Consider the following 72089-nt stretch of genomic DNA (forward strand, 5'->3'; position numbering starts at 1 on the left):
GACTAAACCAGAGGCTGTAGAGAGTTTCAAGGAGAGCATAAGGGAATAATTGACAGGAATGGGGGAAATAAATCCAGTAGAAGAAGAATGGGTAGCTTTGAGAGATGAAGTAGTGAAGGCAGCAGAGGATCAAGTAGGTAAAAAGACGAGGGCTAGTAGAAATCCTTGGGTAAAAGAAAAATTTTGAATTTAATTGACGAAAGGAGAAAATATAGAAATGCAGTAAATGAAGCAGGCAAAAAGGATTGCAAACGTCTGAAAAATGAGATCGACAGGAAGTGCAAAATGGCTAAGCAGGGATGGCAAGAGGACAAATGTAAGGATGTAGAGGCTTATCTCACTAGGGGTACGACGGATACTGCCTACAGGAAAATTAGAGACCTTTGGAGAAAGGAGAACCACTTGTATGAATATGAAGGGCTCAGATGGAAACCCAGTTCTAAGCAAAGAAGGGAAAGCAGAAACGCAGGCCGAAGTGGCCGTGCGGTTAAAGGCGCTGCAGTCTGGAACCGCAAGACCGCTACGGTCGCAGGTTCGAATCCTGCCTGGGGCATGGATGTTTGTGATGTCCTTAGGTTAGTTAGGTTTAACTACTTCTAAGTTCTAGGGGACTAATGACCTCAGCAGTTGAATCCCATAGTGCTCAGAGCCATTTGAACCATTTTCTTGAAAGCAGAAACGTGGAATGAGTATATAGAGAGTCTATACAAGGGTGATGTACTTGAGGACAATATTATGGAAATGGAAGAGGATGTTGATGAATATGAAATGGGAGATATGATACTGCGTGAAGAGTTTGACAGAGCACGGAAAGACCTGAGTCCAAAAGAGGCCCCGGAGTAGACAACATTCCATTAGAACTACTAACAGCCTTGAGAGAGCCAGTTCTGACAATATACTACCATATGGTGAGCAAGACGCATGAGACAGCCGAAATACCCTCAGACTTCAAGAAGAATATAATAATTTCAATCCCAAAGAAAGCAGGTGTTGACAGATGTGAAAATAATAAGTCACGGCTGCAAAATGCTAACGCGAATTCTTCGTAGACGAATGGAAAAACTATTAGAAGCCGACCTCGGGGAAGATCAGTTTGGATTCCGTAGAAATATTGGAACACATGAGGCAATACTGACCCTACGACTTATCTTAGAAGATAGATTTAGGAAAGGCAAACCTACGTTTCTAGCATTTGTTGACTTGGAGAAAGCTTTTGACAATGTTCACTGGAATACCATCTTTCAAATTCTGAAGGTGGCAGGGGTAAAATACAGGGAGCGAAAGGCTATTTACAATATGTACAGAGACCAGATGGCAGTTGTAAGAGTCGAAGGGCATAAAAGGGAAGCAGTGGTTGGGAAGGGAGTGAGAAAGGGTTGTAGCCTCTCCCCGATGTTATTCAATCTGTATATTGAGAATGCAGTGAAGGACACAAAAAGAAAAATACGGAGTAGGTATTAAAATCCATGGAGAAGAAATAAAAATTTTAAGGTTAGCCGATGACATTGTAATTCTGTCAGAGACAGCAAAGGGCTTGGAAGAACAGTTGAGCGCAATGGACAGTGTCTTGAAAGGAGGATATAACATGAACATCAACAAAAGCAAAACGAGGATAATGGAATGTAATCGAATTAAGTCGGGTGATGCTGAGGGAATTAGATTAGGAAATGAGACACTTAAAGTAGTAAAGTAGTTTTGCTATTTGGGGAGCAAAATAACTGATTATGGTCGAAGTAGAGAGGGTATAAAATGTAGACTGGCAATGGCAAGGAAAGCGTTTCTGAAAAAGAGAAATTTATTAACATCGTATACGTTTAAGTGTCGTATACGTTTAAGTGTCAGGAAGTCGTTTCTTAAAAGTATTTGTATGGAGTGTAGCCATGTATAGAAGTGAAACATGGACGATAAATAGCGTGGACAAGAAGAGAATAGAAGCTTTCGAAATGTGGTGCTACAGAAGAATACTGAATATTAGATGGGTAGATCACATAACTAATGAGGAGGTATTGAATAGGATTGGGGAGAAGAGTATTTTGTGGCACAACTTGACTAGAAGAAGCGTCCGGTTGGTATGACATGTTCTGAGGTATCAAGGGATCACCAATTTAGTATTGGAGGGCAGCATGGAGGGTAAAAATCGTAGAGGGAGTCCAAGAGATGAATACACTAAGCAGATTCAGAAGGATTTAGGTTGCAGTAGGTACTGGGAGATGAAGAAGCTTGCACAGGATAGAGTAGCATGGAGAGCTGCATGAAACCAGTCTCAGGACTCTGTCAAACTCTTCACGCAGTATCGTATCTCCCATTTCATCTTCATCTACATCCTCTTCCATTTCCATAATATTGTCCTGAAGTACATCGCCCTTGTATAGACCCTCTATATACTCCTTCCACCTTTCTGCTTTCCCTTCTTTGCTTAGAACTGGGTTTCCATCGAAGCAGTTGATATTCATGCACCTTTCACCAAAGGTCTCTTTAATTTTCCTGTAGGCAGTATCTATCTTACCCCTAGTGAGATAAGCCTCTACATCCTTACATTTGTCCTCTTGCCATCCCTGCTTAGCCATTTTGCACTTCCTGTCGATATCATTTTTGAGACGTTTGTATTCCTTTTGCCTGCTTCATTTACTGCATTTTTATATTTTCTCCTTTCATCAATTAAATTCAATATTTCTTCTGTCACCCAAGGATTTCTACTAGCCCTCGTCTTTTTACCTACTTGATCCTCTGCTGCCTTCACAGCTTCATCCCTCAAAGCTACCCATTGCTGTCAATTGTTCCCTTATGCTCTCTCTGAAACTCTGTACAACCTCTGGTTTACTCAGTTTATCCAGGTCCCATCTCCTTAAATTCCCACCTTTTTGCAGTTTCTTCAGTTTTAAACTACAGTTCATAACCAATAGATTGTGGTCAGAGTCCACATCTGCCTCTGGAAATGTCTTACAATTTAAAACCTGGTTCCTAAATCTCTGTCTTACCATTATATAATCTATCTGATACCTTCTAGTATCTCCAGGATTCTTCCATATATACAACTTTCTTTTATGATTCTTGAACCAAGTGTTAGCTATGATTAATTTATGCTCTGTGCAAAATTCTACCAGACGGCTTCCTCTTTCATTTCTCTCCCCCAATCCATGTTCACCCATTATGTTTCCTTCTCTCCCTTTTCCTGCTCTCGAATTCCAGTCACCCATGACTATTAAATTTTCGTCCCCCTTCACTAGCTGAATAATTTGTTTTATCTCATCATACATTTCATCAATTTCTTCATCATCTGCAGAGCTAGTTGGTATATAAACTTGTACTACTGTAGTAGGTGTGGGCTTCGTGTCTATCATGGCCACAATAATACGTTCACTATGCTGTTTGTAATAGCTTACCCGCACTCCAATTTTTTTATTCATTATTAAACCTACTCCTGCATTACCCCTATTTGATTTTGTATTTATAACCCTGTATTCATCTGACCATAAGTTTGTTCCTCCTGCCACCGAACTTCACTATTTCCCACTATATCTAACTTTAACCTATCCATTTCCATTTTTAAATTTTCTAACCTACCTGCCCGATTAAGGGATCTGACATTCCACGCTCCGATCCGTAGAACGCCAGTTTTCTTTCTCCTGATAAGGACGTCCTTTTGAGTAGTCCCCGCCCGGAGATCCAAATGGGGGACTATTTTACCTCCGGAATATTTTACCAAGAGGACGCCATCATCATTTAACCATAAAGTAAAGCTGCATGCCCTCGGGAAAAATTACGGCTGTTGTTTCCCCTTGCTTTCAGCCGTTCGCAGTACCAGCAATGTAAGGCCGTTTTGGTTAGTGTTGCACGGCCAGATCAGTCAATCATCCAGACTATTGCCCCTGCAACTACTGAAAAGGCTACTGCCCCTCTTTAGGAGCCACACGTTTGTCTGGGCTCTCAACAGATACCCCTCCGTTGTGGTTGCACCTGCGGTACGCCCATCTGTATCGCTGAGGCACGCAAGCCTCCCCACCAACGGCAAGGTCCATGGTTCATGGGGGTACTCTCACGAAAACTCACATTTAGTCGTTTCAGTCAAGCACCACAAGTCAAAAAGATGGCACAAGGATGTGGGGGTGATTCAGGTTCCCACTTATTTGAAACGTAATAAAGAAAAGACATATCCATGTAAACGACACACTTCCTCCTGAGAGACTAGTAGCACAGAAGCAACAGACATCATTGTATAGGCTTAAAGCTCTCTCTCTCTCTCTCTCTCTCTCTCTCTCTCTCTCTGAGAGGGAACTGGTGGATTCCCTCTCAAACGCAAACGTTCCGACGACGAAGAGGTGGATGGAGATGAAACACAAACTCCGATCGTTGAAGGATGTCAGCTACGTCCTATCTGAGGGAACCATCGCTACATTTGCCTTAAGCGATTCAGGGAAACCAGGGAGATTTAAATGTGCTGGCCAGCCGGGAGTTTGAACCTTTGTCTAGCCGAAGCAAGTCCAGCGTGTTAGCAGTGTGACATCTCTCAAAGACCATAATTCTAATGGCAATCCCGGAGCCATCTCGAAACAATGGGGATACGAGAAGTAGTAACGAAGGGCTATGTAGAAAAAGAAAAAAGAAGTGAATTTCTTAAGTTAATCACGAAGAGACCAGAGGAGAGCTTTTGTAGGCATTTAACCTAGATGAAAGGATGAACGGTGTGCGCCATACTTTTTATTATTTGAATAAATGTACGGCGACACCATCAAACGCTATCTGAAATCGAAAAGTGGCGTGGGAGATATAAGAAACCTCTGCATTCAGAAGAAAGGAGTAAAAGTAGATGGTACGTGATCGAAATTACTTTCATTCTTCGAAAGAAAGAGTAAGGATAGAGTGAAATTCATAGCACAAACGGTTATTCATGGGATCAAAATACTGTACACGTGGATTAAAAAACCTGTAATAACAGTTACTATAAACCTGCAATTCTTCCTTCGTCGAAGTCGAAGGACGCAGTGTTTGTATTCAGAACAGAATTTTTTGCATTGTTTAGTAGAAGTCATCATGATATTTGCATGTATCGATGCTATTTTTTAATCATGTCTGAGCTACATCTGTAACTAATTAATAGGTAATATATACTAGGTTAGAAATACAACTAAATAATAGTTATACATTCATATATACATTAATGATCTTCACATATCGTAAGTCGTCATTATTGTCTATAGCAAGGCTCATATCTCTTTCCAGTGTTCGGCACACTTCACTGCAGCGTTGTTGGCCAACCACAGGTCTTGGAAAGGACATGGAGCCAGCAAGGATGGACAGGTCAACAGGTGTATCATCGTTTGTTTTCCTTCACATCGGCACGGCTCTTCTTCGGTGCATCCCCGCTTAAACAGGTTATCCTTTGTTCTTCCCATTTGACACCTAGGTCTATTTAGGATCTTCCAGACTCTCCATTCCAATTGTATTCCAGTAGGAAATTTTTCTTTAATTTTCCAACTTTTCAGGCTGCCTTTATCCAATTTCTGTTTCCACATTGATCCTCAAGTTGTAGATTGTATTTCGTTTAGTGGACGTTCAACTTTTATGAAATCTTTCCTAGATTTAAGTCTTGCCACCGCTGGCTGCTGTGCGTACGGGGGATGTCTTCTATCTTCGCACTGCCTGCTTCGTTTGGCTATCGCCAACGTTTGCCGTCTGATCTGTGGGGGGCTATTCCACAAGACATATAAAGGAGATCACGGTTTGTAGGCTTCAGGCATCTCGTAATTAATTTGCATGAGTCATTCGATGCTGCATATAGCTTCTGGGTATGTGTCGATCTTCTCTATACGGGTCATGCATATTCAGCTGGAGCAAAGCACAATGCCAGGGATGATGCGCGTAGAATTGTAGGATTTGCTCCCCAGTGTGAGTTGGTAAGTTTGCGGATTATACATTTCCGTGTATTGACTTTCGCTCTAGTTTTTTCTACATGTTTCTTGTGAGACAATGTTCGATCTAACGTGACTCCAAGATGAAATGGGTTTGGGCAGTGTTTAAGTTTAACTGAGTTCCATTCCAATTGTAAGTCCCTGTCTGCTTCCTTATTGTTCAGATGAAATAAACAAGTCTGCGTCTTTGCTGGATTCGATCGAAGCTGGTTCTCGTTGTAATATTCAGTTAGTACTTGTAGTGGCTACATCATCAGCGTAGATAAAACTTCTTATCATTGGTCCAACTGGTTGGTAATTTGTGGTAAGTTCTAAGGGACCAAACTGCTCAGGTCATCGGTCCCTAGGCTTACGCACTACTTAATCTAATTTAAACTAACTTACACACACCCATGCCCAAGGGAGGACTCGAACCTCTGACGGGGGGAGCTGCGCGAACCGCGGCAAGGCGCCTTAGACCACAGGGCTACCCCGCGCGGCCCCAACTGGTTGGTCATTTGTATACAGATTGACAAGTAAAGGGGACAAAACACTACCTTGTGGGAGCCCATTCTTCTGGTTCCTCCACCGATTTCTTTGCTCTTGAAATTTCGCATACTATCTTCTATTGGAGATCAGTGATCTCACAACTTCAGTAAGATGGTAGTTTCCCATCATTTTGAAAATTTTTCGTAGGAAGATTTTGCAGTTTATCGTGTCGTATGCTGCTGATAAGTCGACGAACACCACACCAGTTTTTTCTCCGTTCTCAAAACCGTCCTCTATGCTTTGTGTTAGGCAGAGGACCTGGCCAGTGCAAGGCTTACAGGGTCTGAATTCCGCTCGTTGTGGAATGATTTGACTTTCTAGTTGTGGCCCTATTTTAGTCAAGATAAGACGTTTATATAGTTTGAAAGGGCAACACAGGAGCGTTGTTGGGCGATAGTTATGGGCATCATCTCTTGGTTTACCTGGCTTTGGGATAGCTACTACCTTGGCCTTCGACCATAGCTTAGGTACCGTCTTGTTAGACCAGCAGATATTAAAGAATTGTAAGAGCCATTTCTTAGCTATGGGCTCTATGTTCTGTATAAAATCATTAATGACGTCATCGAGACCCGCGGCCATCCTGGGTTTCAAGGAACTGATAGCAGCTTCCAATTCTGTTGAAGTGAAGTATGGTTCAGTTGGTATTTCAACCACTTGTGGCCTCATATGAGGTGGCAATCTTGCTGTTCCTGGTTGGTTTACCATTCAAAAGGAGTTGATTGGCGATTTGATTAGCTGTCACGGAAACCTGACCCTTGGGTGCTGCCGGGTCGCTAGACAATCGTTTTATGAGGTTCCAAGCTCTTCTGCTACCATGCTTCATGACAAGACACTCTAACGTATGTTTCCAGGACTCTTGTCGGTCTTTGCTTACAGTTTCAATCAGCTGATCCCCAAGTTTGATGGTTTCTTCACTGAAAGGGTCCTGGCTGTACTGGTCCAAGTATTCGTTATATATTTGTTTCTCGTCGTTGGAAGCTCCAGACATGTAGAGCGTTCTGCAGCCTCTGGGTATGCTGAGTCTTGCTGATCTTTTAACAGTTTGGACGTACTTTCCGTAGTTTTCATAGTTCGATGGTAAATTTACGATTTCTGTATCTAAGGCGTCCGCAGTTACCCCTTTTGAAGTTGAAACGGCTTTTAAAGGGTACTTTTTGTGGCACTATTACTGGTCTGTGTTTAGTCTTTGGGATGAGGTTGAGAACGAATTTATTGCGTGATCCAGACACTGTTTCAGTCCGGAACTGCGCGACTGTTACGGTCGCAGGTTCGAATCCTGCCTCGGGCATGGATGTGTGTGATGTCTTTAGGTTAGTTAGGTTTAAGTAGTTCTAAGTCTAGGGGACTGATGACCTCAGATGTTAAGTCCCATAGTGCTCAGAGCCCTTTGAACCATTTGAACCAGACACGGTTTTGGAAACAAATGTCATGTCTGGGTTATACCCTCTCTTCCGTCTAGCACTATTGAATGACTTTCTGATCATAGAAGAGATCCAGCTCGTGTTCTTGTGCCCAGCTTTCCAGTAATTCTCCGTTCTCATTTGTATCTTGGTAGCCTCACACGCCACTGTGACAGTTAAAATCTCCCATTATTAGCTGTGGGTGACAGACATGTTGGCTGAAAACAAACCTTTCTCCTGGTGGTTGATATATTGATGACACCGTAATGTTTCCGATAGTAACAGATATGATCTCCGTGTTGTCAACGGTGTTAACTTGTATGTTGGATACTTTGATTCCAGGCCGAATAAATAGAGCACTTCCATATTGGTCGTGAGGGCACTCCTTCACCAAGGTCATGCCAGGAATATTTGGAAGGCGTTGTGATAGCCCTCTGTGTGTCTCCTGGAGGGACAGAACGTCGCAGGAATGAAGTTTACATGTGGTGTATTGATGCTAGGAAATGATTAACGCGAGCGATGGATGCATGAAGACCTTTCAGTAGACGAGGTCTCTTGATGCCGTATGAGTGACTCAGTGCTACGGAGTTCGAATTGTCAGACTACCAGATATTACGTTCAAGGTCTTTAGCGAATGTAAAGACCAAAAAAAAAAAGTAATAGTGCTTTGAATGTGGTTTTTTACTGGAGGAGTTGTCATGTTCCACGTTGACGCTAGGAGCTCTCTCTAATGGGCCTAGCACAACAAAACTGGTTCTTGCGGTTAGCTCATCGCGCTCAAGAACGCGTGTGTCAGCATTTTCAGCATAGAATCCGTTCTGTAAACAAGTGTTAGGTGAAGGAATGGAAATCCCCATTATTACTTTGCTCAGAGCGAACTTCGGCTCTTTACAGTGGTGACGCCGGCCGGTGTGGCCGAGAGGTTCTAAGCGCTACAGTCTGGAACCGCGCGACCGCTACTGTCGCAGGTTCGAATCCTGCCTCGGGCATGGATGTGTGTGATGTCCTTAGGTTAGTTAGGTTTAAGTAGTTCTAAGTTATAGAGGACCGATAACGTCAGAAGTTAAGTCCCATAGTGCTCTTGGCCATTTTTGAACAATGGTGACTGCCAACGAGGAAGAGGGAGGTGTATTTTGCATGCACTGTGTATTAGTGTATTGACACTTACAAGGGAACCTCCCCATCGCACCCCCCTCAGATTTAGTTATAAGTTGGCACAGTGGATAGGCCTTGAAAAACTGAACACAGATCAATCGAGAAAACAGGAAGAAGTTGTGTGGATCTATGAAAAAAATAAGCAAAATATACAAACTGAGTAGTCCATGAGCGACATAGGCAACATCAAGGAGTATATGAGCTAAGGAGCGCCGTGGTCCCGTGGTTAGCGTGAGAAGCTGCGGAACGAAAGGTCCTTGGTTCAAATCTTCCCTCGGGTGAAGAAGTAACTTTCTTTATTTTCGCGAAGTTATGATCTGTCCTTTCGTTCATTGACGTCTCTGTGCACTGTAATAGGTTTAGTGTCTGCGTTTTGCGACCGCACCGCAAAACCGTGCGATTAGTAGACGAAAGGACGTGCCTCTCCAATGGGAACCGAAAACATTTGATCGCAAGGTCATAGGTCAACCGATTCCTCCACAGGAAAACAAGTCTGATGTATTCTATACGACACTGGTGACGACATGTGCGTCACATGACAGGAATATGTTGTCGACCCACCTAACTTGTACACTTGGCGAATGGGTAAAAAGATTCTTCTACCTTGCTCGATTTAGGTTTTCTTATGGATGTGATACTCACTCCCAAAAAATGATGAAAACATAAGAGTTTGTCACATAAAGTGCAACAAATGAATGCAACAGTTTCACAGTTGCACAGTTTTCCCTGTGCTATGTCAAAACATATGTTTCAACGTTTTCATACAACGTCCCTATACTACGGCACAGTTACCTCGCATCGGACGGACGGACGGACAGATAATAATTTCAGAAAATAAAAAATTAAACTTTTCACTCGGGGGAAGTCTTGAAGCAAGGACCTCACGTTCCGCAGCTGCTCACGCTAACCACGGGACCATGGCGTTCCTCAGCTCAGACTATCCTTGACGTTCCCTATCTTGCGCATGGACTACTCAGTTTGTATATTTTGCTTGTTCTTTACATAGTTCCACACAACTTCTTCCTGTTTTCTCGATTGATCGGTGTTCAGTTTTTCGAGGCCTATCCACTGTGCCAACTTATAATTAAATCTGAGGGGGGGGGGGTGCGATGGGGAGGTTTCCTTATTAGCATCATTTTTTTAAGAAACAGATCTAAATAATGCCACTTGTGTAATGGTAGACTTCGAAATATTGCGTTGAAATTTTGCTCTGCAAATGGTTTGATAACCAAGTGGAATACGGCAAAGGTGTGCACACAAACCTATAGTGAAAATACCCTGTAAGACTTGACTCAGTGTTTCTATACATGTTTTGTGGTATGAGCCTCTAAGTGAACAGATAATAAGCAACTTTTGTGCACGGTTAGAAATATCCACATCCACACTATAGTCAAGAAATGAAGCTTATTTATCAAATATACTGAATTTATTGTTCGGTTTGCTCCGTAAGACGTCCCAGTGGAAGAAAGATGAGAGTCGAACTTTTCAGCTGATTGGCGAACTTTTCTGACAATCAGTTGTGACAGTCTGTGATTACTTTGCTAAATATTTCCAGTTGTAAGAGATCGTCCACAGATGATTGACAGAGTGGCAGAATGGTAACTTCATCTTTGAGGATGCCATCCGACCTTGATCGACCCTTTACATTTGTCATTTAAGACCATTTTTCCCCAACACGGAAATTTTGTAGACTAGGATTGGTGTACAAGATCAGGGTGAGAAGTTCTCTGCTTCGTAGCGAAATCCTGTGTTTCCGATTTAGGTCACTTTAGATCATACACTGTGTCCACAGTTGTTTTAGGCGATGTCCTTAAAGTGTAATTATGGAAGGTCTGCAAAATATTCCCACGCATGTACCATAAGGTTTTCACTGGACTCAGACCTTACCACCCACAAATTTCTTTAGACACAGAAACAGGTGACAATCAGAAGAGAAAGAGGGCGACCCTTCCAACGCTTCCTACTTAGGATTTCACAACTTTCCTGCTACTGCCAAAGAATTTTTATGGCAGGTGAATTGTTCTTTTGAAAGATCATTTTATTTAAAGGTCAATTACTACAAAGAAGTACAAGCTGCAGCAACCAGTCACTGTTAATAATGCTATTTATTAAGAATAATAGCGCTGTTACTGGCTTCGAACCAACATGTTTACCGTCAGACGCTTGGTCATGTTTAAAAATACATTTGCATTATTCTACACATGCGATGAGTTTTTTAGTTGTGGCGACAGTTATTTGGGGTGGTTCTCTATAGAAAAAAAAGAGATGTAACAGAAAGGCCTACTATATCATATGACACAGGGATTCGATGTAACTAACACAAAACTAACTTAGGTCTTTTTTTCGAAATTGTTAATGTTTTTCAATTCCATTTTAGGTCTAACTATAATGAAGTAAAAATTTTCTTAGTGTTTTTCTCATTAATAAAGATTAATATTAACTGTGTCTGGTTGCTGTTTCCGCTTTTTGTTATAATTATCCCATTCTTTTACACAGCCACGATCATTCTATGTCCATTTTTCCACATGAATAGTGACTTTTTGTGTTTTTAACTGATGTCTCTCCTCTCTTATTCTTTCATCCATTTACGCCAAAGCATTTAGAGATATTCGCTAGTTATTGTTCTACCACTCGCATGGTAATCACGGCGAAAAGTTCTTTTGCTCCCTGCACATGAAACTGCCTTCGTCTTTTTGGTGCACGGCCACGCGATCAGCTCTCTGCTCTGATTGCTGTACTGTTTGTAGCGTGATGTACTGAAACTATGCCTCGCCCAAGTGATCAAAAAATCGGTCAAATCAGATGGATTCGTTTCATAACAGCCTAAAGTTAAAAATTTAATTTCCACATTACACTTAACTCAGCATTCATTAAATGCAACATCAGTCTTACACTAAACTTTCTCACGGTTAATTCCGTATATGAAATGCGTCGTCCTCTGTTCTTATGATGTCACACCAGTGCCTTCCATTAGCCAATACCATACCGTGCGCTTTAACGGGGTTTTCAGTTTTTGTAATTTTTTTTCGACAAACTGTTCAAAACAAAGACTCTTATGACATCACGGTACCCAATTAATAAACTACACAGCCAATCAATGGCCAATTTTTAATTATATTTGAACATGACCCAGGTTTCGATACTTCTAAGGATATCTTCTTTTAAGAAGAACAACGAGTTATCTAAAAACTTTTTTTGACAATAACACCAGAAATCTTGCTCCCAGTGGAGCACATAAAATGATTATAAACCCTAAACGTAAAAACAACTGTTGCTTACTTGAATTACATTAGGTGAAACACGTTACATTCATCAGAAGCTGAGGTGCTCACGTCAATTACAGATATGATCATTAAAATTGTAAGATTAGAGACAGGTATAGCTATTGAACAGGCAGACGTCAGACTGAGCACGTAGCAACTAGCTGTAGTGCTTATTTAGATTAGCTGATGCCGTAAATATACGCCACGTTATGTAACAGTCGATTTTTCCTGCAGAGAAATGCCGTCGTAACATATAAAACACTAATACAAGTTGCTACCAAATTTGAATAGTATAACAGCAATGTAGCGAAATCGGATGATATTAAAAGCAGTAAAAATTACTGCATAATGTAAAACTCGACAATCTGAAACACTTTTTCACAGTATTAAGCGATAAGGAAAAAACTATATAGCATGAAGACGTAACCAGACGGTTTCTCTAGTGAAAATGTTGAAAAATACGAGTATAAAAATTTTTAAGCTTTGAAAACGACGTTACAGGAAGTAGCGAACAGTGACCTCTTGTAAGAAAGTGAAAATAAACGAGTCAGCTATGATGATAAACAATGTACCGTGGCAGGAAACTACAAAGTCGTCAGCAACGGCCTGAAACCGTTAAAAAAGCTGTCTCTCTCCTACAGCTGTTCGTTTCAGAGGAGGCCGTCTTTCCTTATCAAGTGTCTGAAAAATTTAATTGCTTCGGTACGTCCAACCCTCACCCCTTAACTTCTTGCCGGCCGCTGTGGTCTAGCGGTTCTAGGCGCGCAGTCCGGAACCGCGCGACTGCTGCGGTCGCAGGTTCGAAACCTGCCTCGGGCATGGATGTGTGTGATGTCCTTAGGTTAGTTAGGTTTAAGTAGTTCTAAGTTCTAGGGGACTGATGACCACAGATGTTAAGTCCCATAGTGCTCAGAACCATTTGAACCTTAACTTCTTTATGCACAATCTCTATTTCTTCTTCTCTTCTCGAATTATGCTCTGACGTTAATGACTGTTCTGCGATCTTAGAATTATGGATATTGGTCACTTTTTTACAGAACAGGTCTTCTTTATGTCTAACATCGAAAACCCTCCCCATCTGTCCGAAGTAAAATACTGGACATGCAGCCCACGTAATTTTACAGACGTCGTTTATGGTTTTAATGTTGTACGTTAAGTATATTTGTAGACTGTTGTCAGTAGAGAGTGCTGCAATGCAACCATATTCATAAACCAGCAAACGTCTAATCCTGTACGAGATGTTGTCTATGAAAGCGCTGAAATTTGCACTGATCAGCTAGAGCATTATGACCACCGACCTCCTATCGATATAAACACTTCCAGGCGGTAGCAGCGTCACCTGACGAGGAATGACTGCTAGTTAGATACACACATGGCGCATGTATTATCAGTGAGCGTGCTATCAGTGTGTAGAATGAGGAAGGCGAGCGCTCTATCTGAGTTTGACCGAGGGCAGATCGTGGTGGCCCAGAGGCTCGGCATGAGCATTTCGAAAACTGCATGACTTGTAGGGTGTTCGAGGAGTGCTGTGGTGTCTTCAACACGTGGCGAGACCAAAGTGAAATCACCTCCTGAAAACGCATTTGGTTGCATGGCCACCCCTCATTCTTGGTGTCGGGCGTCGTAAGCTAGGCATACTGGTAAAATAGGACAGGCGACGAACTGTGACGGAACCATCAGACTACAGAGTACAAGTTTGTCTGAACACATAGTGCACCGAACACTCCTAATGATGGGCCTCCGCAGCTAATGTTAACACCACGACATCGGTAACTGCGACCGAAGGGTGGGGGGGGGGGGGGGGGGAGGGGAGGGACGCGGGAAGCCGTCGTCTTTCAGGGGAACAGCTCATTTACAGCTGTCCTGCGGGACGAAGACAAGCTGGCGGCGGCTCCATTATGCCCAGGGGAACATTCAAGTGGCCATCGATGAGCCCAGTGGAGCTTGTGCAAGGCATCATGACGGCCAAGAGTATCGTGCACTGGTCGCAGATCACGTACACTCCTTCTTCACGCTCGTGTTTCCCGATGGCAGTGGCATTTTTCAGCAAGATAAGGCGCCATATCACAATGCCAGGAGTGTGGTGGAGTGGTTCGAGGAACACAGTGGCGACTTCCAAATGATGGACTGGCTTCCCTAACTCACCAGATCTGAACTCGATCGAATATACCTGGGATGCGACCGAACGCCACGTCAGGGGTCTTGCCCCCCCTCCCCCCCCCCCCCCCCCCCCGCCCCACCGTCCCTGGAATTTATGGGAATTGGATAACTTCCTCCAGCGACCTACTAAGGCCTCATTGCTTCCATGCCATGAAGTGTCGTCGCTGTTATCCTGGCCAATATTGGACATACCGGCTATTGGGTAGGTGTTCATAATGTTCTTGCTGATCAGTGTACGTTGTAAAGTTACGCGTATGTAGGCGAGCAAGCCAAGCCGGCCGGAACCGGTGCCACGTATGATGAATTTTTGCGTGGCTGAACGCAAGCGTGTCCAGTTCCCAGGGCGTGCAGCGGCCATCCCGCCTAGGTGACCGGTTAGGGCCAGCCAGGTGCAAAGACGGGCAGTGTGGCCAGAAACAGGGTAAATCCCAGTATGTGGAATTTTGACGAGGGAGCGTTGCTTAAGAGGACAGACGATGCTACAAGAAATGGCAAAATATCAGACAAGCTGAAAGATGGATTTTTACATCTATTTAATAACTCACGGTCAATTATTAAAGCAAATGTGAATACATCTGCAGTTTCAAGAAAATGACGTCCATCCAGTGGCAGAACAATATTTTCAATATCTTTGAAACTACCGAAGTTAACATATCACACTAAATAAATATTTTCACAATGAACCTTTGAATCAACAAATTTTAAACGGTTAATACGATTTCAGCATACGATATCTCAGATGATGGCATTGCACTATAGCTATCGTCTCGGAAAGCTACATATGTGACTGTTTTATTTCCTGATTTATTACGTTTTTTTATATATTTTCATTACGCAAATGTTTGTTAGAACATCGTGTCCTCCACAATTACGCAGCAAGTGAATACAGCATTAATACCTCGTATTTTGTGCATTTATTTAATGAACAGTTTACTGTTTCGCCAGTAACTGTATTTAAATGTTAATTACTACTTCCAATACATAATCATAGTAATTCAGGAAGTCGTCAGTCACATGTGTTACCAGACGCCACCTTTGTAAAAGAGTACCAAAATACACTTGTGACAATCAGGACTGTTTAATCCATATTTAACGATAATCTGAGGTCATTAAGAGTGAGCGCAGTTGTGCAGAGTACTGGCTTATTCATGTATGTATTAACCTTTATTTATATTTATTGTGAATGATCTGAAAGTGATTGAATGTTTATAACATTTAAATAGTATTGTTATAATATATTAGTTTAGTCTGGAAAGTGGTCAAGTTGAGTCAAATGATATCTACAGAATGTAAGAAGGATGCATTATTGGCGGGGACAGCCTTCAGCCAATGGAAACGCAGACAGTAGCGGAGCACTAAGGGAATAAAGTGGAGACAGACTTTTTCGGGTGAAGAGCTCAAGGGAGCTAATCTGGGGACTTTTACATTTGTGCTTGAAGAACAGACCAGCCTGTGGTAACGAGTGGTATTCGATCATGTAGGTGGCTGATTAAGGGTAGTGAACGGCTGCTGCCATGCTGTAACTTCTGTAGGGAATATATATTTCGAGAGATCTGAATGTTCTCATGTGTAGGACACTAGCTTTTGCCGCTTGGTTACGGAACTCAGGATAGACAGAGTATGGGTTACTATTTTTTGTATCACGTGTGATACAAAAACTGTTTTGAGGTGGTGAATATTTCGTGTATTGTGATTATGAAAGGGACTTAGTTTTTTTTGGGGGGGGGGGGATTTTGCAACTATTTTCGTAACACTCTCAACGTAACTTTATTGTATTTGATGAGGATATGTTCTATTCACACATTTACTGAATATTATAGGAACACTTCCTATTTCATATGTCCTTTCTTGAATAAATATTCTCTGTCATCTACGTCAATTAGAGACTTTGTTTATTTAACTTTTATTTTGTATTTCTGTGTATCTTATTAAGTCTCAATTCTAGCCAATGCGTAGACTATTTGACTGCAGCTACAGGTTATTATTTGCAGCGAATTAGCTGCGAGGCATAAAAGCAGACACGCATGGTTCGACCCTATGACTACGTCGAGCTGTTCTTTTTAAAAAGAGCCCTGCGTAACTCAAGTACCTAAAGTAGGAGTAACCACAGATTAAGATGCAGCTGGTTTGCTCATATGGCATTCTGTTTACGAGATCAACTCAACTGTTACGTACAGTCGCAACCTTTCACTTTCACGTTTCCTGTTTTTTACAGTCGTCTCAAATGATAACTATTTCTAGTTTTCTTCTCAAATATTTTTTCTTCTGTGCATGGATCGTACCCATTATTAGAAGCTACAGTTTTAACTATATTCATCTCTTTCTCTATTTTTCCGGAGATAAAGTGTCACTATAGAACGATTTTTCACTGAGTAGAAATAGATCATTTTGAGGGTCTGGGGATGCGTTGGATCAAATGGTGTAATTCGATTTGTACTGGTTGGTAAGCTGGAAAGCTGTATCAAAGGCCAGATGGCCTTGCGATGAGTAATCCGTTAGCAGGCAATCTGGCCGATATTTTTTAAACGAGTCGCAAGAATCTTTTTGTAAATCATACACCTATAAAACTAGGAATTCAGTTCTGTTAGAGGTATTTTTATGATATTTCAATTGTATATAATGGGGAGAAAGATGAAGCTGATGAGCTCTGTGGAGCCGGCCGCTGTGGCCGAGCCGTTCTAGGCGCTTCAGTTCGGAACCGCGCGACTGCTACGGTCGCAGGTTCGAATCCTGCCTCGGTCATGGGTGTGTGTGATGTCCTTAGGTTAGTCAGGTTTAAGTAGTTCTAAATTCTAGGGGACTGATGACCTCAGATGTTAAGCCCCATAGTGCTCAGAGCTATTTAAAACATTTTGAAGCTCTTTGGAATGTTCAATTGTCTTCAACAAAACATTAAATTTACTTATGAGCTGCAAAGTAAAAATCGCGAACTGATTTCTTTAGACCTCAGGCTCGCGGTTACAGGTGACAGAAACGTTTCGATATCTTCCGGAAACCGACCTGTTCGTATCACGTATCATTTGACTCAACGTGCCCCTAGTCCTACAATACGATCTTTTTTCACTCAGCCTAAAATCGTGCTATAGTAACACCCTCTTATACTGTAAATAAAAGAGATGAATATAATTAAAACTGTAAGTAGCATAACGGATACGATACATCTATAGTGACAAAAAAATTTTGAAAAGAAAACTGGAAATAGAATTACTACCTCAGGCGACTGCAAAAGCGGAAAAAGTGAAAACGTTAATTTATATTTCAATACTTTCATACGCAATATTTCGAACAGTATTAGATCTTTGCCGGTCAATAAATATGGCTGCAAAGAAGCATTCCTTACCAACAACAGCCTACATAAATACTTAACCCATAATGTTAAACCATAAAAGATCCCTTATGCAGTACAGGTGTCTGAAATTACATGTGATGCATGTCCAGTATTTTATATCGGACAAAAGTGTAGGGTTTCCAGTGTTAGATATAAAAAACACCTGCTAGGTAAAAAAGTTACTAATACCCATAATTCTAAGTTCGCGTAACGCTCATTAATGTCAGGTCATAATTCGAGAAGAGTAGAAGAAATCGAGGTTCCGTGTAAAGAAATAAAGGGGTGAGGGTTGGATGTACCGGCGGAATTAGAGCTTTTAAGACACCTGATACCGAAAGACGACCACCTTTTAAATGAATAGAGAAAAACATGCTTTTTTAACGGTTTCATGCTCGCGACCTTGTTTATCAACATCACAGTGGGGCGGCGGGTAAGTAATCATACTTTCGTTATGTCTTTATGAGAAGACACTTAATTATCTGTGCGTGCTTTACACCTACCTTTGCCATTCACAAGAGCCGGAAAACTATTTTTGCTGTCAGCCGGAAAGCGATGGAGAACATACTGACCAAAATTCCCAATCTGCAAGTCCAAGTTACCCTTTGTGCTCACTGAAAGAAAATATTCCTACTAGCTGTTTACTCAGCAGGATCGAGAACTATGACTATAGATAAAAGTTCTAAGTTTGAACTGACATATTCTACAAAAGTTCACATGGACAATCATAAGTCTTAGTACTGCAACTGACATCCCTGTCGGGAACAACAGTATTAACAGTTCAGAGGCGACCTCTACTGGAGGTTCCAAGTAAAATGATCTATTGCCTCGACTTCTAATCACCAAAAGTTAATTGCAGTCTCGCCACTTGCCGCGCGGTTTTGTCAACGTAATGGGCGGCACACAAACGGTTACTTCCGTGAAATCTAAGCTATCCAGGGCGGTGTACAGCCTCCACGAGTTCTCTTTCTACTTTTACAGAAAACGCGTTCAGCCCCGCCCAGCTCTGACATCATCCGAGGCATAACGCATGCAGGCGTTTGACTGACGCCAACAGATTGATATCTCGGTGCGAAATCTCTCTTTCCACTGACTGGCTGCATTTGTAAAGGGGCGCAGCTGACCGCCAAACGGAATATCTGCTATCAACCGCCCTAGGCACTAGGAGCTGTACGTAAATGGCCCTTTCTCGGACATGTATTAATTAATAGTTCTGATATCTAACAATTTACAGTCTGAAACTTCCTGGCAGATTAAAGCTGTGTGCCGGACCGAGACTCGAACTCGGGTCCCGAGTTCGAATCTCGGTTCGGCACACAGTTTTAATCTGCCAGGAAGTTTCATATCAGCGCACACTCCGCTGCAGAGTGAAAATCTCATTCTGGAAACATCCCCCAGGCTGTGGCTAAGCCATGTCTCCGCAATATCTTTTCTTTCAAGAGTGCTAGTTCTGCAAGATTCGCAGGAGAGCGTCTGTGAAGTTTGGAAGGTAGGAGACGAGGTACTGGCAGAAGTAAAGCTGTGAGGAGGGGGCGTGAGTCGTGCTTAGGTAGCTCCGTTGGTAGAGCATTTGCCCGCGAAAGGCAAAGGTCCCGAGTTCGAGTATCTGAATTGCCTTTTTAAGATTCCTTGTAGTTATTGTTATTTACAGTGTGGTGTCACCGCCAGACACCACACTTGCTAGGTGGTAGCTTAAATCGGCCGCGGTCCTTTAGTACATGTCGGACCCGCGTGTCGCCACTGTGCAATCGCAGACCTAGCGCCACCACCAAGGCAGGTCTCGTGATACGAGAGAGCACTCGCCCCAGTTGTACGAGAACCTAGCTACCGACCAGATGTACGATGCCTTTCTCTCTCATTAGCCGAGAGACAGAATAGCCATCAGCTAAGTTAATGGCTACGAACTAGCAAGGCGCCATTAGCCATACAGTGATTGTACTTCAAGTCTCCTGTGTATCGTCAAGATCGATGTACCTCAATGATATTAAAGATAAGTATTAATCAAGCTATGTACTTTTCTTCTTAACATTAATAACGTAGCCTGTTCCAGTACTTCACGCCCGTCTGCGTTAGTCTAGCGTGCATTTTCAGCCATCTCAACTTCACGGTGTCGGCCCAGCTACCGACACAACATTGGCGACGATTTAAAGTATTCTTTCTGATTGCTTACATTAATTGTGTCATGGCGTCGCCACATTCTCCAGATGTACTGTCCGAATTTTATCGCTTGCAGAATCAGCAGACGCAGGCGTTACTGGATGCCCTTGGACAGCTCGTTCAGGGTCAACGTACCATTCAAACCGATGCGGCCGCCGCCGCTTCTTCGCTACCGCTGCCACTAAACGCTGTTGCACCTCCCTTTCGACCATACGTGGCAGCCGATGAGACCTGGCACGAGTGGTCTCGCCAGTTCAACTTTCATCTAGCAGCCTACAGAATTCAAGGTAAAGAGCGGCAGCCGTTTTTGCTTTCTTGTGTCGGTGTGTCCACATACCGTGTGATAGTGAAATTGTTTCCCCGACGCGACGTAGCAACTCTGTCCTACGAGGAAATTTTGTCTGCATTAGATGCCTATTTCAAAGAAACAGTTAATGTGGTTGCAAAACGGTATACGTTCTTTCGTACAAAACGTACGGCCGGTCAAACTAATAGGGAGTGGGTAGCAACATTGCAAGGACTTACTAGGGACTGTGCCTTTGAATGTGACTGTGGTCTTTCTTATTCAGATACAATGGTGCGTGATGCAATTGCACAGAACGTTTCTGATGTTCGCATACAGGAGCAAATTTTGAAACTTCAACAAGTGATAGACATATTGGATAGACAGGACACACTTGACTGTGCTCAGGAATCTTTTGAAACTTCGCCAGCCGTGTGTAACATTAACCGGCCCGCTGGACGCGCTGCGCGGCCCGGTAACCGGGCCTTGCGCACGTCGACACAGCGGCCGCCGCGTGCTAAGCCAGGTGTGCCGCGCCAGCACACAAATGCAGTGAAATCATGCCCGCGGTGTGCTACTAGACATTCGCGTGAACATTGCCCGTCACGCCAAGCTATTTGCTTTTTCTGCAATAAGAAAGGACATGTTCAAAGTGTTTGCCAGAAAAAGCTCAGATCAGACAATCACAATCATTCCAGGCCCTTTGCTTCGCGCCGGAATCGAACCAAGGACACTCAGGCTCGTGGACCTTCGCCTATGGACATTCATGTCGTTAATTCCACTTCGTCAAATGACACTTTCTCTAACAGTGACTGTGTTCGTCCCACAAAAACTGTGCGTCGACGTCGCCGGAAATCACGTCAATTAGCAAGTGATTCTGTACCAGTGTCTGTTCCAGTTGCACAAAACAGTCGCTTTTGTCGTCAGCAGGACAATAAACTTTTTGTGGACTTAGACTTTGAAGGCAAAGTGATACCATTCCAGCTCGATACCGGAGCTGCAGTTTCATTGCTCAATCACGACACGTACAAACAACTGGGCAAACCTCCGTTGCGTTCCGCAAATGTTAAGCTAACTACATATTCTGGACAGAAAATTCCTGTGTTAGGACAGTGCAGCCTTCTTGCAACATACAAGGGACAAACAAAACTTGTGTCATTTTACGTTCTTCGTTCTTCTTCTGCAGTGAACTTGTTTGGTCTCGATTTATTTCAGTTGTTTAACATGTCTATTGTAAATCAGGTCCTATCAGTGAATCAGACTGTGCCTACAGACAGTGTTTCTCGGCTGTGTGACGAATTTGCAGACATTTTTGCACCGGGCTTAGGTTGCGCTAAAAACTATGAAGCACATTTAGAACTGAAGGTAAACGCGCAACCGAAATTTTTCAGGGCGCGCAATGTTCCCCACGCATTGCGTGATGAGGTCGCCAGAACGTTACACGATCTCGAATCACAGGGTGTAATTGAACGTGTGCAAGCTTCTCTCTGGGCCTCACCCTTAGTAATTTTGCCAAAACCTTCCGGAAAATTGAGACTTTGCGTGGACTTCAAGGCCACAGTGAATCCACAGCTAGTGACTGCTACTTTTCCTTTGCCCCATGGCGACGCGCCGCCGCCGCCGCAGCAGCAGCAGCCGCCGCCGCCGCCGCTTGTTTTCCCGCCGGCGCCGCCCGCATTCGACGCTTCGTTGCAGCCGCCAAGCGCCTCCCAGGGTCACGCGCCGCCGATCGCTTCCCGTGGCCAGCTGTCCTCCGCCATGGAACTCCCGCCCGCTCCGGACCACATGACGTCATCGCGCGTCGGCTACCCCGACGCAATGGAAATTGATCCTTCGGTCCCTCCTGTCTCTTTACGGGCGCATACACCGCATGTTGACGTGCACCCTGGACTAGTTTTTCAGGCGTTTCCTAGCTCCCCTCGGACCGAATGGCCGGGTGCGGGTGGCACAGCCTCGCCTGTTGTTAGGCTCCCCACCTCATCGCATACGTCTACATGTGGTCCTCCCCACGGCGGGCGGAAGCCTTATCACACGACCGTTCGCCGATTTGCGGGGGAGGAATGTGGTGTCACCGCCAGACACCACACTTGCTAGGTGGTAGCTTAAATCGGCCGCGGTCCTTTAGTACATGTCGGACCCGCGTGTCGCCACTGTGCAATCGCAGACCTAGCGCCACCACCAAGGCAGGTCTCGTGATACGAGAGAGCACTCGCCCCAGTTGTACGAGAACCTAGCTACCGACCAGATGTACGATGCCTTTCTCTCTCATTAGCCGAGAGACAGAATAGCCATCAGCTAAGTTAATGGCTACGAACTAGCAAGGCGCCATTAGCCATACAGTGATTGTACTTCAAGTCTCCTGTGTATCGTCAAGATCGATGTACCTCAATGATATTAAAGATAAGTATTAATCAAGCTATGTACTTTTCTTCTTAACATTAATAACGTAGCCTGTTCCAGTACTTCACGCCCGTCTGCGTTAGTCTAGCGTGCATTTTCAGCCATCTCAACTTCACGGTGTCGGCCCAGCTACCGACACAACATACAGTACAGTCTCGAAACTTCGTACAGCTGTATTATCGCATGAATGTAATTGAGTGCTGTAATCCGAACTTTCTATTACAAATACAAATGATACTTAATCTACCATGAAAAGGACATTTTCGTTGTAAATTTGGTGTTTAGTAAATAACTTGAAAAGTAACAGTGGTAGCTTATTGGTGGCAAATATTTAATGCTTTTACATAAAACTGAGGCTACATACGAATTTTCGTCTTCCTGATCCTAATATTTAGCTGCTTGAGATTTTCGTAAAAACGCCAATTTTGAACAAAATATTGATCTGATCAAGTTGAGACATGTAACTTTTAATTGTGACATAGATTTGTATATTCTGAATAATTTTAAGTTTTCCATTTTTATTACTCAGCGTCACTTAGTTTTTCATATGATCAAACATTCGCCTACCATATTCATTTGATCATTCTGGGACTTTGCAATGTTAACAACAATATACTTAAGCATACACTGATGAAGAATAGAAACGTTAGTTCAATCCTTAATTTCACTTTTAAATTACAGTGCAATCCTTTGCATGTTAAGCACAGGCGTGGCGCTGTAGTAGTGAACTGGGGTAAGTCCCGGCACACATTCACGCCTCTGTACCTTAATAGTACAGCGCTTGTTTTGCCTCAACTTCCTCTTCTCAACCGTTGCTTACCTCGAATACATCTCGTAATACCGTCTTTTATTTTCAGGAGATGGCACTATTTCTTTGATAATCTAATTTATCACGAGAGGGCACTGTTAACTACTTCCTGTAACGTCGTTTCCAAAGCTCAATTTCTTTTACGTTTTTCAACATTTTCACTAAAGAAAAGGCTACTTATGCCTTCACTCTATACAGTTTTATCCCATAACTGTGAAAAAAAGTGTAGGAGATTGTCTAATTTACCACATAATACTATTTCATTTTGGTAGCAAATTATAGCACTATTTTGTGTGTTACGACGGCATGTCACTGCAGGAACAGTTGAATATTGAGTAACTGAGCGTATATTAACGGCATCAGTCTGCAACATACTAGTCTACATAAGCTCTACAGCTAGTTGCTACGATCTTAGTTTGACGTTTGTCTGTTCAACAGCCATATCTGTCTTCAATTTTACAGTTTTAATGGATCTTAATCATATTGTCTGCATGTGACTGGAGCGCCTGAGCTCGTGATGGATGTAACATGTTTTGCGTAATATAATCCAAGTAAGTAATAGTTTTTATTTTCCATTGAGAAATTGTAATCACTTTATATTCGCAATTGGGAGCAAGATGTCAGTTGACGTTAGATAACTCGTTGTTCTTCTGAAGAAGATACCCTTAGCAGTCCTGAAACCTGGGTCAAATTTAATATAAATAAAAATCGGCAACAGACTGTCTGTGTGCTTAATTGGAAACTTACAGTGGCTGCTAACAATTATATTCAAAATTGTGACAAGGTATTTTAGTTTATCCATTTTATCGGAAACATGCAACACAAATACTTTCTTAAGTCCTAATCAAAACTATTCTGCATGTCACGTTGACACTTGATTTACTTTAAATGCACGAACTGAATCGAAATACATTTGCGTTGATATCTGCCCCTTATTGCGTGTTAGGCCGCGAACTCAGCAATGTGCCTCTTATTTCATATCACGAGATTTATTAGGCGCGAAGGTCTTTTACGCATTATAAAAGACCACATTAAAGTGAAGAACGTTTCTTATTTGAGGATATCACACATCTTGATAGATGAGCAGATGGTAGATAGTGTATCATGACACAAATAAATGTTCAGTAATGAAAAAAGTAGTTCACTCGATGTATTAATAACACTGTTACGAGCAAAAATTGCTGAATTATTAATGCGACATCCCAATGGAGTCACAAAACAAGTTGGTCTTTCCAAATGAGATAGTGCTAGTCGCAGTCCGAATAGCAAATAGTGACTGTGTTCTTTCGTTGGTAAATGTGCTGTTCAGTCTGACAATCAAGTGCGAGCCACTAATTGTAAGGCAGTGTACGTGGAACAACGTCAACGTTGAGTTTCTGAGACGCTTATAAGAACCGCCCCAATACAGAGACGCCACGGTTAATGATTTCATCACAACAATAACACGATAAAAGTCAGTGGATAACACTTGCGAAATATGTTCAAGTGAGTGGTTTTGAGGGATGAAAAGATGCACTGAGCGTAATATTAATCCTCTCCCTAGGTGCCACTGTCTTTCACAGTGTCTAAATATAGTACTCCCACATGTTTTCTGATTATCAGTTTAGTCAAAGGGGTACACGGAGTACAATTAGGAAACGTACTGAGAACAAAGGCGCTTAGTTAGATCAATAGGCTGGAAAGTGCTTCGTGAGCAAGGACAGTCGGAACTAGCACGCAACTTTCTTACGGCGACAGCAGCAATCTAGATTCAATCCTACTGCGACTCCGAAAACCGGTTGTAAATGATATTCATCCTGGAAATACTCAGAGACGCAACGGAAAGATACCTGTATGGAGTCCAGAAGCTGTAAGCGAGTTCAGCTTGAGGCGATTTTTCTCATTGAGAGGTCATTTTCTGCGTCCGTGTTTGCTTTAACAATAAATATTATTTGAAATATTCCGATATTCCGCCTCGGTGATGTTTTATCATCATCAGTTGGCTTCACTTTATTTTACATAACAGCACATGTTATTGTTCATATCACTGCCTGTCTTCCGGTGTACAGATGATATTTTAAAACAGTTCGGCATCTGCAGTATTTGTGCTTTCCATGCTGTCAAAACTCTATGAACTGTATTCGCAATATACGCTACAGCAGTGTTTGCGAACACCATAAGACGTGCTCGTAACTAAACAAAATATGATTACCTATGCCCCTTCTGTCCAAGAGCTTCAAATAACTCAAAGCATAGCGTATTGTGAGTGTGATAACACTTAATTTTATTAAAATCTACTCCGTTAAGGTTTTTTAACTGTTTACTAGCTAAGTCCTAAACATAGGCCACCCTAATACCAAAAACTGAGAACGCAGTGCGTAAAAAATTTATACAGTCGTGTACATCTAACGTTTCATGGCCGTGATCAATGATAATGCTAGCGAAATCACTTGTAACACGATTACGGTAAGCAGCTGGAGTGAACATTCAACGTGACGTTTTTTCCCTGCGATTAGTTAATATTCTCATTTACATTTTCAATCTTCATCATCCAAAACCAATTTTTACTGCAGGGCACCATGACAGTCTAAAATATGCAACTGCTATCCCTCTTCCACTTTCGTCCTAGTAGTATAACGATCCCATTTCATCCGCCTCTTTATCCTGAGCTGGTGGTCAAGCTACCGACCACCACGCTGACCGACCTGTACAAGCACCAGCATCGTACTCACCACAATGTTGGTCTTTGAAATCGCCAAAATCTGTGTTTTAATAACATCTGTATACTTTTTCTAAACATAAGTGTTGCTCTTTTACTATATTGCATTTCCAGTAAACTGTACGACTGGACTGATGTTACATTCTACGGTACTATCCCACTACACCATTTATAGGGATGAAATGATAAAGAAGAAAACGAATTGTGTGACTTCGTCGGCACAGGTACCCTGTATTACATATCGAGCAAGTCATCGACTTTATTTTTGCACACTAAAAGATTAACATAGGCTCAAAGGAGGTTCGAATTTTTGCCTCAAAATCAAATTAAAAATGGCTTCACTCACCTGGATGCCACTAAGGTTTTCAGTAACTTTCCTTAGTTGTAAGGCAAATAAATGGACTGGCAACACTCTCTGAAATACTTCCATTAGGGATCCCTCCATCCCACTATTAGCTCGCTGGGATTTGGTTGAAAACGATCGTGACATACAACGATCCGATTCTTGAACAGTTCAGTCTTACCACTACGCCATGATAAAAGAACAGGAAGACCAGTCGTTCACCACATGGAAAAATTACGACACCAAAGACGATGGCGAGTGACTTATCAGAAATACGTCAAATTTATCAGTAGTTTAATGACTATCATATTATTAGGTCTTTAACTCTTGCCTGCACGACATGACGTAAAAGTTCCATCTTGTTTCTAAAGCCACAGAACAGCATGAATTGAATTCATGCACCGACATTCTATCGGGACGCCTATGTTCCTCTGATGTTGCACTAGAAACTCTCTGGCTGTGATAGTTCAATATCTCTGCCCACAGAGGACAGTAAAAAATCGACTGTAGTACCGCAGCGTTGTTCATCTCGCCGGAAGAGTTTACGGACCCTCTTGACGTAAAAAGCACATTATCATGAGTGTTTTGATGTATATAGTGTTGTTTCATTTTATTTTGGTTAATGTAAACTGATTTTTACAACTGCAAGAAGTAAATAACCTGGTCAGGAAGATAAGAAATGCTGATGGGACTCAAAGTCCTACTTGTGTGTTGCACAAACGAATATGTGTTTTACAATACTCTACTCAGTTTTTAGTTGCTTTGGGACTATTCTTCTCACTTATTAAATCCTCTGGTACAGTTATCTACCTTGCCATGACTGACACATAATGTTTGTACTCAATCGTAATACCTTATTTTAAATTGCAGTGCTGTCTGAAGATGTTTACATAACGCCAAACAGTTAAAAAATGTGGAAGCAGTCAAGGATAAACACTATACCTTAACTGAAAAGTTATAGACTGGGCCCCCTTTTAAATAACTATCGTCTCCTGTCCACTGGTTTCTTGTACGCTGTCCATGCTGTCCTTGATAACACAAACGTTCCATTAACTTTATTCCTCAACTTTTGTTACATTGAGCACTGGGATCCTCAATCTCGAATTTCAGAACCGATTGCAATTTGGTTATCTGGCAGGCTTCTGACAATCTGGCCAAACTATTTTTAGCAGCAGTGACTGCTCTATCTGCTTCTTTGAGTGAAACATATCTGCATCTTTTACAATTATTCCTCAGCCTGCCGTTCTTGTTGTTCCGTGTATGCTTGCATATTGGTAACCTTTTACTCTTGGTCCGTTTCGAAACGACGTATATTTTTACTACTTTACGTACTTCTACCATCTTTCTAGCATCGTTTCTCATCATTTTCATTTTGAAACTTAGCTACATTTCTGGCGAATCCATTTTCTAGACTGAAATTTGCCTTTCTTGCATTGGAGCTACCTCCATCCAGTTTATACTGTTACTGGCTTTCTAGCTGAGCGATCTCGTAAAGTTTAATGTTAAACAGTTTTTCTACGTCTAATATGCTCGGTGCTCGTGGAATAAAGCTCACTGCTTGTTCTATCGCTCCTAACGATTCCCCTTGCCCACTATCATCTGATCCTGCTGCTAGCGCATCGCTACTCATCTTTTTCCTATGATTTCCAACAATAGCCGCAAATACTCTTTGTTACCAACTGCCTCACATAAATTTCTTCTTCCGTGTACTATATCTTCCTTCAAAATTACATTATTTCACCCATTTCTATGTGTTTTGCTGAATTGACCTTACACACAGCCTAGTACAAACTAACACAAATGTCCATTGCTGTACTTTAACACCTTGCGCCAAAGCAATTAGCTGTTCACATTTACTTGTTCATCCACGTATGGTTTTTGACCATCCTGTTTAACCTTTCCACAATACTGGTTTTCATGTTGGAGAAAGTCGACTAGCAGTTTATTCCATATCGTTCCATTATCTACTTGAAATATCTATTGCAAATTTCGTCTCCATGGTCAGCGATTCACACCAGTCTGGAGCAAATATTCGAACACCAACTTCTTCCTAGTCTTTGCTTTCATGATCAGTACCCATGCGAATTTGGAGTACATATCGTCGGCGATTAAAATATATTTGAAGCTCTTATTTGCACATGAATATTGTATACGAGATCAGCCTCTCATAAATCATCCGAGCATTATATCATGACACGCATGCTTGGGAATGATGAAAAGCACTCGGGTCTTCAGCTGGGTGGCAATATTGAAAAATCGCTTTGCTAGCAAATTCATGCGCTTAGTAAATATGTTTTAAATTCACATTGTCCTGTCAAAGTGCTAATAAGGTTTGCACTACCTCTTACCAACCTCTTTCAAGTCCTGAAGTATATCTGGCTCAAATTAAAAGATGACAGCTTTCATATGACCACCAAAACAAATGTATTTGTGCATCTGATTCTGGTTTCCCACCATAACGGTGTGAAATGTGATTACAGTGTTTGGCTATGCTTTCTCAGGTGGAGAAATATCACCAATTGAGCTTAATGTCTGGTAGGTTACTCCATCAATGCGAAGCAGAATCTCCTGTAATAGCTGCTATTTGGCCTGAAATAAGTGGTTTAGAGACTGCATGTACATGCTCGAAGTGAATCCTCTCAGGACGCTTTAACAGTGGTTCAAATGGCTCTGAGCGCTATGGGACTTAACTTCTGAGGTCATCAGTCCCCTAGAACTTCTTTAACAATGACTGAACAAGATTAATCTTCCCGCAGTCTTATGGTACCTGTAAGGACAAAGGAGAAATATAATTATTACCACTCCCCATGAACTCTGGGCCTTACTGTTGGTGGAGTAACTTGCATGTCACTGTGATATAGATAGCCATGCCGTAGGAGGAACCATGATGGAGAGGTATCTGTTGAGAGGTGTGACAAACTTGTGATTCCTGAAGAGAGGCAGCAGCCTTCTCAGTAGTTACAGGGGCAACAGTCTGGTTGTTTGATCTGAGCATGTAACGCCAAGTAAAACGGCCTTGCTGTGCCGGTCAGTGAATGGCTGAATGCAAGGGGAACCTACAGCCTTAGTTTTTCCTGAGGGCATGCAGCTCTACTGGTGGGTTAAATGATGATGGCATCTCTTGCGTAAAATATTCCAGAGGTAAAATAGTCTCCCATTCAGATCCCCAGGTGCGGACTACTCAGTGAAAATGTCGTCAGCTGGAGAAGTAGAACTGGTATTCTATGGCTCGGAGCGTGGAATGTTAGATCCTTTAATAGGCCAGATAGGTTAGAAAATTTATAAAGATAACTGTAGAGTTTAAAGTTAGATATGGTGGGAATTATTGAAGTTCCGTGGAATAAGGAACAGAACTTCTGGCCAGGTGAATACAGCTTTATAAATACAAAATCAGAGAGAGGTAAAGCAGAAGTAGGTTATGCACACATCAAAAAAAGTTTTGCATTGGCTTGGTTACGAGAGTTCCGCAACCTGTACAGAAAATTGGAATAGAGGTCAACATAAACATCATTTCCGCCTTTTTTATTGCTCATGAGAACCACACATTGCATGTTGTACCGCCATACAGCGAGGCCTTCAGAGGTGGTGGTCCACATTGCTGTACACACCGGTACCTCTAATACCTAGTAGCGCGTCCTTTTGCATTCATGCATGCCTGTATTCGTCGTGGCATACTATCCACAAGTTCATCAAGGCACTGTTGGTCCAGATGCCACACTCCTCAACGGCGATTAGGCGTAGATCCCTCAGAGTGGTTGGTGGGTCACGTTGTCCGTAAACAGCCCTTTTCGATCTATCCAAGGCATGTTCGCTAGGGTTCATGTCTGGAGAACATGCTCGCCACTCTAGTCGAGCAATGTCGTTATCCTCAAGGAAGTCATTCACAAAATGTGCACGATAGTAGCGCGAATCGTCGTCCATGAAGTCGAATGCCTCGCCAATATGCTGCAGACATGGTTGCACTATCGGTCGGAGGATGGCATTCGCGTATCGTACAGCCGTTACGGCGCCTTGCATGACCACCAGCGGCGTACGTCGGCCCCACATAATGCCACCCCAAAACGGCAGGGGACCTCCAACTTTCTGCACTCCCTGGACAGTGTGTCTAAGTGTTCAGCCTGGCCGGATTGCCTCCAAACACGTCTCCGACGATTGTCTGGTTGAAGGCATATGCGACACTCATCGGTGAAGAGAACGTGAAGCCAATCCTGAGCGGTCCATTCGGCATGTTGTTGGGCCCATGGGTTCCGCGCTGCATGGTGTCGTGGTTGCAAAGATGGTCCTCGCCATGGGCGTCTGGAGTGTACAGTTAGGAAACCATTAAGTAAAAGTGTGAGGTCTCTCAACCCAGTGTCTATAGCGCACTTCAGAGAAAGCTTAAAAAATGTTAATGGGGGAGATGTATATAATGAGCCAAATGCTAATGATAAATGCAACATACTTCTTGATAAATTTATATCCTTTTTGAACATCGTTTCCCAAAGAAAATTACTAAATGTAATACCACACACTTTGCAAAGAAACCTTGGATTACTGCAGGTATTAAAGTGTCTTCAGAAAGGAAAAGAAAACTATATGAGACAGCAAGAACTAGTAAAGATCCAGAAGTAGTTTTACACTATAAAAATTATTGTAACATACTGAGAAAAGTTGTAAGGAAATCAAGAAATATGTATGTTAGAGAACAAATTAACAACTCTGGCAATAAAATCAAATCGACATGATGTTGCTAGGAGGGAGACAGGAAAAGTAACCACTGGGGTAGGTAGTATTACTATTAAAGAGAACGAGACCATCCTAACCAACAGTACACAAGTAGCTAATGTATTTAACAACCATTTCTTAAGTGCAGGAGAAAAAATTGGTGAGAACAGTTCAAAAGAAAAAGCCAGGCAGTACATGGAAGAGCCTGTTTTGAAAAAAATTTAGTCAGATTAACTTTCACCTAACAGCCTCTTGTGAAATAAGTAAAATTATTAAATCTTTGAAAAACAAATGTTCTGTTGGAGTAGATGACATCTCTAATAAGGTATTAAAACAATGTGGAGCAATTACAGCTGATGTTCTGAGTCACATATGTAATGCATCACTACCTCAAGATATTTTCCCGGACACGTTAAAATATTCCATTGCCAGGCCTCTCTACAAAAAGGGGGACACCACAGATGTCAATAATTATCGGCCAGTATCCTTGCTTACAGCATTTTCAAAAATCTTCGCGAAAGTAATGTACTCAAGAGTGGTTAGCAATCTCAACAGTAATTAGTAAATCACAGTTCGGATTTCAAAAATGCTGTTCCACTGAGACAGCAATATACAATTTCTCTGTCCACATAGTAGAGTCTTTAAATAGTAAAACGTCACCAATAGGTATTTTCTGTGACTTGTCGAAAGCATTTGATTGTGTGAACCATGACATTATGTTACAGAAATTACAATTCTGTGGTATAAATGGAATAGCATATGAGTGGTTTAAGTCATACCTACAGAACAGGAAGCAAAAAGTTTCCTTATATGGGTCAAGTGATTTAAATAAGTTTGCCACTTCATCTGACTGGGGTGTTCCACAGGGTTCAATCATGGGTCCCCTTCTCTTCTTAATATATGTGAATGACCTCCCTTCCTATCTGAAACAGGAATTTGAACTGACACTATTTGCTGATGATACAAGCATCATTATTAATCCAGTAAATGAAACTCCAGTTGAAAATGATACAAATAAGGTCTTTTGAAAAGTCATTAATTGGTTTTCTGCAAATGGGCTTGCTTTTAACTTTGAAAAAACACAGTATATCCAATATTCTGCTGCAAAAAGTATAGTTCCTTCAATAAATATAACACATCAACGGATGTCAGTAGACAGGGTAGAGCATACAAAATCTTTGGGTGTACATGTCGATGAGAATCTTAATTGGAAAGTTCATATTTTGGATCTTCTAAAGCGACTAGGTTCAGCAACTTTTGCAATCAGAATAATTGCCAATTTTAGGGGTATAGAAATTAGTAAGCTAATACACTTTGCATACTTTCATTCTCTGATGTCATATGGAATAATATTTTGGGGTAACTCAACATTTAGACAAAAAGTATTCACTGCTCAAAAGAAAGTGGTTAGAATAATGTGTGGGGTTCATAGTCGCACATCTTGTAGGCATCTTTTTAAAAGATTGGGAATTCTCACAACAACCTCACAGTACATTTACTCACTAACGAAGTTTGTTCTCAAGAACATGGACCAGTTTAAAAACAACAGTGACATTCATGATTATAATACCAGAAAAAAGAAAGACTTACACTATCCTTTAGTCAACCTATCTTTGGCACAGAAAGGAGTAAAATATGCTGCTATGAAAATTTTCGACAAATTACCAAATGAAATAAAATGTCTGACAGACAGCAGTAATAGCTTCAAAAATAAATTGAAATCATATCTGACATCTTGGGTTGTCGGGTGTTCTGCCGGATATCAGCGTCGTACTTGCACGATATTTCGGTCACATAGCTCGTAACCTTCATCAGATGCGACCTGAGACTGCTCCTCGAGTGGACCTGGTCCAGTATTTATGCCTATGGCCTTCCCCCTCCACCAACAGCTGCAGGCGCTTCCTCTGTGGTCCGCGCCCATTCCCTGCGACCTGCTGGAGCGTTGCTGCTCCGTTTTCCTTCCGCTGCGGTTCTAGGTGTTCTCTCTGCGGTCCGCGCCCACCAAACCCGCTCCTGGGGGTTTCATCTACGGTCTGGGGTACCAAGCGTTCCCCCTGCGGTCCGCGCCCGCTCACCACGACCTGTTGGAGCGTTGCCGCTCCGTTTTTCGTCCACTGCAGCTCTGGATGTTCCCTCTGCGGTCCGCGCCCACCAGTCCCACTTCTAAGTGTTCCATCTTCGGTCTGGTGGGCTTGGCAGTCGTCAGGGGCTCGTTTTCCATCTCCATGTCTCTGGTTCTTCTGTTTGTGTAGTGTTGCAGCTGGCCCCGTTGCTCCTTTAACAATTCCAGAGCCGGATCCCAGGCTCTGCTTAGCTGGTACCCCATGTCTCGGTTCATAAGATCGATTTTAAAATGGCTGACGATCTTATGAACCGTGGCACAGGGTACCAGCTAAGCAGAGCCTGGAATCCGGCTCTGAAATTGTTAAAGGAGCAACGGGGCCAGCTGCAACAGTACACAAACAGAAGAACCAGAAACATGGAGATGGAAAACGAGCCCCTAACGGACTGCCAGGCGCACCAGACCGAAAATGGAACACCCAGAAGTGGGACTGGTGGGCGCGGACCGCAGAGGGAACATCCAGAGCTGTAGCGGACGAAAAACGGAGCAGCAACGCTCCAGCAGGTCGCAGGGAATGGGCGCGGACCACAGAGGAAGCGCCTGCAGCCGTTGGTGGTGGGGGAAGGCCATAGGCGTAAATACTGGACCAGGTCCACTCGAGGAGCAGCCTCAGGTCGCACCTGATGAAGGTTACGAGCTACGTGACCAAAATATCGTGCAAGTACGACGCTGATATCCGGCAGAACACCCGACAACCCAAGATGTCATTAGGTCGCCAGGAAAGCCTGAAGAGAAATCATATCTCCTTGACAACTCCTCCTGTACCATAGATGAATTCTTGCACACGAATAAATAAACCTATAGATATGGTATATGCATTTTGTGCCATTTAAGGGAGTTAGGTAAATAATGAAAATGTAATACATATTAAAAAATCTTGTTTCATATGTGCATTGCTTGTGCACTTGTCACGTTCCGCATCATAACAGTTACCGTACCATGCAATTGATCAATGGAACATGCAACCAACTAGCTAAATAACTAAGTAACTCATCATGCAGCCTATTGCGCACAGTTGAGTCGTAACACGACGTCCTGTGGCTGCACGAAAAGCATTATTCAAAATGGTGGCGGTGCTGTCAGGGTTCCTTCGAGCCATAATCCGTAGGTAGCGGTTATCCACTGCAGTAGTAGCCCTTGGGCGGCCTGATGGAGGCATGTCATCGACAGTTCCTGTCTCTCTGTACCTCCTCCATGTCTGAACAACATCTCTTTGGTTCACTCCGAGCCTCCTGGACACATCCCTTGTTGAGAGCCCTTCCTGGCACAAAGTATCAATGCGGACGCTATCGAACCGCGGTATTAACTGTCTAGGCATGGTTGAACTATAGACAAGGCGACCCGTGTACCTCCTTCCTGGTGGAATGACTGGAACTGATCGGCTGTCAGACACCCTTCGTCTAGTAGGCACTGCTCATGCATGGTTTTTTACATCTTTGGGCGGGTTTAGTGACACCTCTGAACAGTCAAGGGGACTGTGTCCGTGATACAATATCCACAGTCAATGCCTATCTTCAGGAGTTTTGGTAACTGGGGTGACGCAAACTTTTTTTGATGTGTGTATAATGCATAAGACATTAGGAAAGCAGGTAAAAAAAAAAACTGCTACGAACAGCATTTATCGTAGCCAAGGTAGACACTAAGCCACATCCACCACAGTAGAAATGGTTCAAATGGCTCTGAGCACTATGGGACTTAACATCTGCGGTCATCAGTCCCCTAGAACTTAGAACTACTTAAACCTAACTAACCTAAGGACATCACACTCATCCATGCCAGAGGCAGGATTCGAACCTGCGACCGTAGCGGTCACGCGGTTCCTGACTGAAGCGCCTACTACCGCACGGCCATACTGGCCGGCTCCACCACAGTACTACAATTTTATATGCCAACAAGCTCTACAGATAAAGGGACTGAAGAAATGTGTGCTGAAACGAAATAGTCAAATAGTTAAAGGAAGACGAAATTTTAGTATTGTGGGGGGGGGACTGGAATTAGATAGTAGCAAAGGTAAATGAAGGAAAAATAACAGGTGATTATGGACTTGGGAAAAGAAACGAAAGAAGAATCCGTTTGGTGTAATTTTGCACACACCATAATTTAATAATCGCTAACGCTTGGTTTAAGAATCATGAAAGAAGGCTGCATATGTGGAAGAGACCTTAAGACACCAGAAAATATCAGACTGATTATATAATTGCAAGACAGATTTTAAATTGTAAGACACCTCCAGGGGCAGTTGTGGCCTCTGACCACAATATATTGGTTGTAAACTGTAGATTAAAACTGAAGAAATTGCTAAAATGTAGGAAATGAAGGAGATGGGATATGGATAAGTTGAAAGAAGGAAAGGTTGCTGGGAATTTCAAAGGAAACATTGGGCAATGATTGTCTGGAACGGGGAAAAGGAATACAATACAAGACGAATGGACAGCGTTGAGAGACGAAATACTGAAGGCAGCAGAGGAGCAAATAGGTAAAAAGAAAAGGCCTAGAATAAATCCCCTCACAGGAGATACTGAATTTAATTGATGAAAGGTGAAATTTTGAAAATGGAGCAAATAAAACAGATGAAAGGAAATACAAGCGTCTAAAAAACGAGACTGACAGGAAGTGCAATATGGCTAAGCAGGAATGGCTAGAGGACAAATGTACAGATTTAGAAACATGTTTCACTAGGGGACGATAGACACCACTTTCGAGAACTTTTGGAGAAAAGAAAAGAAGATGTATGAATACCAAGAGTTCAGATGTAAAAACGATATTAAGCAAAGAAGGGAAAGATGAAAGGTGGACGGAGTATATAGAGAGTCTATACAAGGGAGATGAACTTCAAGGTAATATTGCAAAAAGGGAAGGCACTAAAGACCTAAGTCGAAACAAGTTCTCGGTAGTAGACAACATTCCGTCAGAACTAGTGATAGCCTTGGGAGAGCCAGCAGCGACGAAATTGTTCCAATTCCAAAGAATGTTATCGAACCATCAGTTTAATAAGTCATGGTTGCAAAATACTAAAACCAATTCTTAACAGAAGAATAGAAAAATTAGTAGAAACTGACCTCGAGGAAGATTAGATCGATTCTGGTTAAACGTAGGAACATGGGAAACAATACGCGACTTATCCTAGAAGACAGGTTAAGCAAAGGCAACCTACGTTTATTGCATTTGTATATTAGGGAAGCCTCTTGACGGTGTTGACTGGTGCTGACTGGAGTACACCCTTTGAAGTTCTGAAGGTAGGAGGAGTAAAATACAATAAGCAAAAAGCTATTTACAACTTGCACAGAAACTACACGGCAGTTATAAGAATCGATGGGAAAGAAAGGGAAGCAGTGGTTGAGAATGGAGTGAGACAGTGTTGTAGCCTACTCCCAATGTTATTCAATCTGTATACTGAGCAAGCAGTAAACGAAACAAAAGGAAAATGTGAATAGGAATCGAAGTTCAGGGTGAGTGACACTGCAATTCTATTGGAGACAGTGGAGAACTTGGAAGAGCATTTGAACAGAATGGGCAGGAGGATTTAAGACGAACATTAATAAAAGCAAATCAAGGATAAGGGAATGTAGACGCATTAAATTAGCTGAGGGAATTTAATTAGGAAACGACACACTAAAAGTAGTAGGTGAGGTTTGCTATTTGAGGAATAAAATACCTGATGATAGCCAAAATAAAGAGAATATAAAATGTAGACTGCCAATGACAAGAAAAGTGTTTCAGAAGAAGAGAAATTTGTTAACATCGAATATAGATTGAAGTGTTAGGAAGTCTTTCCTGAAGGTATTTGTTTGGAGTATAGCCATGTACATAAGTGAAACGTGGACGATAAACAGTTTAGACAAGAAGAGAATGCAGGCTTTTGAAATGTGTTGCTACGGAAAAATGCTGAAGATTAAATGGGTAGTTTACGTAACTAATGAGGAGATACTGAACAGAACTGTGTAAACAAGAAATTTGTGGCACGACTTGACTACAAGAAGGGATCAGCTGATAGGACACATTCTGAGACATCAAGGGTTTACCAGTGTAGTATTAGAGGGAAATGCAGAGGGGGAGGGGGAATCATAAAGGGAGACTAAGAGATGAATGAAGTAATACAGTAAGCAGAGTGAGAAGGTGCGAAGTATGTAAATTATGGTAGTTATCCCATAGATGAAGAGGCTTGCACGGGATAGAGTAGCAACGAGAGCTGCATCGAACCAGTCTTCGGACTGAAGACCACAACAAAATCGACAACAACAATTTATAATAAATGAAAAGCGCTAGTTTGCTCATGTTCTACAGTATTAACTTATCGTGTGAACCGGTTTTCGGCTTACAAGACATATCTATTGATGTTAACACAATAAGTTAATACTGTAGGACAAAAGCAAACTAGCGCTTTTCCTTTATATTACAACTTTGTTCTACCAAGAAGCGACGGAATATTCAGTTAACAACAACTTATGTTTATATTTGTTCGACTACGTTCTTATTCATCATCATCGGTACTAATACTTGTTACCATGTGTCTTGCGTCGAGGAGTGTTGCTACACACCTCAACATAATAACCTGTTGAGAGTTCTCACAACTTTTCAGAAAATATGTTATGTCATCTTTGATTTAAAGTATAAAAGAATAAATATACTAAGTTCAAGAGTCAGTTCATTGTTGCCGCTCGTGTAAAAACGAACAAGGCTATAATCCTTGATGCTAAACTCGATAAATGTAAGATGACAGTTCTTGTCGTAAAACTGTGTGACGGTAATGAGTGTATATTGCATGTTGTGACTACAGATGTACGTGTCCCTACTTTGAATACAGCCATTAACATGCTCTTAAGGGAGAGTCGCGACTACACATTTTTGGTGTATTCAAGAAACTTGCTCATCCCAGAGATTGTAGATGTTCTGCAACTAATTATTCCTTAATATGTTAAGACGCTTCAGCTGTAGAAGCTTCGTTACAATGAGAAGGAACTTATTTCTGTTTATTACATGTACGAGCGTACAGAAAGACGTCGCAGTTTAAACGCGAATCACTATTATATGTTTCCTATACATGTTACACCTTTATTATGTGATATTCTGGACAGATTTAACTGGCTGCCTCAAGTGGTAAGAGTGATGCGTTTCTTTCAAAGTTGAGCCCTGCTATCTGGCATGCACGATACCAGATTGATGCTCCTCCTCGTATTAAATTGCACTGTGATGGTTCTAAATAGGAAGAAGAAATAAATAAACGATTTTCTTCACAATCTATTATTTCTCTCCTAAAAATAATAACACGTGTTGCTGTCACAGCTTAGTACGCTGGTTGTTTGGGAATCAAACTCCTTACTCCCTTAGCCACAGTGGCTACATATTTTTCTTTACTCTTTTTTGGCAAGGATGGAGGCGGGTTGGAGAAAGAAGAATAATTTTGTAGGTAATATTTCGTTTTACTTATGTATGCACGTCACAGTGATTCATTTCTGTAATACTTAGCGAACAATTGCTTTCTATTTTTTGTCAGTCGTTAGCCTCATTAAAAGACTTTGTCATCGCTCTTATGACTGGTTTGATGCGGCCCCCCACGAATTCTCTGCTGTGCCGATCTCTTCATTCCAAAGTAGCACTTACAACCTACACTCTCAGTTATTTTCCTGATGTATTCTAATCTCTGTTTTCCTCTGCGGTTTTTATCCTCTACAGCTTCCTCGAGTATCATGGAAGTTACTCCCTGATGTTTTAACGGCGATCCTTCCATCTTGTCCCTCCTTCTGGGGAGTATTTTCCATATATTCCTTTCCTCGTCCATTCTACGGAGAACTTCCTCGTTCCTTACCTGATCAGTCCACCTAATTTTCGACATTCTTCTGTAGAACCTCATCTCAAACGCTACGATTCTCTTCTTTTTCCGTTTTCTCACAGTCCATGTTTCACTACCATATGATGCTGTGCTCCAAAAGTACATTTTCAGTAATTCATTTCTGAAATTAAGGCCCATGTTTGATAATAGTAGACTTCTCTTGGCCAGGAATATCCTTCTTTGCATTGCTAGACTGCTTCCTATGTCCGTCTGTCATTGGTTATTTTGCTGCCTAGGTAGCAGAATTCCTTAACTTCAAATACTTCGTTGTTTCGACCTCTCTGTATGCTGATTCAGTCCTTCGGTTATCATTTCTTTTTCGATGTCTTGACATTTTTCATGCAGCCAATTCGCATTAGCTTCCCTACACTTACTATTTAATTCATTATTAAGTCACCTGGTGAGATATTCATTAAAGCAATGTGTATGGCCTCAAGGAACTTCAAGCTTGTACCTTGATTCCTTAGTATATCGGCATTCCACTTCTTTCCGCATTAATTCTTCCTGTCTAGTCTCTTAAACTTCAGCCTACCCTTCATCACTATTAAATTGTGATCTGAGTCTAATCTGCTCCTGGGTATGCCTTACAACCCAATACCTGATTTCGGAATCTCTGCCTGACCATAATTTTATCTAACGGGAAACTTTCCATATACCTCTGCCTTTTGCGAATGTACCTCCTCCTTTTGTGATTCTTGAACAGAATATTTGCTATTACTAGCTGAAATTTGTGGTAGAAGTCAATTGGTCTTTCTCCTCGGTCAGTCCTACTTCCAAGCCAATATTCTCCAATAACATTTTCTTCTACTCCTTTCCTTGCAACCGCATTCCAATCCCCCAAGACGTAAGTTTTAGATTTTCATATCCCTTTACGTACAGAATTACTCATTCAATAAACGCATACTTCCTCTATCTCTTCATCTTCTGTTTGCGACGTCAGAATGTACACCTGAAATATTACTGTCGGTTTGCTGTCAGTTCTGAGAAGAATCCTGTCGCAGAGCAGTTTACAGTAACTAACTCTGCGCTACCTTCCATTCATAACAAATGCTACTCTCGTTATACTATTTTCTGGTGCTGTTGATAATTGCTCTGGACATGTCTGATCGGATGTCCTTGTCTTCTTTCCACTTCACTTACCTCCTCTACGTCTAGTTTGAGCCTCAGAATTTCCCTTTTCATATTTTGTAGATTCCCTGCCACATTCAAACTTCTGACATTCCATGCACTGATTCGTAGAAAGCTATCCTAGCCATCCTTTCATTTGTTAGTCAGTCTTTTTCTCATGGTCTCCTCCTCCATGCTGGTGCCCTTCCAGAGATCCTAAAGGGGGACTAGCCTAAGGTCTTTTGCCGATGCTACTCTCGTTATACTATGGCACTTTTTCAATTACAGGCCACATGCCTTGTGTGTACACATTATATGTCTAATGCAGTAGTTTCCGTTATCTCCCGTATCCTCATGCCGTTGAGCACTGCTGATTCTTCTGCGTTATAGGAGCAGTTTTCCACCACAAGGGCAAGAGAATGCACTGACGCTCTGTTCTCTCCTCCGCCCTGTTTGATAAAGCCGTTGGCAGGATGAAGGCGACGTCTTATGCCGGAAGTCTTAGGCTGCCGTTGCTGATTATTTTTATTCGTAATTTAAGCAGTGGTGAGAATCGAACCTGAGACTGAAGGGTTTTTAGTTATTAGTTGAAGACGTTACCCATAGACCAAGGGTCCATAGTTGCCGTACATTACCATAGATTCAGACTGTGCAACAAGCACAGGTATACCGTCTGCGAATTCAGCTACTATGGACTTTATACCGATTAGATCTACACTTGTATACTTGGCAGTGGCTGAATACGCGCATTTATACAGTGTTCTACTTGATTTATATTTACACTATTATCACGCAAATGGTTCACAAAGTCATAGTAGGCACTTCTAACATATGAATGCCACTGACTCAATCTGTCTATAGCAATCATTAGTGCACAGTACAGGTCACTCAAATTCACAACACTCTAATGTTTTATGTAAGTCCCCTGAAGTTAATTCTAGTGCAGCTTCTCCATACACACCTACAACTGAAACCCTTCTCCCAAACATATGGTTATCAATTGGTGTCTGGGAGGCGTTATCTTCTTCCTTCTACACAGATAGTCCCATTCATACCACGAATACTGCTATCTTGTTCCAATAAATGGTTCAAATGGCTCTGAGCACTATGGGACTTAACTGCTGAAGTTATCAGCCCTCTAGAACTTAGAACTACTTAAACCTAACCAACCTAAGGACATCACACACATCCATGCCCGAGGCAGGATTCGAACCTGCGACCGTAGCGGTCGCGCGGTTCCAGACTGAAGCGCCTAGAACCGCTCGGCCTCTCCGGCCGGCATTGTTTCAACACGTTGAACGTTTTTACTTCAGTTACTATATAGAAGTCACTGTAGCGTGCTAGGCAAACATTCACTCATTTAGATCTACAAGCAAAAAAATTATACGTATTGGTGAATAACAGTTTCTGCTGGCACATAACTGTGGCCGAGTGAGCTGAGGAAGCTGCAGTGACTGGTGGTGGTACAGAATAATCTAACTGCAGATCCGATGAACGCGGAAGACCAGCTGTGGACCGCTGCTGTTGCCGTTGCGGAGGCGCACATAAAACCTATGTGGCCTGGTCCTGCAGTTCTGCTAGTACTGGGTCAGGAGCATATTGGACTGCTGTGAAAAAAATAAGTGTAACCGAAGTTATTAATGATGAGCATTGATGAACAAATACTTACTTTCAAATCTATCATGCTTGAAACTACCTGGCAGATTAAAACTGTGTGCCGGACCGAGACTCGAACTCGGTACCTTTGTCTTTCGCGGGCAAGTGCTCTACCAACTGAGCTACCCAAGCACGACTCGCGACCCGTCCTCACATCTTTACTCCTGCCAGTATCTCGTCTCCTACCTTCCAAATTTTACAGAAGCTCTCCTGCGAACCATGCAGAACTAGCATTCCTGAAAGAAAGGACATTGCGGAGAGATGGCTTAGCCACAGCCTGGGGGATGATTCCAGAATGAGATTTTCACTCGCTGGAGAGCTTCTGTAAAGTTTAGAAGGTAGGAGACGAGATACTGGCAGAAGTAAAGTTGTGAGGACGGGTCGTGAGACGTGCTTGGGTAGCTCAGTTGGTAGAGCACTTGCCCGCGAAAGGCAAAGGTCCCGAGTTCGAGTCTCGGTCCTGCACACAGTTTTAATCTGCCAGGAAGTTTCATATCAGCGCATACTCCGCTGCAGAGTGAAAATCTCATTCTGGCTATCATGCTTCTTTTACTTTCTATTCTGGCTGGAGCTAAATGCTGCTCACTCCTGATGGTGTTCATTGTGATCCTTCACCTATGATGTAGAGAGCTTGAATGAGGAACAGCTGCTTCTTATAATAAAAAATTGGAGGAGAGGGGGAACTCGCTTCCTACTGCCAGAGAGCATACTGCCTAAAAGCAATGGGGGACGTCGACATTTCTCAATTGACTGAGTGAAAAATGGGCGGAAAGGACGTCTGTGTCTATAAATGTAACAAGCACAATGGCTTGGGTACCAGAAACGCTGACACCAGAAAGTGCTGGCATGCGTGAAGTTCCTGGAAGTCTGACACCGTAAAGTTCTGTCATCATTGCACTCCTTGGAAAGCTTACACCAAAAACTGCTTATATCAGTGATTTTGACCAGAACGCCCACTGTCCTAATAAAGAACATCAAGCATAAGGTTGTTCGATCCCTCGACTATTTCCCCATTCACAGGTTATCACGAAAAACATGTCGATTTGTTGCTGATATTTGATGACATTGAGCAATATTACTACTGGATCAAAAACGTGTGACACCTTTTTTCTTATTTTTTCTCGTTTCTGTGGCAGGCTGTGGGTGTGCCTCCACTGACTTGTGTACAACCATCACATGTACCATTTGCCGCTGTGTATAAGGTAAAGAATGAGGAGGTTCTACGCAGAATCGGAGAGGAAAGGAATATGTGGAAAACCCTGATAAGGAGAAGGGACAGGATGATAGGACATCTACTAAGACATGAGGGAATGGTGGTGGTGGTTAGTGTTTAACGTCCCGTCGACAACGAGGTCATTAGAGACGGAGCGCAAGCTCTGGTTAGGGAAGGATTGGGAAGGAAATCGGCCGTGCCCTTTCAAAGGAACCATCCCGGCATTTGCCTGAAACGATTTAGGGAAATCACGGAAAACCTAAATCAGGATGGCCGGAGACGGGATTGAACCGTCGTCCTCCCGAATGCGAGTCCAGTGTGCTAACCACTGCGCCACCTCGCTCGGTATGAGGGAATGACTTCCATGGTACTAGAGGGAGCTGCAGAGGGCAAAAACTGCAGAGGAAGACAGAGATTAGAATACGTCAAGCAAATAATTGAGGACGTAGGTTGCAAGTGTTACTCTGAGATGAAGAGGTTAGCACAGGAAAGGAATTCGTGGCGGGCCGCATCAAACCAGTCAGTAGAAAAAAAAAAAAAGAGGTTGCTTGTTCTTATGACTCAATCTGTAATTTTTTTTCAAATTCATGATGGGGAAAATCCTGCAAAATAGCTGCTCTCTCAGCTTCAAGCACTTGAACAGTAGTCAATGAGACCTATGATACCATCATTCCTCCAACTATAATGCAGGAAATTCAGTCGAAGAACAATAAATCTGTTAAATGTCATATTTATGAGCTTCCAGTAGCAGATACCAGCAAAAAACCGTATATGCATCACAGTCACCTAAACAGTAAATTTTGCAGCACAGCACACAATGAATGTAGACTGAATTACAGACACCCACAACAAATACTCGAGTTTTTCTGCAGTTTGAGTGGGTATGATGCTCACTTCATCGTTGACTACTTGACTGGTTTTGATCCAGGCAATGACTGAGTTAGCGTCCTACCCGAGAGAACGGAGAAATGTAGTTTGTTTTCGAAGAGGGTTACCAAGCATATAACACGCTGCTTCCTACATTTGTTAAGATTTATGCAGGCACTGCTGAAGAGCCGGCCGGGGTGGCCAAGCGGTTAAAGACGTTACAGTCTGGAACCGTGAGACCGCTACGGTCGCAGGTTCGAATCCTGCCTCGGGCATGGATGTGTGTGATGTCCTTAGATTAGTTAGGTTTAAGTAGTTCTAAGTTCTAGGGGACTGATGACCTTAGAAGTTAAGTCCTATAGTGCTCAGAGCCAAAAACCAAAAAAACTGCTGAAGAAACTTTCTGGAACTCCACCTTAACAGAATATCCGTCTTTTACAAGCTGCACAGTCTGATAATGTTAAGTTTCAGTTTGTTGCAAGGAACTGGATTTTCTCATGTGAATATCTGAACTCAACGCAGAGACTCTACAAAACTATTCTACCCAACATACCTGCATTTCCAGTAAACTCAGGATAATATGCAAGTCTTTAAATGGACACAAACTTACACCTCCTACCATATGTATCTGAACAGTTACACAGTTAAAGCCTACTACTGTACTGCACCTGTGTCATTGTGGGATGTAATGCTCAAAATCACAGGCGTCAAATTGGAAGTTTTATCTGAAGATGACGTGTTATTGTTCTTTGAGCACGGAATTTATGGGGGACTTCCATAGATATGTCAAGGCAAATAAGCCATGAGTGGATGACTTGTCCAACACCACAAACGATTCAAGTCACATTCTGTACTTGAATATTAAAAATTTATGTGGGTTCACCATGCAACAATTTTTACATACTGGATGCTGACTCATGCTGAAATCAGTGGAAAGGAGTTTTCGAACGTGGCAGATGATTTTTGTGTCGAATGTCTTGAGGTAGAGTTGGCGTATCCTAATACCAGGCACGACGAGCAAAGTGATTTGCAACTGCGTTCAGAGTACTAATTTTTGTTACGTTGTTCCTTCCTCAAGCAGATGACAATTATTGGGGACAAAAAAATGTACGTTATACACTGAAGAGCCAAAGAAAGTGGTACACCTACCTAATATCGTGCGCCGGCCTGGGCGGCCGAGCGGTTTCGGCGCTACAGTCTGGAACCGCGCGACCGCTACGGTCGCAGGTTCGAATCCTGTCTCGGGCATGGATGTGTGTGATGTCCTTAGGTTAGTTAGGTTTAAGTAGTTCTAAGTTGTAGGGGACTTATGACCTCAGAAGTTGAGTCCCGTAGTGCTCAGAGCCATTTTTGAACCTAATATCGTGCAGGGCCCCCGCGAACACGCAGAAGTGCTGCAACAAGACGTGGCATGGACTCGACTAATGTCTGAAGTAGTGCTGGAGGGAAATGACACCAAGAATCCTGCAGGGCTGTCCATAAATCCGTAAGAGTCGGAGGGGTTGTAGATCTCTTCTGAACAGCACATTGCGAGACATCCCAGATATTCTCAAGAATGTTCTTCTCTGGGGAGTTCGGTGGCCAGCGTAAGTATTTAAACTCTTCAGAGTGTTCCTGGAGCCACGCTGTAGCAATTCTGGACGTGTGGGGTGTCGCATTGTCCTGCGGAAAGTACCCAAATTCGTCAGAATGCACAATGGACATGAATAGATGCAAGTGATCAGACAGGATGTTTTCGTGTCACCTGTCCGAATCGTATCTAGATGTATCAGAGGTCCCATATCACTCCAACTGCACACGCCTCATACCATTACAGAGCCTCCACCATTCTGAACAGTCCCCTGCTGACATGCAGGGTCCATGGATTCATGAGGTTGTCTACGTACCCTTACCTGTCCATCCACTCGATACAATTTGGAACGAGCCTCGTCCTTCAGGCAACATGTTTCCAGTCATCAACAATCCATCGTTCGTGTTGACATACCCAGGCGAGGTATAACACTTTGTGTCATGCAGGCATCAAGGGTACAAGAGTGGGTCTTTGGCTCCAAAAGCCCATATCGATTATTTTTCATCGAATGGTTCACATGCTGACACTTTTTGATGGCGCAGCACAAATCTGCAGCAATATACGGAAGGGTTGCACTTCTGTCACGTTGAACGATTCTCTTCAGTTGTCGTTGGCCCCATTTGAGCCGTGCTGCGGCTCGCGTTGGTGCTGTTTGTAGGTTTCTACCCTCTGTTCGAGCCAGACAGTATCGTTTAGTTGGCATGGTTACGGTTGTTTGTCTTCTTCTTGTGCTGACTGGCGCCACTCGGTTTCGCAAACGTTGCCTGTCAGCTAGTGGCAGCAGCGGCGGTCATCGATATGTAGTAACTGTTGCCCTATCTTTGGGGCGACGTCGTTTGTTTTCCGGGTCGTGTAAGTGGGCCAGTTCAGTCGGGCACTGAGGAGGAACCAGGTCCACGCAGTGCCAGAACATGCCGGGACCGCTGGCGGCACGCATGGACTGCCGGATGGAAGGCCTGTGGTCACGGGGGTGTACGACCTCTTCGTAAACCGGATCCAGCAAGCTTTAAGATGAGTGGAGGGCTTGGGGAAGGCGGATCTGATTAGCTTTACTCGACTTCTTATTACTATTTACTGCATTCAACTTGCTACAATTTGTTAAGTTCAACCAGCGCTAAGTTTTCTTGTCTAGTGGCCGCTAACGCCTCAGTTACTTGCCCTGCGGGTTAGTGTATGTAATGGCAGTGTATGTTTCCTTGCCTTGCCACTGCGGTCCGGTAAGGCGTGCAGTTTTGACAGCTTTCTTGATTGTAGGCCGGTTGGTGATTCTTCTACACTGGTGGTAGTGATTCCTTTCTCGTTCCGGGCACTCTAAACACAGTATTCTGGGGACGTAGTGCAGACCACTGGTTCCCGCTTTGGCGTATTGTTCCATCGCTGCATTTGGTTTATCGGATGTCAGGTAGCTTCAGCAAGATTGTCATTAGCCATTCGTTAGACTGCCACTAGTCTCAGTTACCATCTATGAAGTGAATGCAACTCTTGGCTACCTATCGCATCGCTCGCCAAAATGTTTGTTGCCGGACCTTCTCAGAGGTCGATTCTTGGAGCACCGTCTGTGACCCCTTGGTTCTTGTAAGACATGTGTGTTCTAAAAGGAGGTCTAATGGCCGGTAGTTCAGTGTAACGCTCCTTCAGCCCACGCCTTCTGCGAGTATAGTCTGTCTTAGTACCCTTTAAGGAACTTACGTACTAGTCCTTATGTTTTATTATTGTATTATTTATTACAATACCTTGTAATGCATACATTAAAGTTTATATATGTCTAGTTAATAGTTCTGGTCACCTTCTGGAATAAATCTAGCAATGTAGTGTTCAGTGGATGTTAAGGGTTGTGTTACAAAGTTTACCATCACCTTATTTCACCTGTTTGGTGATCAGTTGATTGTTTTTTAATTAACCTTTGCTATTGTATTTGCTGATTTACAGCAGGTTTCTAAATTTTTCTACATTTTTGCCGTTCCTGGTGTGTAATGCCTTCAGCTGTGATTGTGGTCATTTGCCTTAAAATTCTAATTTGGTATTTGTATTTTAACAGTAAGCCTTAAAACCTTATTTACTGGCATTCCGGGAGTCTGATGCCTTCTGCTATGTTTGTGGCGACTTACCTTTAATATTTCAATACCTGTAAGTTGTAAACTGCAGCAAGTTCTTAAACAGTTTTTAATTTATTGCCATTCCTGACGTGTAAGGCCTTCTGCCCAGATCACAGTGGTTTGCTTTTAAAGCATTATCTGCTGTATGTGGATTTAATGGTGATTTGCAAAATTGTAACTAAATGAAAACACTATTATTTACATAGCTTTTTATTCCTTCATTAATAACGTGTGGTATTTTTTTATTGTTGAGTCTGGAATTACTGGTTTGAAATAAATTGTGTGTAACAGTAAAAGGTAGCCAATAGTAACTGATTACAGTCCCGTCCACAATCGTAAACGAATCCTGCCTTCCCTTGACTACCAGGTTTCACCGTAATTGCAGAATTTTTTTCTGGCCTCAGCGATGTCTGAGATTTAATGTTTTATTGGATTCCTGATAGTCACGGTACACTCGTGAAATGGTCGTACGGGAAAATCCCCACGTCATCACTACCTTGGAGATCCTGTGTCCCATCGCTCGTGCGCCGACTATAACATCACGTTCAAACTCACTTAAATAATGATAACCTGCCATTTTAGCAACAGTAACCGATTTAACAACAGCAGCAGACACTTCTTGTCTTATATAGGCATTGTCTACTGCAGCGCCATATTTCTCTGTTTACATATCTCTGTATTTGAATACCTATGCTTATACTAGTTTCTTTGGCGCCTCAGTTAACATTATAGAAAAACTCTGGCAGTTTATTAATTTAGGTATAGAACTGATTAGTCACACATGTTATCCAATACAACCAGAACATTTGATTAAAGAAATACAGGGCTATTACAAATGATTGAAGCGATTTCATAAATTCACTGTAGCTCCATTCATTGACATATGGTCACGACACACTACAGATAAGTAGAAAAACTCATAAAGTTTTGTTCGGCTGAAGCCGCACTTCAGGCTTCTGCCGCCAGAGCGCTCGAGAGCGCAGTGAGACAAAATGGCGACGGGAGCCGAGAAAGCGGATGTCGTGCTTCAAATGCACTCACATCAGTCAGTCATAACAGTGCAACGACACTTCAGGACGAAGTTCAACAAAGATCCACTAACTGCTAACTCCATTCGGCGATGGTATGCGCAGTTTAAAGCTTCTGGATGCCTCTGTAAGGGGATATCAAGGGGTCGGCCTGCAGTGAGCGAAGAAACGGTTGAACGCGAGCGGGCAAGTTTCACGCGTAGCCCGCAGAAGTCGTCGAACAAAGCAAGCAGGGAGCTAAACGTACCACAGCCGACGGTTTGGAAAATCTTGCGGAAAAGGCTAAAGCAGAAGCCTTACCGCTTACAGTTGCTACAACCCCTGACACCCGATGACAAAGTCAAACGCTTTGAATTTTCGGCGCGGTTGCAACAGCTCATGGAAGAGGATGCGTTCAGTGCGAAACTTGTTGTCAGTGATGAAGCAACATTTTTTCTTAATGGTGAACAGACACAATGTGCGAATCTGGGCGGTAGAGAATCCTCACGCATTCGTGCAGCAAATTCGCAATTCACCAAAAGTTAACGTGTTTTGTGCAATCTCACGGTTTAAAGTTTACTGCCCCTTTTTCTTCTGCGAAAAAAACGTTACAGGACACGTGTATCTGGACGTGCCGGAATATTGGCTCATGCCACAACTGGAGACCGACAGCTGCGACTTCATCTTTCAACAGGATGGTGCTCCACCGCACTTCCATCATGATGTTCGGCATTTCTTAAACAGGAGATTGGAAAACCGATGGATCGGTCGTGGTGGAGATCATGATCAGCAATTCATGTCATGGCCTCCACGCTCTCCCGACTTAACCCCATGCGATTTCTTTTTGTGGGGTTATGTGAAAGATTCAGTGTTTAAACCTCCTCTACCAAGAAACGTGCCAGAACTGCGAGCTCGCATCAACGATGCTTTAGAACTCATTGATGGGGACATGCTGCGCCGAGTGTGGGAGGAACTTGATTATCGGCTTGATGTCTGCCGAATCACTAAAGGGGCACATATCGAACATTTGTGAATGCCTAAAAAAACTTTTTGAGTTTTTGTATGTGTGTCGAAAGCATTGTGAAAATATCTCAAATAATAAAGTTATTGTAGAGCTGTGAAATCGCTTCAATCATTTGTAATAACCCTGTATATAGATTTAAACGCCTGTAAAAGGTTATTCGTGTTGCGTGCATTTGAGAAAGCTTTTATGAATTAATGAACAATCCAATTTTCTGCAAGACAATAGAGAATATGCGAAATCATTTCGACGTTAAAATGGTCTGTCTTCGGACGGACATGTGAATGAATGGTGAGACAGTTGATTGCTAAGCCAACTTTTAAACAGACTACTATTTTCCATGAATAGTTTGTTGCTCTGGAGGTATCGAGGCTTGCAATACAGTTCACGTTACCTGTTTACTTTGGTATATATGTCTTGTAACTATTATAGCTTCACACTTGCCGTTTTCATTACGATATCATGAAAACTCATGTTGAAGACACAAAATTGCTATATGTGGACACAATCAGCTTATTTACAGGATGAAGAACTGCGATCCACATGAGCTGATAAGGTGCCACATCGATGCTTTCAGCATATCTGTACATAAAACCTGTAATTGTACGGTAAAAGGCACCCAACAGAAGTTTAATGAAAGACGAGGTGAATACGTCGCAGATCGGACAGGCCCAAATTTTCAACTTTCCCCATTTTTTTAATTCAATGCCCACTAGCTGCCACTGTCATTATTCCTTTGTTCAGCTAGATTCTTACAGTTTATCATTACCTGTCATGCCTGAATGGTAGTGCATATGAAGCTTCACAAGTAGTGTGTCAGGTCAGTTTTCAGTCTGAGGGTTGATAAAGCAGCCTATGTGAAAAACAGTGTCTCATCATGACAATAACAGAGTCATTTGCAATGGCGGAACAAATAGCCAACTGTACTTGCGCTATTCACTGGAGTGATTGAGAAAGGGTCCTGATCTAACTTACATTTAGAACAACACTCTCAAACTGAAGTTATGAGATGTGTGACAAAGAAGATGGCACCAGACAACAATGCTGCCTGATGAGCTTACAGTGTTGCCGTATTTTACATCTGATTTGTATATTGCTTCAGAAATCATAATACTGAGTATCTCCCAGTTATGAACTAACCAATATACATAGTCCGATCAGAAATATCTGGACACCTATATGTAATGTGAAACTGAGCATCAGATGTCACAAGAGATGGATCTGTCAACATAAAAGGAGTCAGTAGACAAGCAGTAGTGGCAGATTGGGTCTGTTAGGAGAGCACAATGACCTCGAATGCGCACTAGTCATTCAATGTCACCTAAATAACAAGTCCAACTAATATAAAGCTGCGAAAGAGGAGTAGTGAAGGTGTGACTGTGGAGTGGAAACACGAATGAACAGCGACAGCTAAACCAAGTCCAAGCAGAGCTCATGTACTCACGATGTCAGGGACTGACGAGCATTGCAGAGAGCGGTTGTAAAAACTCACATAAAATCACTGGAAGGAATCGTTAGTGAGTTCCAAAGTGCTGAAACCAGTCCAGCTACCAAAATGACTGTGTGCAGGGAGTTAAAGATTATGTGGTACAATGGTCGAGCAGCTCTTCATAAGTCACAAATTTCTGTAGTCAGTCCTAAGCGACACATGAGGTGGTGTAATGAGCGACGCCACTGGACGGTGGATGGCTGAAAACGAGCAGTCTGGAGTGATGAATCATTTTATACCCTGTGGCATTCCGATGGAAGGGTTTGGGTTTGACGAATCCTGGAGATTGTTACCAGACATCTTGTGGAGTGGCAACAGTGGCGTATGGAGGAGGTGATGTTACAGTATGGGATTGTTTTTTGTGCCTAGAGTATGGTCTCCTTATTGCGCTCGAGAAAATGCTAAAGTCAGAAGGATACGAAAGCATCTTTATGCATTGTGTACTGAGTGTAGTAGAGAAACCCTTTGGAGTCGATGACTGTTTGTATCAACATGACAGTGCACTCTGTCATAAAGCAGCAGCTGTAAGTCAGTAGTTTGTGGACGGTATCATTTTTGGAATGGACTGGCCTGTACCCAAGGAACACGTTTGAGATGAGTTACAATGTCGAATTCGCTGGAGACCCCAATGTCAAACATCACTACCTTCTCTGATTTCTTTTCTCTAGGAACAAAGGGCTGCCATTCTTCGACACCCTTCAGACACTTCACTGATGTTGTGCCCAGCAAAGTGTAAGCCATTATAAAGGCGAAGGGTAACATACCTCACTGTTGATCCAAGATTATATTCCTGCAGATGGATATGCTGCAACCTAATGCAACGAGTGGTGGGGCGTGGAGGAGATGAGCAAGTCATAACTCGCAAGGAGCTTGTTCAAACCAGCCAACAGAGGACTGGTGTTGTGGTTAGGAAGGTATGAACAAGTGAAAACTTGCATGGAGCTTGTTCGAACCAGGTAGCCAGTCCCACAAGCCAGTAGCCGCAGCAGACATGCATGAGAAAAAAAACCTTGCAGCTCTGGCAGCTGATGTGAGAAACCGGCTTGGTATGTTTGGGCGCTTTCAGGCGACAGATATCCTTTGGTTCGTGCACTCCTTTGGCAGGCTCTGCCAGCTCCGACACTCACCACCTCTTCCAGCACGTCAGACGTTGTTTATAAAGAAGTAATGAAAGTAGACATAAAACGCGAATGACGCCATTTTAGCTGACTTATTTCTGCGATTTCTGACATTATGGAATTTATTTAATTCAAAGAATCCTCCGTAATTTTTTTACTTGGGAGCAGTCTGAATTTTTAAGTAGCAGAAAAGGTCTTGGTCCACAAGAAATATGACAACACTGCATGGAGTGGAGGGAGAGTGGGAGGGGAGAGGAGAGGAGAGCAGAGCAGAAAGACTGGTTAGTGTTACGTTGAAGTTTGGCCAGGGGTGAGGGGGAATTCTTTGTCAGCAACAGAATGCTACTAGCGCATGATAGTTACACGTCCCTCCCATCGCGTTACCTCTTCCTTGAAACAACTCTCATATTTAAATACTGGACGAAGGCCTTATCAACACACACTACTCATGTTCAGTCACCTCATCAGTAAGTACAAGCTAAATATTTGTCCTGAATTATATCAATCCTTTATTCATATCACCCACGAGACTCAGTCCATACTTTCTAAATCAGTTTAACTCTCTTATGAGCTCACTGAGTATATATTCTACTTTTTAATGTATCACGGAAAGCGAGAGTGGTCCCCAAATCGGAAATGAATATAGTGGAGCAGATGCAGAAAATCTCCATGGCCGATCTTAGCGTGGTCCTAGCGGAGGTGGTTTGCCTTTGCCTTCCTTCTATCTGTTATGAGAGCAGCATCAAACCAGTCTCAGGACCGAAGACCACAACAACAACAACATCTGTTATGAAATGTCAAGTGTGACATGTGTTGTGTGTATGATTATGATGAGTGCATATATATTGCAGTGTTGGATTTGTATTGCTATAGATGAAGGGAAGAGAGAGAGAGAGAGAGAGGAGAGAGAGAGAAATCCGGTACTGACATAGTCTACTTATCTCGAATAGCACCAAGAGGGCTGTCGAGCTTAACGTTCCCGTCCGACAGACGAATCATCAACAGTGTCACGTGCCCTCAATTCATGAGCCACAGCGAAGTGGTTTTGGAATTTAATGCAGGACACTGGCGCAAAGAATAATGATCAGAAATTTTACTCCACCAGCTGTTTTGCCCTTGCCGGTGAAAAACTAGCAGTGAAAATTTTAGTCCACCAGGATTGGAACATCCTTATGTCTTACAATGCCTTCTGTGACATTGTAGCGAGAAGGAAGCGACTCTGCCTTACTTCTCTGGTTTCTATATTATTAACCTGGTGTGTTGCCGCTAGTATTGTAACAAGGCCCGTACCATTCCAATCCCAGTACCATTCCAAAGTACCGTTATCCATGATGGCGGCCATGACGTCAGAGTCATTATGAACTGTTTTCATAACACCGTTACCATTCCAAAGCATCGTTAGTTGACAACAACAAGGTCGCACGCAGTGTATCCGGCACGTGTTGACTCTCTAGTCTTTATTACCGTAGCGGGTTGTGACATAGAGAGAGTCCATTCTAAAGCATCGTTAGTCGACAACAACAAGGTCTCACGCAGTGTATCCGGCATGTGTTGACTCTCTAGTCTTTATTACCGTAGCGGGTTGTGACATAGAGAGAGTTAGCGCCATCTCTCTCTATGTCGCAACCCCGCGCATACATACACGCGCTAGGCAGGACCTATATAAATCAATGCATGACCTACCTCACTCTCACACTGCTCGTATACTTCATTCATCCAATACTTGTCACGTCTTCGTAATGAAACGTGTAAAAATGAAACGATCACGAACCGCCAGTGACAGCAGCAGCAGCAGCAGCAAACGTGCTCATGTGGACGAAGTTCCATTCCCTGGTAAGTACATTTTCAGTATTCTGATATCTACATCCTTTAACTCTGTGTATGAGTGCTACATATCTTTTATAATGCTCTCTATAAAATCGCTCCTCCACTTGTTCTGTGTGTGTTCCGGCTTACGTTTTTTACCCTTTTGAATCTCTCTCTCTATAAAAATTGCTTATCCACGCCTTTTTTTTACCTCTAACTTGGGTGTCTGAATCTTTTATTTTAAGTGTTACATTTGTTTTGTACTGCTCTCTATAAATATTGTTCATCCACGTGTTGTATGTTACGTGTTATACCCGTTTTCGATCTCTCTCTGTAAAGTTTACTAAGTCTTTTAACGGATTCTATGTTTGTGTATGTGTTAAGTCTTATATCCATTTTGGACATCTCTATGTAAAGAATAACTTTCCACATGTTGTATGTGTTATAATTAATTTACCGTATCCGCTATAAAGATAGAGCTTCCACGTGTTGTGTATCTGTTATATTCGTTGTGCAGTGCTCTTTGTAAATATTTCATTTCTTTCCTTTTTTTTTTTAAATTCGTTGGTCCGCTTATTTCTCTATCTTTTTTAAACTGAAAGCACACTTCCCTTTCCATATGCGATATTATATTCAGTCTTCTCCATCTTTCTAGATTTCTTCCAGCAAATCACGGCTGATCTAGACAATCAGATCGAGATGGAAAGGGCTCAAGCGCAGCTCGAATGTAAGTACATTTATAATACAATCATACTTCTTAAACTTAAATAATTTCATCTAATATATACCCGTTTCCTGATTGTATACATTTAGTCCTCATAAGCCGGTCTTTTCTTTGTAGATGCGCCTAATTCAGCATTCGGTTCTACCACCCAAAACGTTCAAGGAGGCGGCGGTAGCGTTCAAACGGCGCCCGCCACACGGGACACTCAGTCTTTAGAGGAGGAGGAGACCAACCTGCCTGACCCGTTTGAGGAGGAGATCAACCTACCTGAGTGGTTTGAGGATCTACTTGATTTTGGCAATGAGTTGCTCAAACCATGGAGTCAGAGCGGAGAAGGTGAATAATTTTGAACATTAACATTCCTTCACATAACCACCATTATCTACTCTTATTGTTATTATTTATCGCTCTTTTAAATATAAATCACTAAATTAATTTTTTTCCTTATTTATCTTACAGGTATATCACACGGCGTAGGCTGTGTTCCTAGAGCGGTGGTTGCGGGGGCGGGACTCGGGCGCACCGAACCGCAAAGACACGCCGCGCCTTGCGTAACCCCTATAAGGGCTTCGCGGGAGGCGGATGCAGAACACGCGCCAGCTCCTCCCCCAGCGCAGTCGCAACCGTTTGGCTGCGCAGCCCGTCCGCCGTCACCACAGCCTGGCCCTTCAAACCGGCTGTCACCCCCTCCTCCTCTAGAAGCAGCAGCTCGCCGCCGCCGCCCACGCAAGGTATGCGTTCCGAGACGTATACCTCTCCCCGCAAATGATGATGATTACGATCACCCATCACCAGCCCTTTCATCTATCGGGTGGACTCCTAGTTGTAGCAACAGTAATAATAGTAATTTCCTTATGGCTAGCGGTAGTTCTCTCCCCCGTCCTATCGATAACGAATTCGATCAGAATAACGGCGTAATGACTCCCTTATAATACTCAGTAGTTGCTAGAGCGTTTGAGGGGCGAATCTCTTTCACCAGAATTAAGAATCCAGGCGGGAGGTATCGCGATCCTGTAAGGTTTTTGGAGGCGTGCCTCCCCGTCTTGGAGACCGAGCTCCTCAAACTCTTAGAAGATCCGGAATTTAATGCCTATAAATGCAGTGCTGTGTTTTGCTGTGAACTGAGTCACCCTCCTAAACATCAAGGTGACGCGGAGACGGCTACTCTGCATTATATATGGGGTGACAATGGCGTTATTTCTCGGAGCACATCGATTGCTGAGTGGTATCGAGAGCGCTGTTATGGCCCGATTTTCCGAGATGGAAGTACGTGGATCCGCTAAAGCGCTCAGCAGTATACCACACCTCGACATCCATGTACATGTCTATGATCCAATGAATGGAGGGTCCAGTTATATTAAACTCCCTATAGATATTGAGAAAAAGCAAGCATGCATTAATATTCAAAATAAGTATGATAATGCGTGTTTTGCATGGTCAGTCCTGGCTTGCGAGAGAAATTACAATTACAAACATCATCCCGAGCGTCCCAGCAGTTACAAAGTCAAAGATATTAAGAGACAGTATAACTTTGACGGAATAGAGTTCCCTTTAAGAATCCAGGACATACCTAAGTTTGAGGCTCAGAATACCGCAATATCGGTCCACGTTTATGGCCTGGAGAAGAAAAGCAAGTCAGATGAGCAGAACAAGCATACAGTACTAGGCCCCCTCCATTTCTCAAAATTTGCAGGTGAGCGAGAGTTGCATGTCAACATGCTGCTCTTCTCCGAACGTGATAATTATCACTACGTTTGGATCAAAGACATGTCCCGACTCATTTCCCCCCAGTTAAGTAAAAATGATCATAAACAACATATTTGTATAAGGTGTTTGAATTATTTTTCATCTCAAGAGTTATTAGCAACACATCTATTAGATTGTGCATGCAAGGACCCGGTACGTGTTATTATGCCCACTGAGGAAAATAACTTCATTAAATTTAAAAATGCTCACCACCAGCAGCGTTGTCCTTTTGTTGTGTACGCCGATTTTGAATGCTTGCTGGCTCCTATTACTCGTTGTGAAGGGAACCCCTTAGCCTCACACACAACCTTCACACAAAAACACGTACCTTATGCGGCTGCGTTCCAAGTTGTATGCGCATATGATTGTAAACTTAATAGCTATCAGTCTTATGTAGGGAACGACCCGGCGGTTTGGCTTCTCACAGAGCTTGAAAAACTTTCTTGGCAAGTTCACAAGCTCTACAGCATCAATATTCCCATGACCAAATCAAAGGAAAATGATGACTTGTATGAAAAGGCTGTTAATTGTCATATTTGCGGAATGGTCTTAGATAGAAAAGCGGAGACTCCTCGTAGAGACCATTGTCATCTTACGGGTAAGTTCCGCGGTGCAGCCCACAAAGCATGCAACTTGAAGTATCAGTTACCTACACACATACCCGTCTTTTTTCATAATCTGAGCGGGTATGACGCTCATTTTCTCGTTGAGCACTTGGCTAAGTTCGGTATGAAGAATGATCAGGTCAATATCCTGCCTGAAAGTGTTGAAAAGTACATTTATTTTTCAAAACGAATGACGCCGAAAATTACGCTCCGCTTCCTTGACTCTCTACGATTTATGCGAACTTCGCTTCAGAAACTGGTTGAGACTTTACCGTGGAATGATATGCATATCACTCGATCTGCATTTACCGATGAGGAAAAGTTTCAACTTGCGACGAGGAAAGGAGTTTTCCCGTACGAGTATCTTGATAGTATGGCAAAACTCAATGAAACCAGGCTTCCCGACATAACTTCTTTTACCAGTACTCTCACTGGCGATACCATAACTATCACAGATTATGAGCATGCCGTTAATGTCTGGCAGGAATTCAACATCCCCAATTTGGGAGAATATGCAAGGTTATACATGGACACGGACGTTCGTTTGCTTGCAGATGTTTTCGAAAAGTTCCGGAGTGTATGTATGACCACGTACTCTCTGGACCCTGCCTTTTATTACACGGCACCTGGATTGTCCTGGGACGCTATGCTCAAAAAAACGGATTGCAACATTGAACTTTTGACTGATGCTTCAATGCTTCTATTTTTTGAGCGAGGGATCCGCGGTGGACTTTGTCAATGTGTTCACAAACACGCCAGGGCAAATAATCCGCGGATGGGTGTCGAGTACAACGCATCCCTTGATTCTAGTTACATTTTGTACTTAGATGTTAACAATTTATATGGGCATGCTATGAAGCAACCGCTGCCGGTTGCCGGGTTCCAATGGGTGCCTGAAGACGAATTGAAGGGATTAGGTGGACAGATAATGGGTCTTGCGGCCGATTCTGATGTAGGGTATGTGCTTGAGACAGACATCGCGTACCCTAATAATTTGCATGGAGAGACAAGCGACTTGCCGTTATGTCCAGAGCAACAAATTCCACGAGGAAGCACCATCCCTAAACTGATGACCACTGTTGGGGATAAGCAGAGGTATATTATTCATTATCGTAACCTCCAGCAGTGTCTCAGATTAGGAATGGAGCTCATTAAAATCACCCGGGCAATCTCCTTCAAGCAATCCCCCTGGTTGAAGGAGTATATTGAACTAAATACCGAAAAGAGGGCGGTCGCGAGTAATGATTTTGAAAAAGACTTTTATAAATTAATGAATAATTCCATTTTCGGGAAAACTATGCAAAATGTAAGAAATGAACGCGATATTGTTATTAGAACCGCATGGGAAGGGCGTTACGGCGTGAGAAAATGTATAGCCAGGCCAAATTTTAAGCGTGCCACCATCTTCAATGAAAACTTTGTTGCTGTGGAGATGTCGAAGACTGCAGTAGAGTTTATGAAACCCATCTATTTGGGGATGTGTATACTCGATATCTCCAAATTCTACATGTACCGATTCCACTATGAGTTTGCGAAACCTCATTTCGTAGATCCAAAATTACTTTATATGGATACAGACAGCTTTATCTACTGGATCAAGAACTGTGATCCATATGAAGTAATTAGGTGCAATGGTAAAGAATCCGACACCTCTTCTTATGAGGTCAATAATCCTTATGGTATTGTTCCACAGAACAAGAAGGTTATCGGTCTCATGAAAGACGAGTCGAATGGTTTACCAATTGTAGAGTTTGTGGGACTGAGATCGAAAATGTATGCATATCGCACAGTAGACGGGAGCACTCTGAGACGGGCAAAGGGTATTAGACGGATCGCGTCTCGTGCGCTTACGGTCGAGGACTACTTGCAGTGCCTGTACGGTCGTAGCGTTGAAGGCGCTCATCCACACATGGTTCAACAAACTAGCATTCGATCACGAGCTCACGAGGTGTACACTGTGCTGCAGTCTAAAGTCGGACTGTCTCCTCATGACGATAAAAGAGTCATTTGTGAAGATGGGGTGGGAACCCTCCCATACTCACACTATTTACTTGAAACGAAAGTAGGGGTGGGGTACTCTGGTTGAGTGATAGAGAGGGAATGAGCGTGTGAATGTTACGAATGTGCGTGGAAATAGTATGGCTCTTTTATCATAGTGTAAATAGTTGATGAGAGTGTTTTGTTGCGTGTATCAGTTTGCGTGCTTCCATGCTTGTCTGAGTGTGCGAATGAGCGCGAACTTGTGTTAAGTGTGTGTGTATATAAATATAATCATTATTTTTTCAAAGAAAATCATAATAAATAAAATTAAAAAAAACTTATTTAAAAAGTCTTTATATCTACATATTGCTAACCATTATATATATATATATATATATATATATATATGAAAAGGCTATAAATTTAGCCAATTAACTTCTGTATGAACAAAAAAAATAATAAAATTTTCTCACGTAATATATGCATCACTTCTAGTCATTATAGAGCTTAGATTTTAGTTTGTAAGTTTCACCTACCGCTAGCCACCCAGTCAGAACTAGTTTTTAAGTGTATGAGTTCCACTAATTAAATTCTTTCTATATGTTCAATTGCTTGTTCTAGCGGAAAATGTTTCTAGACGTCCACTTTAAAGAAAAATATATATGTTCACCTTGTTCTTGTAGTTGAAAATCTTTAAATCGACTTACTTGGAAAAAAATATATATTCAATTTGTTGTTGTTCTTTTCGAAAATGTTTAGAGCCATTGACTTGAAACAAATAGGTTTGGTATTAATTAAAAGTGCTTTGTTTTTCTGGTGGAGCTTCATTAGCGATATTAGTTACTTTGTAAGATAGGGTAGTACCTCTGCATTAGCTTTAAAATTATATATATATATAATTTATCTGAAGAGAATGCTTATATATATTTCTTAATTATCTAAAATTGTTAAAAAAAATTATCTAAAAAGATGTGGAATTTCAGATTTTTGGTTAAAAACCAATCTTATATCTGTAAACTCATATTTATATATAATGTGAAAAATGTTAAATTCTGAATTCAATAATAAACTCAGTTATTTCCTTCTAAAAAAATGTTGTTATTATTTGATACCCTCATAATGATTATTCTTTTTATTAAAAATATTATAAATTTATTTATGTGTGTATGCAGAATACGCACATACAGCCACATCGCACTGCATAAAATTATAAGGTTTCCTGCTTTTAATCACAAGTGCCGGACTTCTGCTAGTTGTCACGAACACACACAGCCCACTGCAGCGCTATCTCTTACAGTCCTACGTCAACAGATACTTTAGAGATCGTAATCTGACGCATCGCTTTCCACAGCGGCCGCGGGGCCGGCAAGTGGTGCAACCCCCTACCAAGCGTCAGCGGCTGCGCGTGTCTGTCGATTTCGACGGAGGCCGCGAGATCGGCATCTGACGCATCCGCGCCTAACTATGACAGTAGGCTCATTCCACGTCAAAGGCCGGGGTATGTGTCTCTCTCGGACAGTTCCCTTCATATACAACATAAAAAGAATAAACTTACAATACTAGGGACGTTGGATGTCATAGAAAGAAAAAACACTCAATCTTATAAATTATTATTTATTTCTAATAAAAGTGAAAAGTAATTTTACATTCTCATATGCAGATACAAAAGCACTTTTTTGGTAATCGTTCTTCAGTCGATGGATGGATGGACATCCGTACCATTCAAGGTCTTGAATAGATGCAAATTTAAATATTTGACGCATCCAGGAGGTTTTGTCCTTTCCCTTCACGTAAACGATGGTGTCCTTGTGATCGAATAATTTAAGTGCGATCACCACATCTTTATAGGGTATGCCGGGATCATCCCAGTGAATTCCATGATAAAAATCAGTTAACCACAATGCACTGGTCCGTGTTTTACAAGATTTCACTTGCGTGAACGGTCTTGGTGATCGAATATTTGCGGAGAAGGTTTCAATTATTCCTGCGTCTTGTGTGTAGGCCACAAAAGCAACTTGTTTAAATACGAACTGTCTTCGCTCTCCATCATGGAATCCTTGAACATCTGCAATGATCTTCACAGGCTGAGTTGCCATCGTCAAATGATCAATGCACAGGACAGCATATTTTCATTTATACAGCTCGTTGCACAACACCTGTGAGCGGAGAGTAATTGATTATTCTGTCGTGTAGGACTAATGCATATGCAGCGGTGTGTTCTGGGAAATTTGTCGATGATTCAAATTCAATTCGAACGTCTGTAGGTCCAGACTTAATTATCTCATTCTGTTTAGAGCAGTCTATTACAATGATCGGTGAAAGCTCTTTGAACTTACGAGGACTCAGTGGACACCCCCCTCCCTCTCCTTCAGCAATTTCATAGTAAGAAGGACGAAACCTTGCATACATGTCATACGCGAGGCTGTATACATTTTCATTCCATTGCAGATGTAGATTGTCATATGGGTAGAATTCTGAATTGAGCTAGACTTTGGCGTTAGTTAACTTGCAGTTATCGAACACGGTGGAATCGTTTGATGTATTTGCTCTTCTATCAGTCTGAAACGCAAGTATAGTGAATCTGGGTGTCTCGATATGACTGGAGGTCTTAATAGCCCATGTTTGTCTGCTCGCGGTCGGTAACACTGGATACTCAAAGATCTCCCATGAGCGGAAGGTCAGTGACAGAAATGTACCTGAATTCAACACTTTCAAAAGCTTCAATCGTTCCTCGTCGGATACACTGACGTGAGGCATTTTCCATATTAATTTGTTGATTGTGATCCTATTCTCTTCTTGAGCTCCTAGAATGTACGAGTTATTGTCTGTCGCACTCCGCACGAGAATAAGTTCCTGTTTAGCGTTCATAATAATCTGTCTCATATCCTCAAAATATCCCATAAGTATTTTTAGAGGTATGCATGCAGTAAATCGCTTGTACTCCTGGGGTGTTCTACCCTCCGCATCGTCTATGAACCATCCAGCATTTTCTAAACTGTGCAGATCTGCTGGTGATGCCGAGACGTATGTTTTAAGGGTCGATGTTAGACCAACATTGTGTGTACGATCAATCTCAGAACCATTCAGTTCATAGCTAATCTCTTGGAAGAGGAATGCCAATGCGTTGCGTGTCAGCTTGGACCCCACTGTATGCCATCAGTTTTCTTGAATGACCCTTCGAGATATATGAAACTCTTGCACGGAAGAGTGAGTGTGTCCTGGTGCTGTATGACAATCCTGATTTCATCATTCTTGTTAAACGTGGTTGAAGCGTAGGATTTATGAGAGAAGTATTCTTGACGTATAATTCTGTCATCATACTCTACTGGATTGGTTATATTGAGTGATGACGTCATTGCATGGTTTGAGACCAACTGATTTAAGAAATTCGTAGTTCACAGGTGTTATCAGTTTGCTGTTCAGTAGCGAAGTGGCACGCTGTGTATTGCGTGCACTTGTTTTATACCGCAAGCCCATATTGTTTTAGATGTAATCGTATAATGATTTCCTCACCGCGAAAGTCGACAAGTTTATTATTCTGATCCACAATACGCAGCTCCAAATAGCCCAATGTCTGAGCAGTCACTGGAAGGTATGTTGCATTGGCAGGTGTCTCAACAATCTTATACCCCGCTGCAACTGAGGGGAAGAATCCGTAAATAGTGTGAATGAGAGTATCGTTGAGATAGGAATTCGTAGCAATGTTACACTCGACACGTATTGTGCTGACTGGGAGCATATCCACAGACTGATTGGACTTGTAAAATTTAGTTGGATCTTTCTTCAAAATCTGCCCTTTTGTGAATCCAAGCAGGGGTCCTATTGAATGTTTCTGGCTAAAGTCAATCGTTGCATTTAGAGTCCTTATTTCAGATTTAAGTGTATTGATGTTTGCACGTAGTTCAATACCTTTTCCAGACTGTTTTAAGAGTTCGTTTAAATCGTCAATATCGTATGCACCAGATTCTATTTCAAGAACATCTTTTTCACCATTAATATCGAGATGCAGTTTATTGTTAGTGTTGGTGGTATTCGGGATGCTGTTGTACGTCTCCAGTCCAATCAATGCAACACTCCATTGACCTGCACTCAAATCAATTGGTAGGAAGTAATTTGCACGCAATACAGATGACCGTCCTTTCAACGTCAAAGTGTACGACATTGCATCTGAACGTCAACTGATGAATGAAGGTTTAAACATCCTGCTTATATACGTTAGTTCTTGTTCTTATTCTTCTTCTTTGTGAACGTCAAGAGAAAGATGATGCAAAGATGCCCACAGAGGTATGTATTAAAGTCCTGATACCGTTGATAATTGTATAGCACATGTCTTCTGTCAGTGAAGTATTGCTGTAATTCTTCGGGTGGTTGCAGGTCACCAAAGGAGTCGAAATAGTAGACTACCCCAGCGTCTTTCATAACGTACGCCACCCAGTGGGTGCCAGGACCTCCGACAACATCTAAATTCACAATACCGCATTCACCAGTTTTCCACATAGTCTTAGGTAATGTATCCCTCATAAACACACCACGGAATCTTGGTATCTTGAATTTATGTCTAACAAACTTAAGAAGGTCTGTATTTGTGAGTGGTCGATCTGGTAGGACCGCTATTGGGCTTTTCTTTTATTTATGAATAGACCAAGACCCTTCTTGTACGGTTTCAAGTATAGGCCTTTTCCAATGACTACTGCTTCCATCATGCGGTTATGTCTTCTCTCCTCTTCTAACTGGGTTTGCGAGTTTTGCGCATTCTTGACTGTTCGAGTGATAGCTACAGCCCCACCGGCGAGTGAACCTACCGCTGAGAGCGCGGAGAGGGCTGGGATGAGAAAAGGAATAAAACCGCCGGATGTCTTGGGTATTGGTAGAATGCGAGGTGCTTTAACGGATCTTCTCGTCGGTGATTCTTTGTCCTTCATTGCGTTTTTAGCTGCATACATCGCTGTCAGGATACATTTCTTCAAACAACCCTTCTTGTTCTTCATGTTTAGTGCGCGACGTGCAGCGTTCATAACGCGCTTGAAATTCGTCACTCCTAATCCTAACTTGATTTTTCCGCGCATGGTTTTATCAACTGCGAATGCTGCGATGCGTTGACCTATACCAATATCTTTTCTTTTCCGTATCGCCTTAGCTTTATCAGCTAAAATCCTATCTGCAATGTGACGACTTGCTAGATCTTTATTTGCTTCGTATGCAATGTCGTGTTCCATGCACACTTCGTCAAGCAGATTCACTCCCTTATCACCTCGCGCCAAGCGTTTCTGAAGCTTTGTCCCAGGTCCGCAGTAGTTATACCCCGGGATGTGTAATTCCAAAGGTAGTTTGTCCAGAACACCACCGCCTCCTCTAATGTGCCCTCGATCGCGCATGTCAGGCTACTGTGGTGGTTGTGGACGATGAATGTTCATTATATAGCAAATCCCTGGCATCAATCCAACTGTTTTGTGTAGCAGGAAAACCAAGCCATTTGACTAGGGCTTTATTTCCAAGTCGTCTTATGACTCTCTCCACGAGAAAAAGATCTGGTTGTGAGCTCTTCTGCATCTCCTCAGTGAGAAGGAGCCTGCAATTTCTTCACCTTTACTGTCTTTCAATAAATAAGTTCTAGGATTCGTTCGCTGCAGATTTGAAACTGTAAATATCTCAGTTGACCAGTTCGGTAGGTATGATTTCTCAAATGCGGTCTTGTGTTTTGAGATACGCACCAAATCACCTACATTAAATTTCTGTTTGCGTGGATCCAGTATCTTATGTGAAAGTATACCGTATCCATGAGTGTGTTATCACGAACATCAATTGGTCGCATTTTTATTGTGCTATGTTTGGTTCTATTATATTGAGCAATTATTTCTGGGAGGATATCTGTCCATTTGTATGAGCCACGAAGATTAAACCGCATCCACATTCTGCCTTTTATTGTTCTGTTCAAGCGCTCTACGATACTTGCCTTCAGGTGAGTGAATGTCGAGTAGTGATGTATTCCATACCGCTGCATCACTGTCTTGAAGTACCTATTGTAGAACTCACCACCATGATCGGTTTGGAGATTGTCCGGGCATCGATTGGTTCCTGTCTGTAGCAAGCGTTCAAAAGCATCAGCGACATTTGGTCCGGTTTTTGTCTTGACTGGTACTGCCCATGCAAATTTGGAGTATGTATCAATAACAATTAAAATGTATTTGAAGCCATCATTCTCATGTGAATATTGTCGCATATCTACAAGATCAGCTTGCCACAAGTCATCCATCTCTTTAATCATGACATGCCTGCGCGGGTATGTTTTGCGTGCTGGTTTGTGTAGTTCTCGAACTACGGTCTCCATACTTATTCGATGATACCTCTCTCTCGACGCTCAGAGATTATGGAGATAACTTCATTCGAATGAGCTGTATTACCTGCAGCAGCTGATGCCATGAGCAGACGTAGTCGATCTATTAGTTCGTTGGGGTCGTCATAATATATATACTGAGGGACTCGATTGTTCACTGTCTTAAGACCAATGTCAATACCATCTCCGCTGCTGGCACCGTTGTTGGTGTTTTGGTCTTCAAGTATTGGTTTTATAATGGTTTTATACTTCCTGTTGGTTAGGCTTTTGGTGATCTTGTGTACACCAGTCATGTGTAGTATTTGACGGTACGTGTCCTTATCACTAACTGAATAATTTATAGATTTTTTAGTTGGTCTTAGGAAAATAAGATTCATTAAGCCTGGTGTTCGGTCAAACTGTCTATCAGCTATTTGTATTTTGTCTTCTGTTACAGTTATGGGATGCGTGCCCAACATGTACGGTCTTCCCGGGCTAACGCCGAATGTTCTATCTATCTGGCCTGGTGCGTGACTAATAATGAATTCATAAATGGCTTGACTGTCGTTTTGGGTCGTTTTTGTTTTTGGTGAGAGCTGTCGGAGAGACTCAGTAACGGGCTTAAAGGTCTCTCTTAGTGTTTGCTGGCGATCAATATACCCTAACCTAAGCAACCGTAATTTCTCTCGGACTGCTTTACGGGCTTGAATGACTTTCTGTTTGGTCGTCGACATCTCAACGTATACTAATCAGACGTCTCTGCGACATGAGGCTTTATATATGCATTCATTTTCTTCAGTTTCTTAGTATGATCACGATCGCCCTTATCGACAACAATCAGGTCTACATCTATTTTTCCCTGAATATGATCGACCTTTTCAGTTAAGTCGGTTACTTTCTTACTGACTTGATTAACTAGCTCATTTAACTCATTCATCATTCTCAGAAGGGTTTGGTAATAGGTCTCTAGTTCCCTGCGCATACTTGCAACTTTAAGAGCCATAGCTTGAATTTTCGCATCCATGTACAAGCGAATGTTCTGTCTGTGTACACCAATCATCTCAGGTTGAGAGGTGGACATACGCGCGAATTTGTCCATGGTATGACGTAGACTGATGTGCTAACGTCTATTACCTTGTTATATATGCAAAAATTCTTGAAAGTTTCGTCTGTATCTACCATCATACAGTTTTCTTGTTTTATCAATAACGAGAAACCCATACTGTGAATGGTTCCAACAGTCTGCACATATCTTTAAGAAATCATTGAACGACATATCCGTCCCCACATGTGCTTGGTAAATGTGTCTTAAATTAAGATTGTCTTGCTTGAAGGCTATAATGAGATTTGCGTTATCCCTAACAAGTTGTTTGAGGATTCTGGAATATGTTTGACTTAGATAAAATACGTCAACACCCATATGGCGACCGAAAGAGAAATATTTGCGAATTTGGTCTTGGTTTTCTACTGCAACATCGTCAAATATGAATACTGTGTTTGGTTTTGTTTCTTCAGGTGGGGGGATATCAGAGCTTTCACTGAATGTTGTGTATGTAACGCCATCCACACCTCGAAATATCTCATGCAATAGCTGATACTTGGGTTGAAAGAGTGTTTTTGAGAATAGACAGACATGTTCAAATCGGACACCTTGCACATGAGTTAGCAGAGTCATGAGGACATTAGTCTTGCCGCAGTTGGATGGGCCTACAATAATTGCTCTTATATTATCGGGAAGGAGAATTCCGTTTTTCTTGTTCTTCTTCTTCTTCTGCTCTTCACTTGAATCTTCACATGACCAGTCACCGACAACAAAGTCCTTGTGGTGAGGTGCTTCACCCAGCCAGCCATGATAGTAAATGAGCCATGTACAAAAAAGTACTTGACATATATAGAAAATATAACTGAGAGGATAATAATAATATTTGTGTGTAGCCAGTATAGTTCGATCAATTAACCGATTGAGCTATACTGCCTACACGAGGAACACATGTATGAAGAGTAAGATGGTTATAATTTGAGTAGAATTAAAAAATTATTGGATCAATTTGATTATAATAGGAGTGGTGGTCTGAAATAAAAGAGAAACTGGAGATAAGATTAAATATAAATTATTTATTTAAAAATCATACATTGGATGTACTATTTCTGAGGTGTTATCATAATCTGCACGTTTCTTCTTAGAACCTGTACAATATATACCAAATAATTCTCTTTGGTTGGCAATAAATTCTGCACGTATCTCACGCAATCCGATAGGTGACTCTGAGTACTCTGGTTTTTGACACACGCATTTCAATTGGATGTCTGTAGTTTTAATGGCCATATGCGAACGAAGATGCTGCTCAAAATCGTCAATATGTATATTATTAACACGTAGAGAGTTTTTAACATCACTATATGCTGCCTCTATGCTAGGAACCCAACGATTCAGTCTCTCGAGAGCAAACTGTATAGAGGAGTCTAGGTTGAATAATTTGATAACTGACGGATGCCTTAGATAGACGCTGTCGACACCTGATTTAATGCATAAGGCGCAGTCATCATATACAGTAGTAATGGAAAGTGTGACATCGGCAAGACGAACTTCTGGTGGGGGATGAGTTGGATCATATTCGGTGGTCATTTGTTGTTTGATGTAGCGCCCTGCATGACAGATCCCAGCCCAGTCGAACTCGGAAATCGGGACTTTAACACTTTTGGAAATATTTTCAATCTTCATTATAGCTTGGATCCCCCAGACATGATGGACGTCTATAGCAATGTTCACACGTTTGGAACCACTGGAGGTTAAATTATATGTCGTGGTGAATAGCGTAGCCGCACTAGACGTATTCTTTTTATTTACAGTATCTAAAGTCGGTGGTTGCACTATCACGGGAGTGTTCGATTGTGATGAGTTATATGTAGGCATCCAGTACTGACCACCATTTAGTTGATCTTTAACACCACCAGTGGTTGAATTCGTTGTGTGGTGAGCAGATCGAGCGTCTTCATCACACAAGTTGCTGAGTGGGACGGAGAGCATCAACTCCTTGTCCTGCTCCAACATGTGAGTTAGGTGGGCTACAGGATCCCACGTGGTCGCTACTGGATCAAATGAGTCGGCTGTCGCTGGTGTAGGTCCGGATGAGATGGTTAACGAAGCTAATGATGATGCAGGTTCGGACGCGTCTGCGGAGCTAAGCATGGTTGCGTTTGACTCTGTTGAAAAAAGAAGATGAATGATTAGATATTAGCGAATAAGTGAAAACATTGATAATAAGGATAATTAACGAGATAGAATAATGTGAAATATGATACTTACTTTTCCGTTTGATCCTGTTCTGAGTGACTGCACTGGAGGTCGACTGGTGCTTCATGATTGTTCTTCTTAGTCTCCCGTTGACTGAGTGACCAAGACTGAGGTCCCGGAACTTAACCTATATATGTCCTACAATGAGGTCATAGGAGAGTTGAATCCTATTGGTAGAAGTCGAACATGTGACTCAATTAATGGATCGTATTGGATACAGCCATTTCCACCACCCCACAAAACCAAACTCTCTCTATGTCACAACCCGCTACGGTAATAAAGACTAGAGAGTCAACACGTGCCGGATACACTGCGTGCGACCTTGTTGTTGTCGACTAACGATGCTTTGGAATGGTGACGGTGTTATCAAAACAGTTCATAATGACTCTGACGTCATGGCCGCCATCATGGATAACGGTACTTTGGAATGGTACCGGGATTGGAATGGTACTGGCGTTGTTGCAATACTGCCGCTTCGGTAGTCCCTCGTCGCACAATAGTAGCACTCAGGCACCAGGTTCAATGTAGGTTTGTGATCCTGCTGAAGTGGGGTGTCTTGGGATGCCAGTTGTTAAATGTTAACAACGTTTTGTAATATACTCGTTTTAATGAAGACTACTTTGAAACACACGTCACAGAATTTCCAATATGGCGGCTCTTGGCTACGCCGTTATATCCAACCCTTTTCAGCACATTTATCACTTTCCATACTCGTGATAGATACTGACCACGACACGTAGCGCTCACTGATAACTAACACCTTCACGTTAACTCTATATATTCTGTAACATCTGGAATATTTACTCGCGACCGTTCTTTTGGAGCCGCCCCAGGTTACTCGACTGTGCGTTTTGAGTGGTGCCTCGCTACTAACTCGCCCTGTCTTCCCGACGCACAAGAGAGACCCCACATTTCTCCCTCAGCCAATAGGGACACTTCACTCGTCTCCCACGCATATATACGTCAAAACTTTCAGCCAATGGGTGTTTAGATCGCTGTTGCCAGGCAGATCAGACGTCACGTTTGTGGGACATTGTGACGGAAGTTTGTCTCGGACCACTGTCTCAGATTGTAAGATCCTATTCCCGAGTAGTCGGATCTTGTCCCTACTAAGGTTGCACAAAATTGCTCCTATGATATTATCGTTAATGCTCCTTGCTGACGCATAATTGTCAGATGTACATGTAGCCTGGCTGCTACTGAGCATTCCCGATAGCATAAATGTGCATAATACTTAGCATAAACACTTGAAGGGAATGCACGGATGCATTACACTCTGACTCGAGCGCCATCGCACTGGCGTGCTTTAGTGACTTCACTTACGGAGGCAGGTCTGTGTGTCATACTTCGTTACTAAAGACTTCTGAAATGTATTAACTGCCTCTCTTCCTTTCTGGATTTCTTTGTTTATTGATCTTGTAATTTTTTGTTTCTGCATCACAATTTTTATAATTTAAAGTGATATCCTGTTATCCATTGTCGTTAATTGTTACGTAAAGGTACTTTTATTTATTTCTTACTTTGTATCGACAGGGTGTTAAAACCTAGTCTTCCTTCTCCTGTGCTGTAAAACGTAAGCTGTGAGATCCGGTGAAAGAGGTGAACAACCGAATGCATAAATATTTGTACGTTCTCCAAATTGTTAGTAACAGCTTCACCTGAAACCGGCTAGGTGCAGCAGTCCAGGCATCCTTCAGTTGAGCACGGTCAACGATCAGTCACTCATTCACGTAACTTTCGTAACACCAGAAAAACTGGAATTTATAGCCATCCGCCAGAGAAAAATGTCATTGAAAGTGGCGGTGTCTGAAGTGGTTCAGCGGGCGCAGGTAAACCAATTACATTAACAAAAAAAAAAAAGCTTGTCTCCGATGAAAGCTCGTCTTGGAAAACGTGTACAGAACTACTTGACCTGCAAGAGCAAAATATGCTATGTGATGAGAAATAAGCAGAAGTGAAGTTATCGAGATTTTACCGTAAAACCAATCACTCCACCCACCGAAACAGAAAGTGAGATGCGGGGTTTTCGATCAGGTTGTTTAGATATCCGCGTTTCTATAGTGCATATAGGCTACGCATAGTGTCTCTAATACATAATAAATTTGTCGAAACCTGGTTTCGAGCAAGTCGTAGTGCGCAAAGTGACGACTATGTATCTGTTTGGTTAATATTTTGGTTATTATGAGTGGTCTTCGTTCTTTTCGGAAATCTTCACACCTCGTGGTCCGCGTATTATGTGCAGTGAAGGTAAAGCAGTTCGGTTTGTCTAACTCCACTTAACCTACGGCCCATAACATCCGATAGTTTTCGAAGAGAAGAGAAACGATTCAAAATAAACAAAAAGTACTTAGTGATCAAGACAGCGAAATACGTATAACATATTTTAAGGAATTCCTTCGAGAGGTTTCACTGCATTCTATTACAGAATCATTGTCGCTTTAACGGCAAAGCAAAATACAAGAGGAAGTCGTCAGGTTTTATCATCTCGAAGAAATAAAATAACGTAATTAACTGTTTGCAGGTCTACATCTGCATTCCTGGTACACATTGAAATCCACGCGCCACAGTACCGTAGCACGACAGCAGAGGAGCCCAAAAATGTTGCAGGCTATTCATAAAATGCAATATCGTCCGATAATCCGTTTTCTCCATTTGAAGGGAAACAACAATCGATATCGAGTTGGCGGACGTTTACAGCAACAGTTTAGCGTCACACACAGTCCAGTCACACTAATGTGACCACCTCCTATGTTCGACGGCAACGTGCAATAACCACTCGCAGTCGCCAGAAGGCAGCACTAGCAGTGGAGTGTACATAAAGTGTGTCGGAGAGGAGGGGGCAGAGGGTGGACGCGGAAAACAGTGCATTCGCTGTGGACAGAGGTGAATGACAGCCGTAGAGATGCGTACGGGCGAATAGACGTTGAGCACTGACCGCCCAGACAGACCAAGGGGCTAACAAAAGTGTCTCCTCAAAGACCGCCCACCGAACGTTGTTACGTATGGGTCTCCGCAGCAGGCGCATAGCTAATGCACCCATGCTGGATGCTGTTAACCGAAGACGAAGATTTGGCTTTGAGCGCCAATATCGCCACTGGACTTCCAGTGAGTGGCAACAGGTGGCCTTTTCAGATGACTCACGTTTTATGCTCCATCGGACCCCTGCAACAATCGTCGGAGGATTCCAAGCCGGAGAAGACAGCATTATGCCCCGGGGAGTGGTTTCGTGGCATTCCCTGGGTGATCTCGTCAGCCTCCAAAGCACCATGGGTCAACACAAGAATATATCTATCCTTGGGGAGCATGTCCGACTCTACATGCAGCTTGCTTTCCTTGAGACGATAGCATCTGGTTGCAGGGCAACACAACGTGTCACACAGCTCCCAGTGTA

This window comes from Schistocerca serialis, chromosome 2 (genome assembly GCF_023864345.2).
Source record: "Schistocerca serialis cubense isolate TAMUIC-IGC-003099 chromosome 2, iqSchSeri2.2, whole genome shotgun sequence".
Taxonomy (NCBI): Eukaryota; Metazoa; Arthropoda; class Insecta; order Orthoptera; family Acrididae; genus Schistocerca; species Schistocerca serialis.